Raw genomic sequence first — 67,128 nt, 5'->3', positions numbered from 1 at the left:
AAACTAAACAAACTCTACGGCAGACGTCGTTTAGGCAGTGCAAAATATGCGGTAATACAAAAGATAACAATAATCATAGTTGTAGTGATGAAGTATGGTCATCGCACTTATACAAGAGTCAAGCATTGGTATGATGGAACCGAAACATGATTACACCCTGGAGTCTTCTAGCTAGTAAAGCACTTAAAATGTTTACATCGTTGCACAGTAAACTAATTGGCCTATAGGAGGCGCACTGTGTAGGACATTCCCATCTTTGTATATGACAGAGATTAATGCTTCCGCCCAAGTATTTGGGGGGTCTTTTGAACTCAACGCGTAGTTAAACACTCTATGTAAAATGGGAGTGAGCTCGGTTTCAAAGCATTTATAAAATTCACCTGGGAAACCGTCCGGTCCAGGCGACTTATTATTTTTTAGCTTTCTTATAATAAACCTTATTTCTTCTTTAGTCATATTCTCCACTAGTGACTTAGATTCATCTTCATCAAGTTTTGAGAGATTGATTTGTTGAAGAAACAGCTTAATTTGTTCTGATTTATCCAGAGAAGTTGTTGAACTATATAATTGAGCGTAGTATTTTGAGAATGCATTTGCTATGGCCTTGGGATGGGACACCATGTTTTTGGAAGTGGGACATGTAACTTTTTGAACTATTCGATTGGCTTGGGATTTCTTTAGTTGAAAGGCAAGTAATCTGCTTGCTTTGTTTCCATATTCATAATACTTTTGATTAGAGAAACGTAAAGCGCCTTCTGCTTTATACGTTAGTATTTCATTTAGTTTATGTCTATGTTCGTTAAGTTCTGTTAGTGTGTTCTCATTATTTGTTCTTTTGTGATCCATCTCCAGCTGTTTGATCTGTTCTTCTAAGTTTTTCACAGTCTTCTCACGCTCTTTTTTTAATTGTGAGGAGATTGATATAATTTTGCCTCTCAGTACCGCCTTAGCAGCGTCCCATAAAATGGAGGGAGAAATGTATTCATTGTCATTTGTATCTAAATATATTTTAATCTCATTTTTAATAGATTGGACCACCTCAGGATTGTTCAAGATTGAGACATTCATTCTCCATAATTTTGGTTGTCTGTCCTGATCCAAACTCATGGACATAACCACAGGTCCATGGTCAGACAGTGTTTGAGGCTCAATATGGCAATGTTTTACCCTATAGGCCTCCTGATTAGAAATACAGAAAAAAATCAATTCTTGAGTGGCTTTTGTGAACTTTTGAAAAATGTGTGTAATCTCTAGTCTTTGGGTTCTTTGCACGCCAAATATCAATGAGCCCTAGTTCTTCCATTACATTACATAGTACTTGTGATTTAGAGGTTTGATATCTCTGATCATAGGGGAATTTATCCATATTACTGTCCAATACGCAATTAAAATCCCCCCCTATACTTACCATTCCTTTGGAGTTTCCTGCCAAAACTTGAGCGACCTCTTTAAAAAAACCTGGGTTGTCTTCATTTGGAGCGTAGAGATTCATAATTGTTAGAATACTTTCTCCAACCGAGCCGATAACCATGACCCATCGTCTGCCTTTATCCTTAAGAATCTTCTCTGGTACAAAACATAAGGACTTGTGACAGAGAATAGCTACTCCCCTTTTTTTATAATTCTCATATGAAGCGCTATATACCTGTCCCACCCACTCTCGTTTTAACTTATTATGTTCTTTATCATTCAGATGAGTTTCTTGTACTAGCCCAATTGTACATTTTAATCTTTTTAATTGGGCCAATGCTTTTTTCCTTTTGATAGGGTGATTTAGACCATTTATGTTATAACTCACTATGTTGCCATCATGAAATAATATTAACCATAACACCACCCAAATGCCTTGGTAATCTTTAAAGAGTAAATAAAAATTACAGACCATCTGCCAACAGGTAAACACATTGAACAATGAACCTGAACAGAAACAATAACAGTGTAGAACTTCCAAAGATGCCGAGGGTTCCTGGTACCGTGTGAACTGATGATCAGCACAACTCTATGAGCGACCCTCCCCAGATGTAAAGAGGGCAGGGAGAACTGTCTCCCTGGAGCGAGTACACCGAAGGTGTATGCAGCAGTCTGCATTCTGTCCCAGTCTCTGCTGCAGTAGATGCCCTGATGCCACTTCCAAAGAAGAAGAAAAGAAAACAAAAAACAAAAAGAGAGCACGGAATACATTTCTGTGCTTGCCCATATTCTTGTGAACTCAGGTCTATAATTGCCTGTAGTATTTAATGTCTGATTTAAACTTTCAATGCACCCACCGTTTCATCATGTCCATAGTGACTAAGGGAGGATCTTCTAATCCTCCCTCTCACTTTCTTGATCTCTGCCGCTGAGGATGGCTCTAATTTCTCCTGGAGACAGGACTGGCTCCTCCCTCCCGCGCCTGCCCTGGACCCTCCATCTGTTGTGAAACTCTCTCTCCAATACGTCTCGGTCCTCTATCTGCACGTTCACTCCCAGTGACTTCAGAGTTGATTGAGCCTCCCACAGCGACGGGAAAATCTTAACACCAGAGTCCAGAAACATACGTAGTTGCGCCGGATACGGTGATTGTGCCCGGATGTTGCGCTCCTTTAGCTTTTTGATGATGTCTCGAACTTGCTTCCTCTTCCTTTGCAGTTCGGGCGAGTAGTCATGGTCGAAGTAGATTCTTTTCCCTTGAAACTGCACCTCTTTCTGCTTCCACGCTTGTTGGAGCACTATTTGTTTCACGCTAAAGTCCAAAAAACGAGCAATTATGGACCTCGGTGGTGCCGTCACGGCTGGTTTAGGTGTTGTGTTCTCTCAAGCTGAATATTCAGATTTCCTTGCAACGTTAGACATGTTTTGAACAGGTTTGTGATAAACTGAAGCATGTCCACACCTTCTGTTCCCTCAGGTATACCGTAGACTTGAATATTGTTTCTGCGGAGCCTGTTTTCCAAATCCTCTTGTCGTGCCGTTAGCTTAGCATCTTTGTTTAGCAGATAAGCTAGTGCCCTTTCCTGTCGAAGGCCTCTGTCCTCCACATTACCCACTCGGGATTCTGCGGTAGACATCCTCTGCTCCAGATCATCCATTCTTTGGGCAATAGCACCCATTGATGTCTCCATCCACGTTTGGGACTCTTTTATGTCCTTCTGAGCATCCCGGGATTCTTGTCGAAACTGTCGGAGTTCAGCTAGCATCGGCGACCCACTGCTGTTATCTGTGCTAGCCAGGCTAGCCTCCAACGTTAGCTGTTTTTGACTCGCCTTCGGGTCCTCATTTTTACCGGCCTTAGTGTCCTTTTTTGTCGTTCTCGAGTTAGAACTCATGTTTGTAATCATCTGGCTCTGCGCTACGGTGATCAATGTAAGGTTTAGTGGAGCTAAAAAGGCAATTTAAACTTTCTATCGGGCCGAGCACTTTACTAGGCACCCGGGCAAGGCATGACCGGAAGCGGGTAAAGATGTAATTTTAATTGAAAAATGTACCTGACCCCAACATTACATTGAACATAGAATAGGGAATTAAATTAGTAGAGTAGCAAAGATCTGCTAAAAAAAAGTAGAATCAACGCTCACTTTAATAATATTTTTAGAATTTAACTCCTCCTTTATGGTGTAAGCAACACATGGCACCTCAACCTGAGTAAATGTATCTCATTCTGTTTGTTTATGACATAGTATTAATTTCCTAATAATGAGAACAAATGACTGAGTTCATGTGCAGGCGGACTCAGCAACCTGAGTATTTCCAGCCGTTGCCCTAATTTGCCTATGATGTCATCTTTTTTGCTCTGTCCTACCTGTGATTGGCCGACGAGCAGCTGCTAGCGCTTGCAGCTCAAGGTGGAGGGAGGCCTGTCGGAGACACTGTGAATCAAACCCCGGTTGCCCTGGCAACGCCTGTAATGTCGATCCTGCGTCGGAGGATGTAATGGCTGCGTGGCGCTGACGGTTGTCTCTCACATGAAAGAACCTGATGAACACATGAGGTCAAAGTTCAATCCATTATAACAACTCTTTGGTTTTGCACTTTTTACACTTTGACAAACTAGCTTTAATAAAAGCATAATGTAGTATTTTAACCTGCAAATATTATTAATGGATGTTTTCTATATAAAACTTCATTTTTCTCTAGTCACAATTTTATTGTTCGATAATCATGTCTAACATGAATAAAGCTGACCATGACATGCTAAAGGTTACATGCACTACATTTACATTTTTTTTTAATTATTGCTTATGAATAAAAGTATGCACTTCCTTAAACGTGTTTACATACACGTTTAAGGAAGTAAACGTTTATGTATAAGATTGTGTTTGTTGGATTATCGATTAAAGCTTTGATTAGATCAGGGGTGTCCAATTCCGGTCCTCGAGGGCCACTATCCAGCATGTTTTAGATGTTTCCCTCTTCCAACACACCTGATTCAAATGATCAACTCCTCATCCAGCTCTGCAGAAGTCTGATAACGATCCTAATCATTTGAATCAGCTGTGTTGGAAGAGGGAAACATCTAAAACATGCTGGATAGTGGCCCTCGAGGACCGGAATTGGACACCCCTGGATTAGATAAACAATCATTAGCTAAATACTTAGTTTCACCCGTGACATTAAGATTTAATATTTACACTTAACATTTAGATTTTATATTTACATTTAACATTTGGATTTAATATTTACATTTAACTTTTAAATGTAACATTTAGCATTTAGATTTACCATTTACATTTAATATTTACATTTAACATTCAGCATTAAGATTTAACATTTAGCATTTAGGTTTATATTGAAAATTTAAATTTAATATTTAACATTTTAAATTAATATGTATATTTACATTTCATATTTACATTTAGATTTAACATTTAAATGGAATATTTAACATTTAGATTAAATATGTATATTTAGATTTAATATTTAAAATTCATAATTAGATTTAATTTACATTTAGATTTACCATTTAGATTTAATATTTAACATTCATAATTAGATTTAATTTACATTTAGATTTACCATTTAGCATTTAGATTTAATATTTAACATTTAGATTTCATACTTAACATTTAGATTTAGATTTAACAGTTAGATTTATCATTGACAATATGTATATTATTACAAGAAAAGCAAATAACACAAATTTCACAAACTGCTGTAAATCTGGTCAAAAAAAACAATTTTTTTTCTGTTTTTTTAAATGTGGTTTGTTGCTAAAATGCTGCTAAAAGTTGCTTTTCAACACTGTTTGGGATCATGAGACATAATACGCAAATATGCTAAAATAGTCAAATTCTATTGTTCAAGTTCAACATTTGGACGTAATACATTAAAAGTCACGTAAACACTGGGTAGACTTGACCCGTGTGTGTGTGTGTGTGTTTGTTAGTGTGTGTGTGTGTGTGTGTGGACCAGGGTTGGGGTCAATTATATTTTTCAATTACAATTCCGTCTTCAATTATCCATGTTTAATTACAATTCAATTACGGGTAGCACCATTTTTTCCCAATTACAATTAAAATCACAATTATTACTTTTCACCTGAAATTCAATTAATGTACACAATTACTAAAGTTTGATTACAATTAATTACAATTACTGAGCTTTCCATAAATAACCCCATAAAACTTAACTTGTGTTAGCTTTCTGTTAGCATCTCTGTTAGCATCTCTTATAATAACGGGTCGGTTTTGACTCATGTCTTAAATCAGCTGTAAAATACACGAATAAATATCATCTATCATCTAATGGTTAGCTTGTTAGGCTTCCTAATTTATGAAAATATTGGTATTAATATATTTGGTATGGGCATCTGAGCCTTTTTCTCTGTCAGTATAACCCTCGATTGCAATTCATTTTTAAATGGTTAAATGATCCTCAAGAGAACTGTCAGACAGAGGAAAAAGTTTATATGGAAACATAATTTATTTACTTACAATGTGTGTATAAGTATTATAAATTATAAATGACACTTTATAGAATTTCCATGCCAATTACAATTATAAACTAAATTATCTGAACTCAATTACAATTAAATTAAGATTACAACAACATTATAATTGACCCCAAGCCTGATGTTGACAGTGCACAAACTCATTTTCCTTTGTCTCTGTTTATTAGACTTGAATGGGTTTATTTAACAGGTGCACGATGGGATTACGCTCTTCACCTGGATTATTGAGTATTTTATTCTCTGGGGTGAAGGTGATGAAAACAAAGATGATCTCAGTGTTTATGTGTAGCCCTTTAGCGTCTGTGTATGAAACAGACCAAAAACGTACCATTTATATTGCTTTAATTTCATATTTTACGTCACTATTCATCATCTTATCCTTCTTTTCCTTGCCATGAATGATGAAGGGAAGGGTTGAGCTAATTGTGTGCCAAAGCTTACTTGAATCTAAAGCAGCACTATAGGCGGAGCTGGACAGTTTCCTAATGCTCTGCAGTAAAATGTGGGATGAGGCGCTGACAGGACAAGCTTGGAGCTGAATTGCAGTGCAGCCTGATTTACTGGAGTCTATAGGAGCACAGTCACTGATCAGATTTATATAATGCTCCATATAAATCACAGAGATACACAGCAAAGCTCTTCTTTTGGGGTCACATGTTCTAATAAACGGCGCCTTGAGTTTTCTCCTCTCAAACATGGATTCAACAAAATGAGATCAAAATATTAAAGGGGCCGTATTATGAAAAATTAACTTTATAATGCTTTTGCTACAGTAATATACATTCCTTTAGCCTCATTCAGAGGGCCGAGGTTGAAAAAGTTCTGTTTCCTCCCTCCCTTGTTGGACTTTTCTCACGTTGTGATGTCACATCGCGGAAACTCCTCCCCCTCACAATCCTGGCTCCTCCTACCCTACATAAGAATGTAGGCTCCTCCCTCCCAAACTACTTCACAGGTAAAACAAACAGTGCGGTTTAATTTAGAATATATTATACTTTATTGTCATATACTAGTGTAGGAAGTATGTCTTGCTATAGAAAAGTGGGAGTAAAGTAACTTTTTCACAGATGGTTATAGCGTATTATAGCTTCTCCTCATTCTAACGCACAGTGTGCTCTGACACCTTTCCATCCAGACCAGCGTGATCATTTTTAAGCAACACGACCACATTTGTTGGATAAACCCACAGGGTCGCCCTTTGGATCAATACAATGTGGTCATGAATCAGACAATGATTAACTGCTTTTCTCTTGGACCGATACTGTGAAACTGAGCACATGAGCTGTACTTTTACAGATGATCTAATCAAAGTGTCCAGACGTCAAAATGTAGCTAAAGATCGTGAACCAGGACAATCCCACAAGAGATGATCAAAGTTAATCACTACCTGTCAGTAGCTGAGTTTCCATTACGGTAGATTTTCGCAAAATAAAAGCAATATTTCCTAATGTCAATAAAGTATTTTAGCACATTGTCTTTTCTCTCTCTTTGTCTGCACATGCTGTTGAAGGTTAACACTGCAAGAAGTGCAATCTTTTATAGACTGCAATTAAATAAACGCATTTATTTTATTGCATAATTGTGACCATCACCAGCCGTCCCTAAGAAAGGGAAAGAAACACTTTATTATAGGGAGAATATGAAGAGAGCAGTGTTACACCTAGGTGAGGGGGAGGGGAATAGGAAAGAGGGAGTCAGGGTAGGATATGGAAAGGGTGGGGAATTAGTAACTGCTTTAAAGTGAGAGGTGAAGTTATTTTGGGGTGTGCATTGCCTGGCATCTGGCGATACGATACGTATCCCGATACATAGGTCACGATATGATCTCGCTATTAAAGTATAAGGCGATAATTGCGATTTCTTTTTTAATATATGACTCAAGAAACAACTAATCTGTAAATGTGTACACCTTCATGATAACATTATGTATGAAATATATTTTATTGGCATATTTTACACTCAAAACAGTGGCTATAAAATACCGTGTGCAAAACAACTTAAAATTTAAAAAAAAAACATACAATCTGCCTGTGGCTTTTAAACCAACTTTGACTTTAGTGCAACTTAACTGAGGTTTATGCCTCGAACAACAAATAAATACAGAAAGTTAGCACTTTATTTTTAGATTTTATTGAAAAAACTAAAGCTGGTCAACATGTCCAGGTTTCAGTGCACGTCTTTGTGCAGTTACAATGTCTCCTGCAGTGGAAAAGACTTTCTAGGTTAAATAAAGGTAAAATATTATATATATTTTTTTATCAATTTTTTTTAATAAAAAATCATCAATATGGATGCATTTTTAATTGATCCGAGAATCGCGCGACATAATATCGCAATATATCGTCGAATCGATTTTTTTCAACACTGGCTGCCAGGCCAGCAGAAAGAGCGGGGGTCAAGGAGCCCCAGGCCAACCCCCACGACCCAACACACACATATTGCATGATATTCAGTTCCTAAACACATATTGGAGATATTTCTGTATCATATCGGGACCTAATTTTATTTTTTAACTAAAAACAGTTCAAGATTTTTTTGTTCCAGAACACAAATTCCACGTTTTCCATCCCTAATAACTAGGGATGTAACGATTCACTCAACTCCCGATACGATTCGATTCACGATACTGGGTTCACGATACGATTCTCTCACGATTTATTTTACAAAATGGGACTGTAGAAAAATGACTGAAAAATATTCCTTTATTTTTTTTGGGAAAATACTATACTATTTTTCATTGTCAGAAGAATCCCTTGATAAACTATTCAAAACAATGCAATTTAACTAAAAATAAATCTTGAATGACATAAATAAAGGAATAATACAAATGAAGAAAAAGCTTATTATTTAAATTCTGGTTCTATAGTAAACAATACAAAACTGCATAATAGTTCTTTTTCTTTTTAAAAGTGCAACTGAAAATGTATTTTGTGCCTTAACAATTGGACTTTAAAAAAAAAAACAAACAAAAAAAAAAAAACAGTCATTTTACTGTATTTAGGTCAGATATTTGTTTGAACCAGCAGAGGGCGCTGGTAACCCAGTGGTCGGTTGGCATGTAGATATCTTGCAGTGAAGAAGAGATGGTATGCTAGTAGACAGAGCTAATAGAAAACCGTGACTTTTACAGATATTCACGTAATATTACAGATATTCTTTCGGTGCTAATGGGGTAAGGAATTATTTATGAATATGTTTAAGAGTAGAAGGCGGCCAGAAAGAAAGTATTAGCAGATTTCGCTCGCCGCCAACACTTCTGGGTAAAAAAAGTACTGCGATTCAATTTTCACAGCATTGATGTGAATCGTAATACCTATGAATCGATTTTTAACTGCCTTACGATTAATCGTTACATCCCTACTAATAACATTTATGCAACTGCACACCTGCAAGAAGCGATACCAACTCTAATTGTTTTCTTTTGGTCTAGGCGTCATGAGAAATATAATAGGTTGAAAAACATGTGCACCTGCCGTTACACTTTAAAGGTCTTTTGCCTTCAGGGCAAAACAACAAAGCTCAACTGGTTTGGTTCATTGCATGGGAAGCACTTGAAATGTCTTTGATCTTTGACTGAATACATGTTAGACACAGTTATGATCATTCTCATCAACAAATCAAGTTTAAAAATACATGGAGTCTTAATTCACATATTGGCTAATGTAAATATAAGTGTATGACGCTCTGAAAAAAATGGAAATTCAATTGCAATAATGTTTGAAATCAGAAATATTTAAAAAAATAAATAAATAAATGAAATCAGAAATATTAAATGTTTATTTGGAATATTGAACATGCAACATTGTGTCCAGGAACAGAGTGTGGTAAGTACAGACATTAAATGCTTGTCACTGAAAATATCAGCTTAACGTCTATAAGCCTCCACTGGCAACTTGGCATGTACAAGATAATGGGTCACGCTCAGGTTTCAGTGTGTGTGTGTGTGTGTGTGTGTCATTTGTGTTTCGTTTTGTTTGTTACTTTTATGTATATTTGTAGTCGTAGTAAGTGTTTATGGCGTAAATAAGGGTATATATGCTGTCCTTTTTTGCTAAATTCTGTAATTTTGTATGTTTTTTTCAGTCAGTATTTGTGTTTTTGGAGTCATTTTGAGTAGTTTTTGTACTTCTGTGTATTTTTGTTGTCATTTTGTGTTTTGGAGTCATTTGCCTTCCGTTTTGTTCATTTTTCTTTTACTTTTGTGTACATTTGTAGTTGTCTTAGGTGTTTTTGGGGTAAATTGGTGTATTTCATGTATTTCTTGTTTTTTTCATTCAGTATGTGTATTTTTTTTGTCATTTTGTGTATTTTAGGAGTCTAATTGTGTAGTTTTGTTGTTGCTTTGTATATTTTTTGTCATTCAGTGTTTTTTTGTTGTCATTTTGTGTTTGGTTTTGTTTACTTTGTGTATATTTGTAAATGTTTTGTGTATTTTTGTTGTCATTTTGTGCTTTGGAGTAATTTCTGTTCTTGTTTTCATTATTTTTCTTTTACTTTTCTGTATATTTGTAGTTGCATATGGGTTTTTGGAGTAAAAACTGTTGTCATTTTTTGCAATTTTGGATTTTTTTTTATGTCAGTAAGGGTGCTTTTGGTCGTTTTGTGTATTTTTGGAGTGAATTTGAGTAGTTTTGTTGTTGCTTTATATATTTTTTGTCATTCAGTGTATTCTTGTTGTCTTTTTGTGTTTTAGAGTCATTTATGTTATTATATTTGTAGTTGCATGGGTTTTTGGAGTAAATTTGTGTATTTCTGCTGTGCTTTTTTGTCAGTAAAGGTATTTTTGGTCATTTTGTGTAATTTTGTGGTCATTTTTGGAGTCATTTTTGTTCATGTTTTGACTATTTTTTGGTTACTTTTGTGTATTTTTGTAGTATTTTTTGTATTTTAGTTGTCATTTTGTGTTTTGGTTATTTTGTAGTCGGCGTCACTTATTCAGTGGTTCCCAACCTGGGGTTCGTGTACCTCTAGGGGTACTTGAACACCTCTCAGGAGGTACACAGAAACAGTTGTCAGTTTATTTTCTTATATCATAGAAAAATAGACTTAGATAGACTTTTTTTCTCATCCATCAATAATAATTTGTGGCACGACTCTTTAAAATACATTAAAAGGTGAAGTTCAAATTCTAAAATGAGCAAAGCATCACAAATAAGTGAATAAAAAAGGCCTAAATTCAAGGCTAATGTTGGATGAGACACAGGAAAGAGTTTAGATGAGCCTGCGGACACAAATAAATCATGTATAACATGAGCTAATGCGATAAGGAATGAAGGCTAAGGGGTACATGGGGGAAAAAAGTTTGGGAAACACTTACTTATATGTTTTGGAGTCATTTTGTGTGATATCTGTTTTGTGATATAATTTCCTTTTCTCTGTTTTTATCCCTTTGGGGGAATGCACAAAATTATGCTGAGGGCCTCATGTGGCCCCCGGGCCACCAGTTGCCTATGTCTGGTCTACAAGGAATGATATGCAGATGGACATGATTAAAAAAACAAAAACAAAGTTTGGATAAATAAAATCAACAACCTTATTTCAGATGAAACGTGATTATTATGCAACAGAAGGAATGGTTTAACCGTAGCTAACCAGCGTCCGTCCCTGACATCTTTGCTAAATAAAGCAGTCTTTAACTGCGCTCACTTTCCTGTCCTCCATCAAGCCTCGTGTCGATATTAATCAAAGCGTCGTAGCCTTCTATAGGAGCTCCTATTGGCTCAGCACTGAAGTACCGTGGTGGCATCAGGCCCCGCCCACTGACAGCTGGCTCATTGTGTGCTGCTGTGGCTCTGAGGCGGCCTTGTTTCCCTTTGCTTAGACAGTTCAATAACTAATCTCAATGCAGCCGACAGCGTGTAGCAGTGGAAACGAGGAGGGCGGGGCCAATGGAAAGTGATAACCTGCTAATCAGAGCTGTGTCGGTTAGCTACACAGATACCTGTGGCCATAGCTCACATCAGGGGTTAAAAAAATAGTTTGTTCTCACATTTTTAGTAAAAAGCAGAATTATACCAATTCACTCTAAAAACACCAGACGACGTCAAATTAACGACAAAAGTAACAGAAAAATAATGAAAACGAGAACAAAAATACACAAAAGTAAAAGAAAAATAAACATCGAAAAGAAAAATTACCAAAAATAAACAAAATGCTTCACAACATGCAACACAACAGCAAAAAATCACAAAATTGCAAAAGATATACAAACCGAGACAGAATGACTCCAAAAACACACAAAATACTCAAAAAAATTACACATATTGACTATCATAACACAAAAAAGAAACACAAAAACAACAAAAGCATGCAAACTGCAAAAATATACACATTTACTAAAAAAAAACGTACAAAATGACAAACAATTGTAAAAAAGGACTAAAGAAATACACCAATTTACTCCAAAAACACATCAGACGATGACAAATTAACAACAAAAGAAAGAAAAAAATAATGAAAATGACAACAAAAATATGCAATATTAGTATTATTAGTACAATAATACACAAAAGTAAAAGAAAAATAAACATTGAAAAAAGAAATTACCAAAAATACACAAAATGACTCATAACATGCAACACAACAGCAAAAATTCACAAAATGCCCAAAAAATATACAAAGCAATATGAAAACTAGACAGAATAACTCCTAAGACACACAAAATGAGCAATAAAAATACACACACTGACTCTAATAACACAAAAAACAAATACCAAGACAAATTAAATGAGAGAAAAATATAGATAACAACAACAGAAATACACAAATTGCAAAATAATAATGAAATAATGAAAGGAAAATGAGCAGAATAACTCCAAAAACATACAAAATGACAACAAAACAGAAAATGAAAACAAAAAGTAAGAGAAAGGGGGGGGGGCTACTTGAACAGTTTTAGAAACACTGAGTTCGACAATAGTTTTAAAAGAGACTAAAATACATGAAACCTTTTAAACAATCAACATGTGGATGAAGGATGGATGAAAACCAGTTGACCCCATAACTGACGACCCCGCCAACGGCCACAACAATCCTAGTACAGATCAAAGGACGGCCCCCCCACCCCGCACACAAGGACCAGGACACGCGAGTGGCCCCCGCCCTCCGTCACATGCTGGCTAATGAACAGCAGGCTCGTGCTGTGGATGGGACGAGGACCGTGTGTACTCGGCCTTTTCTGCCTGGACACACACAAACAATCCAGCACGTCTGGAGGACTCGGGGCCCCCAAAACCCTGAGGAAAGGCAGATGGTGCCCGGGATTGAGGACCCTCGCCCCTATTACCATGAGAAAAGAGAGGAACAGAGCCAAAGGAAGGGGGTGGGAGACAGGTACTCGACTGTCTATATGTTCACCATCTACACAGATCAGGAGGGCGGGTCTCATCTACCAAACAGAGGGAGGACTTAGGTTTGCAGCAGAAAATGAAAAGAGAAAACTATAAATAATAATGAAAACAAATGAACAATAACTGTCCCTGGTAATTATGCAGAGAAGAAGACTGTGCAAAATAAATAAAACACAAGAAAATGATGACAGAAATTGACAAAAATTACCCCAAAACACACAAAACAACAACAAAAACACACAAAATAACTAGAAAAAAAATAAAAGTGAATCCAAAACCACAAAACAACAACAAGTATAGACAAAATAAGAGAAAAGTGTACAAAAATAGAAAAATACATACAAAAACACAACTAAAATACACATAATTTACTCTAAAAAACACAAAACAATGGTAAGTATAGACAAAATAAGAGAAAAATACATACAAAAACAACTATAACACACATAAATTACTCTAAAAAAACACAAAACAACGGTAAGTATAAACAAAATAAGAGAAAAATGTACAAAAATAGAAAAATACATACAAAAAGAACTATAATACACATAAATTACTGTAAAAAACACAAAACAACGGTAAGTATAGACAAAATAAGAGAAGGGTGTGCAAAATCATTCTATTGCATATCTAAAATATAGATATATGATTAAAGAGTTCCTGATATTAATGCAGAAGGTGATCAGGAAAAACTGTAAAGTCACAGTAAAATTAAAGGAAATAAAAATTTCTGAATAACGCATGAATAACAAGAAAAGAAACAAAAGTAAAAAAGACTGCATGATTAAGTTCATATTTGGCTCCCTCTTGTGGCCATTTGTATCTATTTGAAACCTTGTGCCTGTTTGTCATTAAAATACTTCATATATTGATGGTATGTAATTAATATTTTATAACTGATTCTGAATATGAGATTTGACAGCAAACAGCTGATGTCAATAAATATATTGTTCTCAATAGCTTTGACAACTATTATTAATATTATTATTATTGCATGGTTTAAATAATTTATGTTTGCTATGTCGAGTAACTTTATGATGTTTATTGTCTCAATTGGCAAATAAACACAAAATTACTCCCAAAACAACAACAAAAAACACTATCTTAAAATAATGACTCAAAAAAAAAAAAAAAAAAAAGAAAACAAACACAAGGTAAAAGAAAACTATACAAAAACGACAATATGAAATATGTGAAGACTGTAAAAACACACAACAAAATGACATGTATTATTCCTGTGTATTAATCACATTTTCATGGCCCCCGCTGTGATAAAATCTCTGCCTTTTTGTATCTTTCTACATACTGGTCTTATATTCTGTGCGTTTATGGTTATTTTGTGTAAATATGTGTTTGGGCAATATTCCTGGATGTTTAATGGATGATTTATGCATTTATTTGGGTCAGTTTTTCCCCCCTTTAATGGTGAGTGCACAAAGTGAAAGGCCTTCATTGATGATGAACTATGGAGGGTAAAATTTACAAAATTAGATTAAAAAAAGAACAAAAATGACAATATACATACAAATAAATGACTAAAACAAGAAGAAAAACACAAAAAATGATTAGGAAAAATTAAAGATGAATCTAAAAACACAAAACAACAAGCATTGACACAGGTAAAAACTTACAAAAAGAAAAAATACAACTAAAATAGACTTATATGACAAAAATAAATAAATAAAAATGACCATTTGTGGCCCCTGCTGAGATAAATATCTGCCTTTTTGTATCTTTCTATATACTGGTCTTAAATTTTGTGCGTTTATGGTTATTTTGTGTAACTATGTGTTTATGCAACATTCCTTAATGTTTAATGAATGTTTAATGCATTTTGGTCAGTTTTTCCTCCTTTAATGGAGTGCACAAAGTGAAAGGCCTTCATTGATGATGAACTATGGAGGGTATCATCCATTCCTCACCACCTTGCGGACACTAGTCGCACATCTCCGCCCCAGCCCAGCCGTGTTGGCTTCAGATGGAAGCAGCAGAGGAGCCCGGATGAGCCGCCATGTCCGCGGCTACAATCATGTTTTTATCCACCAACCTTCCAGCTCTGACTCTCTAGGACTTCACTGCGGAGGTCTCAGCGCACCGAGCCCGCTCCTATCCCGGTGCACCCGCGCCGTGTTCCCCTGGCGTCGCGAGCGTGGATGTGGGCGGACTTGTGTGTGCTAGTTGTTAGCTGCTAGCTGTTAGCCGTTAGCCGGAGCGTGGAGAGCGGGGCAGTAGTGAGTGACAGTCCGGCCGAAGGAAGGCGGGGACTGCGTGGACTACGAGCTCTCACACTGTTATTTGGATGGTGACTGCTGCACGGGACCCGTGGGACCATCTGGGGTATTGAACCACTCTCTGTGACGGTAAGGGGCTCCCTGGGGCTGGGAGAGGTCCGGTCAGCATTGTAAGGGAGGCGGGGGAACTGCTTACGGGGTTGATAGCGCTCGCTGGCCCGGAGCCCGTTGAACGTTTACGGACGTCTTGGTTGTTCCTGTGGCCCGCGCTAGCAGCTAGCAACTAGCAGCTAACATGCTAACTGCCCAGCTCAGAGTGGGAAACTTCTCCGGTCAGATAAAAACTGTCCTTTAAACTCCGTGGTGAGAAGGTCACAGCATATTATTGTTTAGTAAACGTACACAATTATTAATACTTTGTGTAAGTCTATTCCAGACTTGTTTTGTAGTATTTTGTATGCTTTTTAAAACAATTTATTCATTTTATTGAACAGGTGTTTGACCGAGTCTGGATCATATAAGCACATCATTTTAATCATGTCGACCTATTTAACATAGTAAACCTGGTGACTGATTTACTAAAGTTTCAGTTTGTGCTGCAAAACGAGGAAGCACATGCATTTCATTTCCCTCCTTCAGACCATTTAACATCCTTAAACAGAAATATAATTAAATATTTTAATTGTGACCATTTTAAGTTTGTTTCAGAGATTTGTTTATTAAGTTTTGTAAATGTATTGTTTAACTTTTAAACCTAAAATCCATTTAATAACCACACCCCCTCAATTTTAAATAAAATTGTTAGCAGATGACCACAAACACATTGTTGTCAGTTTCTGCATTGTTTCATTGGGAACAACTAATAATTATAATCTTATTCTTATTTGAAGGTTTTGGGTTGTAACACTCATGAAACTATAACTTTACAAACTAACCAAATATCAAACTTTATAATAATTACAGGTGCTTCTAACTTGTTGATCAAAAAATGCATTTTAGTGGGGGGAAAAATCAATTAACTATTACATTACATTACAAACAAGGTATCAAGACCACTTGATCCCTTACATCAGATATGGGTAATTGGATTAATTTTCTGCCCCCCCAAAGTAAGCACACAAAATGACTCAAAAAATGCCCATTATTACAAAAAAATTACAGCAAAATACACAAAATAACTAAATTATGCAAAAGACACAAAAACGACAACACATTTTCATAATTTTTTCATTTTCACAAAAAACTAGGGATGTAACGATAAACTCCACTCCCGATACGATTTGATTCACAATACTGTGTTTACGATACGATTCTCTCACGATTTATTTTACAAAATGGGACTGTAGACAAATGATTACTGAAAAATATTCCGTTAATTTTTTTGGGAATATACAATACTATTTTCCTTTTATTTTTCATTGTCAAAAGAATCCCTTGATAAACTATTCAAAACAATGCAATTTAACTAAAAATAAATCTTGAATGAAATAAATAAAGGAATAATACAAATGAAGAAGAAGCCTATTAATTTAAATTCTGGTTCTGTAGTAAACAATGCAAAACTGCATAATAGTTCTTTTTCTTTTTAAAAGTGCAACTGAAAATGTATTTTGTGCCTTAACAATTGGACTTTAAAAAAAAAAAAAACAGTAATTTCACTGTATTTACTCCAGAATTTTTTTTTTGGACCAGCAGAGGGCGCTGGTAACCCAGTGGTCGGTTGGGATGTAGGTATTCTGTGCAGTGAAGAAGAGAGGCTATGTGCTAACAGACAGAGCTAATAGAAAAACGTGACTTTTACAGATATTAACGTAATATTACGGATATTCTTTCGGTGCTAAAGGGGTAAGGAATCATTTATCAACATGTTTAAGAGTAGAAGGCAGCCAGAAAGAAAGTAGTAGCAGATTCCGCACGCCGCCTCAACATTTGGACAAGAGAAGGATAAATATATAGCGCCCTCTGCTGTTTAAAAAAAGTACTGCGATTCAATTTTCAGAAAATCGATATCAACCGTGATACCTGTGAATCGATTTTTAACTGCCTTACGATTAATCGTTACATCCCTACAAAAAAACACACATTTACAACAGATAGACAAGAAAAACAAACAAAATAACAACAGAATAACACAAAAAATACACAAAATGAATGGAAATACATAACACAACTAAAATAATGAAAATTTCTAAAAATATTACACAAAATGACTCATGACAATGACCGCAAAAGAAAAGAATAATACACAAAATGACTCAGAAAAAACATATTCGACAATGCACACAAAATAAGAATTATACATAACAACAATATGTTTGGATTTGAAACGGTTATTTAAAATGAATCCTATCTTCTAGTTAATTATAATGCATAATTCCCATGAAAAGGATTTATTTTTGAATGTTCTCAAAAAGCTTAAGTTCACATGGAAATTGACTGGAAATATTCTTGCCCATTGCAACCCTAGTATTATAAAAAAGAAAATCAAGATGGATGTTTTTTTTTTAATAACCTGTTTTTAGTTCTGAAGACAACACTGAACAATCTAAATGTAATGTATATACTATCATAAACAGTTTATGAATTCCAAACAAGAAAATGTACTTTATTTATACGATTAAAAACAACCTCGGGCTATCATTTAACAGTATTTTTTGTTTTTCAGGTTCCGAGTCCTTTGCAAACTGAAGATGTCCGTTGATGAGGAAAGTGTAAAAAGTGGAGGCCCAGAGGCCAGCTCGGCTTCAAACCCACACCTCTCTGGTTGTAATGGAGCCCATGCCACATCCTCTGGCATAATGGAGGTCATAAGCTCCGCCCCTGACCCGGCTTCTGTTTGTCCCGTGCTCGATGCTGCGTCCTCGCCAAATGCTACCAGCATCACGGACGCGCTCAACCTCTCCGACAGCAGCGCGCAGAGATCCAGAGCAAACGAGAACAACATCAACCGTAGGAACAGCTTTAATCCAAACAAGCAGCAGCAGCAGCAACAACAAACGAGGCTAACGAAGCGGCGCAACACGGCAAACTTCAACTTCAAGCACCCAGTGTATGGGAAGAGAAGACGACGGGCAAACTCGGAGAGCGACTCCGTCCTCCCGACCAAATTCCATCTGGGAGGAAACATTTTCGATCCGTTAAATCTCAACAGCTTGCAGGATGAGGAGGTGAACAGGGCACTGAATGCAGAGACGCCAAAGTCCTCGCCGCTGCCGGCAAAAAGCCGCGACCCGGTGGAGATCCTGATCCCGCGGGATATCACGGACCCTCTGAATTTGAACAGCGGCCTAGCAGACAGCAGCTTCCTGTCCTCGCCCCATAAGAGCGGAGGAAGGAAGCGGCATCGCAACAGGCACCACGGCGGCGGAGGGATTTCCACGACGCAGACCAGCGTCTTTGACTTGGCCAAGTGTGACAGTAAGACCGGTACCGCCACGCTGCCTCCCACCGATCCAGATTCTTCTGCACTAGAGGTCTCCAAAGACTCCAACAGTTTCTCCAACGTCACGGGGTCTTCACACGAGCAGACGTCGGACACTTCCACCAGCTGCAAAGAGGAACCGGCCTCTGCGTCATTAGAGGAGTCCACGTCGGTCCAAATCGTGCCAGGACAGAACCAGAACCAGAACCAGCACACGAGCAGACGGAAACGAAGGCGTAACTCGGGTAAAACGGAGCCGCCGATAAACCATTCAACGCCCATTGGAAAGCCAGGACCTGGGGACAGGAGTCAGAGAAGTTCTCTTCACATGCCAAGAAATCCCAGAACTGGTCCGGGTGGGTCTCACCCGAACCAGAGGAATCACAACCAGAAGAAAGAACAGAAGAAGAAGTTTCAGTTTGGGAACTACAACAAGTATTATGGCTACCGTAACCCGGGCTGCAGCGAAGACCCCCGCGTGCGAGTCTTTCTTCCCGAGTGGTTCGAAGGGAAAGAGGTTCTGGATCTGGGATGCAACACGGGCCACATAACGCTTTACATCGCCAAAATGCTGCGGCCAGCTCGCATTCTGGGTCTGGATATCGATGCTGATCTGGTACACGTGGCACGTAAGAATATCAGACACTTTCTCTCAGAGCTTCAGGCTCAGGAGGCGAGACACGTGAAGCAGGAGAAGAACAAGACTATGGGTTTAGTAGAAGGAAAGCACAAGGAGTCTGAGAGCAGGGACGAAAACGCAAAACCAGCTGGAGACGCTGTAAATGACTCCAATTACACCAATGAGTCCGGAACCCAAACGCAGGAGAGCAAAGCAGAGGAAACCAAACTGGAAGACGCTGAGTCGCCCCCTGCTGACCAACCGCTGAGCTGCACTTTCCCCGTGTCGCTGCGGATCTCCAGAGGACCCATCGCTGCTCCTCCTCTGACAGAAACACCCGCAGTGACGCCGGGGGAGTTCCCTTCAAACGTGTCCTTCATCAAGGTGAGCAGACGCCTTGGGTCATAATGTGTTACATATTTTATTCAATAATGGAGCATGCTAGCATAAAGATCACATGCTTCATTCATACATTTGGCATCGTGTGTGTTAGAGATAAAACATCTATGAAGTGGATTAATTAATTGTAATAGAATAGAATATTTACTTACTATAATTTGGGGTGTCTGGATATAACTTTTCACGTCTGATACGATACTGATTTAGCATTAATGAGTGTTGGTTGGTATCGATACGATACGATAACCAATAGGTTACAGACATTTAAATCGTAAACATATGAGTATTCTACAATTTCAGTAAAATAAATTAAAAAATCAACGAAAAATATATATATATATATATTTCAAAGTGCACAATAACAACTACTAGTTTGTCATAAACATAAGAATGTACCACAAATTTAATAAAGTTAAAATAAAAAATAACCTACTGTAAATAAAAACAAAACAAAAAACTTGAAGTACAAAATAACTGCTACTAGTTTATCTTAAACGTAACAATATTCTACAATTTTATATAAATGCTTTAATTAATTAATTTAATTAAAAGAAATGCTTAAAAGAAAAAAAACAACAAATGCTATGAAAAACAACAAAATTGTATTTTTAAAGTGCAAAACAACAACTACTAATATAACTTAAACTTAACAATATTCTACAATTTTTATGAAATAAATCGAACAATTTAAAAAAACAAATAAAAAATTACCTCAATAAAAACATATATATATATATATATATTTTTTTTAAGTACAAATTAAAAACTACTAGTTTAACTTAAACAATAATATTCTACAATTTTAATAAAGTAAATACATAAAAATAACCTCAGTATATACATTAAAAACTAAAAAAGTGATTTTTTTTTTTAAAGTGTAAAATAAACACTACTAGTTTATCTTAAACATAAGAATATTCTACAATTTAATAGAAAAAAATAAATTAAAAGACCCTGAAAAATAACATGTTATAAATCTAGTAAAAACAATATTTAGTAGAATACTATTATTACAATGTAACTGTTACTATGTAACTAATAATTACTTAGTTAAATACTACTTAATACTAGTTAATTAAATACTATTTAATGCCTAAACATGATTCTATGTCCAGCAACAGCTGTGTGTGTGTGTGTGCTGCGCTGCAAAACAAAAAAAGTGTACTTTCATAAGAGCAGAGAGGGAACAAATTAAGACAGGCTTGAAGCACAAGCATCCACTATTAAATCAATCCTTTTCCTGCACAAGAACATGGATTATCCTTATATTTGATATGTGGATTATGTAAATAGATCCACTGCTGTCTCTTGTGCCACGGTGCACACTGTGTTTTTTATTAATAAAAGCAGGCACTAAAACAAATGTAAATATATCATTTGTATGAGGAAAACATAGGTTTTAATTGTCGGTTTCAGGTCGGGCTCTGATATAAATACCTAATGTTTGTCAGACCTGTGGGTTTCACTTTTGTTTTGTCTGGTTCTGGTCAAAACTTGAATAAGGTTCATATCATAAATGGTCTGTGTTTAAAAGCACAAAACGCCAAAACAAAATATTTCTCTTTTTCTTTCTCCTCGTTGTCCTCTACACCTGCTCATTCATTCTCCGTTTTTTTTTTTGTCGACTAATCGCTTTGTGTGCCATAGTCTTGGTCGACCAATCATTTCCTTGGTTGACTGACTACAGTCCTAATTTATAGTAATGGTACACATTGATGTAAAATCATTTGATTTGTTAGTAAAGCTATAAAACAATAAATAAGAGATAATCACGATACTAGTTGGGTGCAGATTCAATTGATATTGCAATTCTGATTTCCGAAGTATTGTGATTGGATGCTAACGGTTGTTGTGATTTAAATTCCCTTGTTTTCCTTATCCAAAAACAAAAGTTTAATTTTACACTTATAGAAACAATAAGTGAGTCATAGTTCTAAAAAAACATTTATTTACACTGTCGTTACATTAAAGTGAACTACAATGTAATGTTAACATATGGGGAAAGAAAAAATACTTTTTTAAATTTTAAAATCATAATTCTTAAAGTGTCATTTTGCACTGTAAACTGTACACATATTGTGTGTTGAAAAGTAGTGCAATAAAAACAGACTTTTTTTCCCCCGAACATGATAAATAATTGTGAATATAATCGTGATTAATTGTGCAGCTCTAATATGTGTATATATTGAATCGCAGTACTTTTTAAACAACAGAGGACGTTATGTATGTATATATATATATATAATTATCCTTCTCTTGTCCAAATGTTGAGGCGGCGTGCGGAATCTGCTACTACTTTCTTTCTGGCCGCCTTCTACTCTTAAACACATTCATAAATGATTCCTTACCCCTTTAGCACCGAAAGAATATCTAATATTACGTGAAGTCCAATTGTTAAGGCACAAAAAACATTTTCAGTTGCACTTTTAAAAAGAAAAAGAACTATTATTTTTGCAGTTTTGCATTGTTTACTTTAGAACCAGAATTTAAATTAATAGGCTTCTTCTTCATTTGTATTATTCCTTTAGTTCATTCAAGATTTATTTTTAGTTAAATTGCATTGTTTTGAATAGTTTATCAAGGGATTCTTTTGACAATGAAAAATAAAAGGAAAACAGTTTTTTTTATAGTTTTTTTTTTCCCCAAAAAAATAAAGGAATATTTTTCAGTCATCATATGTCTACAGCCCCATTTTGTAAAATAAATCGTGAGAGAAGCGTATCGTGAACCCAGTATCGTGAATCGAATTGTATCGGGAGTTGAGTGAATCGTTACATCCCTAATATATATAATATTTTTTTTCATGTTTCCAGGCCAACTATGTGCTAGACAATGATCATCTACTGGTGACTCAGAGGCCTGAGTACGACGTGATCCTGTGCCTGAGCGTCACTAAGTGGGTTCATCTGAACTGGGGCGACCCCGGGCTCTGCCGCTTCTTCAAGAGGGTCTACAAACACCTGCGTCCAGGCGGAATGTTCATCCTGGAGCCGCAGCCGTGGGAGTCGTACGTCAGGAGGAAAAAGCTCACTGTGAGTTCAACACATGTCAGAAACAGATAAATTGTCAGTGCTGCGTCTGTTGTGATCAGTGTAGGCCTCACAGATCAATAAATCAAAGATCATTTACATTAAAAAAAAAAAGAGTCCAGTTGTGACACACTGGGGATGCGTCGCTCGATGCCTTTAAGAAACTAAGAAAACATTTTTTTTTTAACAATTTTAGTTCATTTTTGCTTATTTTTAGCCTTTTTTTGCAACTACACCAAACTTGTCATATTTTCATCACTTTTTCTTGCCATATTTTTGTTCTGTCATGCCCATTATTTGCCAGTTTAAACTAATTGTTCCAATATTGAATGCAGTTTAGTATGAGTAGTCCATAAATTAATATGATGAGATGCTCAGAACCAACCCCCCATTTCCGGTAATTACCAAATTTATGGGAACATAGTTGTGATATATCGTTTCAAAGGTAATTCAGCATAGATTACGATTATGCTTCTCACAATTCGATTAGAGCCCCACCCACCTTTTTTGGCAATTTCATTAAAGTCATTTTCTTATTTATTTGTAAGTCAAATATTGCAACAGTTGGTGGTACCAAACCATTGACACATACCAATATATGAATGGGGCCCATTACTCTGTATGTGCCACAGGGGCCCCCGGGGGCTGCATTTTTTTACTCAGTGGAGCAGAGTCATTTGACTGAATTCTCGAGAACGTGGTACGTGCTATTCAGTGCGGAGATTCCGCGGACCCGGTCTGTTTTTGTCCACTCTAATTTGTAACTTTTAACCAATTTCTGTGGGTTTTAAAATCCCATTTCACCACCTTTTCCACCATGTCACTTTTAACCAATTTTATTTTTAATTAAAACCAGGATTTCCATCTTTAAGATGACTATAATAATAGTAAACATTCCTGGATAACAGTGATGAGATGAATAAATGTGGTTATCACAGATTCATAGAACAATGGACCATTATTTTACTGACTTTATGGATGGACCCCAAAAATCTCTCCCCTTTATTCCCCCTTATAGATGGTCCTGTCTCCACATGACTGTTCTTCAATGTTCATGTCTGTGTTCAACCACCTTCAGCTACAGTGGGGGTCCCCGCTCTCTGGAAGCATTATTTTGGAGGGTCGTGACCTAAAGGGTTTGAGAACCCCTGCTGTAGACGGATGCATTGAAGTGTTTTTACTTAATTTTTACTGTGATTTCTTGTTTTAATCCTCAAAAAATTATGTTAAAGTGACTTCCCAACACATTTCTGGTAGGGATGTAAAGATTTATCGTAAGGCAGTTAAAAATTGATTAATAGGTATCACGGTTCACATCGATACTGTGAAAATTGAATCGCAGTACTTTGTTTTATATATCATTCTCTTGTCCAGAAGTGTTGGCGACGGGCGGAATCTGCATGCCAACCGACCACTGGGTTACCAGCGCCCTCTGCTGGTCCAAACAAGTATCTGATGTAAATATAGTGCAATGACTGGGTTTTTTAAACTCCATTTGTTAAGGTACAAAATACATTTTCAGTTTCACTTTTAAAAAGAAAAAGAACTATTATGCAGTTTTACATTGTTTACTATAGAACCAGAATTTAAATTAATAGGCTTCTTCTTCATTTGTATTATTCCTTGATTTATTTCATTCAAGATTTATTTTTAGTTAAATTGCATTATTTTGAATAGTTTATCAAGGGATTCTTTTTGACAATGAAAAATAAAAAGAAAATAATACAGTATTTTCTATTTTTTTTCCCAAAAAAAAATAAAGGAATATTTTTTAGTCATCATTTGTCTACAGTCCCATTTTGTAAAATAAACCCATGTGTGAACCCAGTATCGTGAATTGAATCGTTCGGGAGTTGAGTGAATCGTGACATCCCTAATTTCTGGTGATAATTTTGGGGTTTACATAGAAAGATCTGAATCTGTCCAAAAATTAAATGTCTGTCAGAGTGAGGTGAGAATACTGGGAACAAACTGGAACAATTCAAACCAATCACTGTAAGAATTAAGCAAAAACACTTCTATTTATCTCTCTACAGGACTCCACATCCCACAATGCAATGCATCAAACTTTTCCAACAATGTAAACGAACAGTCTTTACAGTGCAGATTACAATTACACTTTGGAGTGGCAAGTTTAACCTTTTATTGAGCAAATTAATCACTTATTTATTGATCTATGAGGCCTCCACATACTTTGTCTTCATCTGATATATAATGATCATCTCCTCTAGCTTTAAACTTTTTCTTCTTCTCACAGGATAACATTCGCAGAAATTATCTCAGCATCCAACTCAAACCTGACCAGTTTTCCTCCTTTCTTATTAACGAAGTGGGTTTTACCAGTTTCGAGCACCTCGGCGCCCCCAAATGTTCAGTGAGAGGTAACGACTTCTTTCACCTGCGTTCATCTCTAATTATGTAATAAGAACATCTCATTCATTGATATATATTTTTTTCATTTTTTACAGGTTTTGAGAGGCCAATCTATGTTTTTCACAAATAAATGAACTGACTTTAATTGAATGTGAGTAGCCGAAAGCCACTACTGTGACGGACTGCGAAGACACGCCCCCCACGCTGGATACTAAAGACGATAGATCAGACAACTTACCTGGACCAAAAATTGGACTTTTTTTTTGTAAAGAGGAAGTGGAGTGAACCCCGTTTTTGAACAACTCAAATGCCCAAAAGAACCCAACCCCCTTTGGTTACGCTGTGGAAGAATCGCACACATGGAATATCGCACCACTAACGACGTCCCGGCGCGTTATTTCTGGATGCATATCTTCACCTTCACAACACGTCTCCGTTGCCACACGTGTTAGAGTTTTGGCGAATGTTCTCCATTTGGTACTGTCTTCAACTTTGTGTTGCATTTTAAAATTGCTTTGTTTACTACTGGATTACAAAGCCATTTCACATTGGTTTTACTAACATTAAAGATGTTTAAAGAAATCCAGAAGCTGATGGTGATGTTTTTTTATAATCGATTAATCTGATTTTTTTTTTTTAAAGCCATAGTTTATCTACAGCACACATTTAAACCCTGCTTAAGATGATTAAAGTGAAATAAAAGTGTCTCTCACACACAAATACTCATTTATTGTATTTGGCCATTGAAAATTGCCAAATACATTATTACAGTAGTTATTATTTTTCTTCCACAACTCCTTTGTCATAGAACTCCTCCATGGTTATTAATGCAGCACTAATGACACATATATCATCTCATAGGGACAATGTCAAGGATGTGCAGTCGACCTTTTTTGGAGCCAAAATGTCATGGTCAAGGTTGCGTCGTGTCAGAAACCAAAATGTTCCATATCTCTACCAATATTTATCGTACAAGTTTGATGCTTACATTTATGAAAAGCTCATCTCAAGTGGAGTATTTTATTTAATTGGACCAAAGCTGTACGACCTACCAGTAAAAAGACCGGTGGGGTCAAAGTTCATGTTGCACAAAAAAAATAAATACTTTTCTCACTATAAACCCTATAACTTGCCCACAAATTGAGATCCGTGCTCAGACTGGTACCATTGAACAACATTTACTTTGAATGTGTGACCTTGACCTTCACTCAAGGTCAAATTTAAGGTTAAGGTCAGTTTTCTGTTTTTCCTGCATTATTACTTTCAATTTCATTAGTAAAAAGAACAACATAAAGGGACATTACTCAACAATAAAATACACACAATAAGATGACGTTCACATGAACAATTCTATTTGTCAATTTCCAATTGACAAATACGTATTCACCTTGCAAATACAGGTCTTGCCTAGTTATCATTTTATCTTTATTTATCTTATTTATCTATTTAAAGGGGCAGTATTATGAAAAAATTTTATTTTTATTTTATTCCACATTTTGTAAAAAATCAGCTCCAAACGGGCGAGTTGGATTTTTCTCTCGTGACGTTGCAACACGGAAACTCCTCCTCCTGACAATCCTGGCTCCTCCTACCTTATGAGAATCTGAGGTCCTCCCTCTCAAACTACCTCACAGGTAAAACAAACATTGTGGTTTAAATATAGAATATATATTATACTTTATTATCATGTATGTAAAGCTACATGCACTAAATGTGTTTTCTGTATTTAACCCCTCCCTGAGGAACAGTGAGCAGCCACGGTGTAGCACCCAGGGAGGGGTTAAGGTTAATATAAGGGACTGATCAACATCCCACAGTGATGGACCAGTGAGATTAGAACCAGTGATCCTACGATTACAAGCCTGCGCCCTTAACCACCAGTCCCTTTATACACACGTAATGTATTTACGTTCAGTAGATAGATTATCTGAAGTGCAGTGTGATTGCTCACAATCAGTTCCACTTTTAGTAACTGTTATATTGCCTCGTATCATCTTTGACATGATCTGACGTGTTTGTGATGCAGCGGTTGGACAAAACAGTGGATTATCACCTTAAATGAACTAGTTCTGTGGTCAGTAGAGGTGAGGATGACAAGAACGCGACATAGCAGCTTTGGTGAGTGTTTGAAACAGCTGACTGACTCAGCTGCTGCTGTGATAAACACATACAGGGGAGCATTTGTTGTTTCACAATCACAATAACCTCTTAAATATCCATACGTTTTACTGTAATGTCCAGTTTTTTGGCTGAAAACAATAACGAGCGTGTACGCCTCTCAGAGCGAGGCATGAAGTCTGCGTCTACATATAGACACGCCCACTCATGCATATACATGAAGCCCCCAAAACAGCTTGTTTTTAGAAGCATCATCAAAGTTACTTTTTAGAGGATGAAACTCGGGGAAAGCAGGTAAGTTTAAAAAAAAAAAAACTCAAATAATTTGTTGTTGGGTTCTTAGAAAAAATGGAGATGTGTGAAAAATAGAAAAACACTGGATGTTGAAGCAAACACACCTTTTTATTGCCACTAGAGGGCGCACTGTACAAGGGTTTTTGTGTTAACAATCGTGTGTGTGTGTGTGTGTGTTCTGTGCTTTTCCACACACATCAGCAACAATAACAACGTGTGCCATATTCCCACGTGGGGACAGCAGCACGCTAATTAATATACTTTAATATTTCTGTGTGTGTGAATATGGTTGAGAACCTTTCTGAACATGTTTACACACTGAGTGTGTTCACATCTTTACTGTAGATGGACAGTAACAGTAGCAGACTGAGCTCAGCTGACCTGACTCTTGTTATTGTGATGTGGACACAAACACAGGCTCCTCCCCCTCCCTGAACAGTATAAATACAGCACGTGTCTGTCAGTGGTTTTTAAAGTCTAAACATGAAGAGTCTGTGTTTGGTTCTGCTGGTTCTTCTCCTCATGTTCACTGTAGGACAGGGTAAGGAAACATCTGTACACAGCCTGTTCTATCTGATCTGAGGGTCACATGATCAACATTTATGTCACAATATTTAGATTCATAATCAATCCAAGTATTAATACAGGGGAAAACAAGGGGTTTCATTGTGTGTTTTTCCCTTTCCTCTTTGTATGTTTTTGTTCATGTTTTGTGTATTTTTTATGTAATGTCTTTCTTTATTGTAGTTATGCGTGCTGATGGATTTATTATAGTTTTTTTTTGTTTTTGTGCATTTTTTTTTAATCTCACATTTTTTTGTTATTTTGTGTATTTTGTATTTATTTAGTGTATTTTTACTCCATTTTGTGCATTTTTCTGTCAGTTTGTGTATTTTAGGATTTATTTAGTGTATTTTTCTATTCATTTCGTGCATTTATTTACTTATTCAATTTTTTTTCTTTTTACTGTCATTGTGTGTATTTTTCTGTATTGTCTTTCATGTAATTCTTTATGTAGTTGTGTGCTTTTCGATTTATGGATTTAGGATAATTTTTTTTTCTTATTTTCTGTATTTTTGCAGTCATTTTTGTTCATTTTAAAACTTCAACATTTTATTATTTTATGTATTTTTCTATTTATTTTGTGTATTTTTATTCCATTTTGTGTATTTTTCTGCAATGTCTTTCTTTATTGTAATTATGTGTGCTTTTGGATTTCGTGAAGTTTTTTCTCGTTATGTTTGTTTTTCAGTCATTTTGTGCATTTTTTTTCTTCATTTCATTAGTCGTTTTGTGTATTGTTCTGATTTATTTTGTGTATTTATTTATTTATTTATTTTGTGTATACTTTATTTTGTCATTTTGTGCATTTAAATTTTTTTATGTATTTCGATTTATTTTGTGTATTTTTGGATTTATTTTGTGCATTTTTCAATTAATTGTGTGTATTTTTCTTGATATATTTTGTATTCTGTAATGTATGTTTTTGTCGTGATTTTTTGTATTTATATTGTAGTTTTGTGCGTTTTTGTTTTGATTTTGTATGTGTTTGGAGTCATTTTATTGGTTTTTTTGTGTATTTGTAGTAAGTTTCTACATTTTTCATTAATTTGTGTATGCTTTAGGGACGGCACATAATTAGATGACTAATGTCTGCTTTATATTACCCTCTAGTTCATTAATATTTGTGTGCACTCATGCATGTAAACGATGCTGTTTAAGTTGGACTAAATTCACTAAGCTCCAGAAACACAGCTTTAGATTGAATGTATATATAAAAAAATATCCTTATTTAATCTACAATTCTTTCATATCACTTGGATTGTTGAGACTTTTGGTATTTGTATTTGTTTCTTTAGATCCTGGATTAAATTTAGCTTTTATAAACAAGATTTGTCTCAAATATATATCCATAATTTTCACGTATTTTTTTATTTTTTATTTTTCACATGCATAATTTGTATGTTGATGACATTTCTGAAAAACATGTAAAAAAAAAAAAAAAAACGTGAAAATTTAAAAAACATGTAAAAAATTTAAAAAACACTTGAAAATCAAAAAACGTGAAAATCTAAAAAAAAAAAAAAACACGTATAAAAGTCTGAAAAACATGAACATCTTAAAAACGTACAAATCTAAAAAAAAAACACGTGAAAATTTATAAAACGCGCGAAAATTAATAAAATGTAAAAATCTGAAAAACTTGTAGATATATTTGTGAATATTTTTGAGACAAATGACTCCATACTTTATTAGCACTTAATAAGTAATATGTATTTGCAGGGAACGAGGCAGAGATGCAGTACTGGACGTGTGGGTATAGAGGACTCTGCAGACGGTTCTGCTATGCTCAGGAATACACGGTGGGCCATCACGGCTGCCCTCGCAGATACAGGTGAACATATCATATCTATAGTGTACACTGAATACATTCTTTATCAACAGTAAATCACTCCTTACAGCACAGCGTGGCCTCTTTTAAAGAAAGGGAACATATAGTATATACTGTATATATATATATATAGTTATTTTACACCAATTTTTAATCTTCCATTTTTATGCAACATTTTAGAGAAAGTAGTTTTAAATCAGTTTTAATCATGGTCACAAAAACAACATTTTATCATTTTAAAAAACATTGTAAAAATCAGAGCATTTCTCTCTCTGAGCCTCAGTGAGAAACTTCATCCTTTCTGATTTACCAAATAATACAATACATTATGAGGAGTTATTAGTTGTTTCAGATTTTCACATTCTTTTTAATTTCCATGTGTTTTTTTATTTCCACGTGTTTTATTTTTATTTTTATACGCGTTTTTAGAATTTCACGTTTTTTTATTTCCTTTTTATACATGTTTTTCAGATTTTCACGTGTTATTTTAGATTTTTACGGGGTTTTTTTTTTTTTTAGATTTTTATGTTTTTTTACATTTTCAAGTGTTTTTTACATTTTCAAGTGTTTTTTACATTTTCATGTGTTTTTTTTAGATTTGTATATGTTTTTTACATTTTCACATGTTTTTTTTTTACATTTGTATGTTTTTTTTTACATTTTCAAGTGTTTTTTAGATTTGTATATGTTTTTTACATTTTCAGATTTTTTTTTACATTTTATACGTGTTTTTTTCGATTTTCACATGTTTTTCAGAAATGTCAACATACGCATGTGAAAAATCTGAAAAATACATGTGAAATATTTGTGAATATATTTCTCCCCATAGGTGAACACCTGAACAAATCATCCATCATATTTTTACAGCTGATTCTCTGTCATTTCTTTTGTCCTCTACATCTTTCCAGATGCTGTGCCGTACGAGCTTTGCACTGAACCAGTCACGCTTTAACACCAGGCTACGTTTCATCATCTGACATGATGCTTCTTTTGCTTTCTAACAATGCTTGAAGTAGATCTTATTCAGGCAGATTAACCTCTATTATAGTCCCATTCATTCTGAAATGCAGTGCTTTAAATAAAGATGTGTGTATCTGCACCACTGTTTGGTTTATTTATTTTTTTACAGATTTTATATAAAGATTCAATGATGTATCAGGATTTTCACTGCATGAGATTTCATATTAAATCTGCATCAGACAAAGTTTGAATTAATATTATGATGGCAATAAAAATAGAAACACTCAGGAAATCATGCCAAACTGGGCAGGAAATATATTTGCATAGATGTACAGTAATTCCAAAGATGTTTTGATACTTTAAATCAAGGGTTCTCAACCCTATTTGGGGTCGTGAAACATTGCAAAAGGGTCGCCAGGTGCCTTTAAGAAACTAAATATATGTTTTAAACAATTTGAGCCAATTTTTGCTTATTTTTAACCTTTTTCTGTATCGACGCAATATTTGAACCTATTTTCATCACTTTTTATTGCCATATTTTTGCTCCATTTAATGAATTTTTGCTACATTACTCCCATTTCTGACACTTCTACATCACATTTCAATGCTTTTTCTGCACATTTTTTCTTCTTTCAAGACATTTTCAACACTTATAAACCCTTTCCACCACTTTTCCACCCAATGTCACACATGTTTCACCTCTTTTAACTAATATCATGCTTATTTTTCCCATTTTAACTGTATTCACGATCTGTTATGCCCATTATTTACCAGTTTAAACAAATTGTTCCTACTTTTAAGCAAATATTGATACTTCACACCATTTTTACCACTTATTCTGCCTCTTTTTGGCCACTCTAATTTGCAACTTTATTTTTTTGACTAATCTCTCTATAGTAAACAGGTTGTAAAGAGCAGGTAAAGCGTGGCGTGCTCACACGCCTCTAAAAACAATGGAGGTCAGGTGGTGACTGACACAAATAGCAGTGACGAACACAGCTTTTGTGAAGGAGGTGTTTGTGCGTCAAAGTCTAGACAACATTGTGTAGAACAGACACACAAACATCCCAGTGCACTGGTTGGAACTGGAAAACATATTCATGGCTGATAAATTCACAGTCAGGCCATAAACACACGCTATTAATAATAAACACAGGCCTGTGTATTGTCTGCTGAGTTGTGTGTGTGTGACTACAAAGAGCTAAACTCCGCCCACTAAACTCTGTTTACATGTCTGACTTCACAAAGGTCACAATGACAGCTGTCACTCAAACATTTACACAAACACGTGTCCAGTCATGCATTGTCTATGGGGAGAGATTTGTCTCAGATATATTCATAATTTTCACATGTATTTTTCACATGCATAATTTGTGTGACGATGACGTTTTTGAAAAACATGTGATAATCTAAAAAAAAAAAAAAAAAGTGAAAATCTGAAGAAAAAAAGACCACATACAAATCTAAAATACACAAATGAAAAAAACCACAAAAAAAAAAAAAAACACATGAAAATCTATTAAAAACACAAAGAATATCTAAAAAAAAAAAAAAAAAAAAACCCATGTGAAAATCTTACGAAACACTTGAAAATCTAAAAAAAACAAAAAAAAAAAACACGTGAAAATCTAAAAACACCCACATGGAAATCTTACAAAACACGTGAAAATCTGAAAAATACGTGAAAATACAATTGTAGTTACAGTATATTTGTGAAAATATTTCAGACAAATCTCCGCCATTATCATTGATTGCAGTTCTATTCATATTTCACACTGTTTTTCTATACATTTCATGTTTTTTTTAAGTTACAAACTTTATATTTTCAGAGAAGAACAAAAACAAAACATGCATAACTAGGCCACTGTAATCATAATTGAATTGTAATTGAACATGGGCAATTGAAAACATAATTGTAACTGAAAAATGTAATTGACTCCAACCCTAACCCACTGTGATAAAAGTCTCTATGGAGGTAGATTTGTGTCTTTATTATTTATAACTTTTTAATCAAAAATAAGTTTACCTCAATCAAAAATAAATATTTTCAATCAAAAAAAAGTGTTCAAATGCAAAAAAAAAAAAAAAAAAAAAAAAAAGATTTGAGACCCAAATAATTGCATTTGAACACTTTTTTGATTGATTTATTGAATTACTTTTTTTTGACTGAATAATAAAGACACAAATGTCTACCCAAAAAAGATTACTTCAATAAAAAAACTAATTTTATTTATTTATTTTATTGAAAAGTTTTATTTGATTTAATTTAATAATATAAACACAAATCTACCGCCATACATCTCTGCTTTAAAGTTTGGTCCCAGTGGTCAAATGTCGCATGTCCATTTCATGCTGCTCTACTATGTGTGACCAGCTGGGGGCGCTGCACGCTCAGCGGATCTGTAGCTGCATATGGAGCAGTCACGTGACCAGGAGGTGAAGAAGCGTCGCAGGACGTGCCCTCTCATTCCAAGATGGCGGACCTCCTGGGCTCAATTCTAAACTCGATGGAGAAACCTCCAACTGTCGGCGACCAGGAGAGCCGAAGAAAGGCCAAAGGTACCCGACACACAGGCCGATCAGCGTCCGTCTCAAGCGCTCATATTAAAAACACGATAAATACTTTAGATTTACGTTGGAGTATTTACGAGGTCAGAGCAGAGGAGGGTTTCCGGCGCTGCTAATTGGCTAGCTGAGCCGTCACTCAAACGGTGAGGTCCCGCCTCCCTGGCGGAAGTGGACCGGAACCAACAAACAAACAAAGTAATGGTTTTTTAAAGCAAGAATAAATAGTGTAAAATAACAGCAAAACATAAGACAAATTACATAAAAATAATACAATACATTTTTTACTTTTACTGTAGAATTCCATACAATTCAGTTACAGTCAATGTTTCAGACACAATACTTTTTGAGTGATATATAATATAATCTGTTTTACTGAAACTATTGATCCTCAAATTATAATTTCTTCTTTTCAGTATTTAATGCTTTGCACATAAAAATATATACTTTTTTTATACACATATTTATCTCTAAACCAGCAGTGGTTTTCAGGCTAGTAATCCATACATTAGCACATATTTATAATAATAATAATATTATATTTATTTTTATATTGCACTTTTAAAAACTACAGACACTTTGCAATGAAAGTACAGATAAAAAAGAAGAGTACATGTAATGACAAAATTGTTTTAGAAGTTAAAAGCAATAAATAAACAAATTAGATGAATTATAATAAGCATTTCTAAATGATATGCTTATTTATTCACTTATTTTTATTTAGTCCAATTTGTTTATTCTTTATGTACAGTTTGATCAAATAGAAACTAGGATTATCTGAAAAGGAGGATATCATTACATTTTTTATGTTGATTTTCGTTCAAACTAAAGACTATATTTAATCAAATTATTTGGGAACAAGAAAGATCTGGCATTGGATATGTATTTGAAATATGTCAAATTTAAATTACTATGGTATGTTTATCCACATAATATGAGGACAGAGTCACAATATGGCTGTATCTTAAAAGTAAACAAAGCTACAGTCTACGTAATTCACTTCCTAAAACAGAAATGGCAATATTCTTATTATTTAGATAATTTTTATTATTTTTAAACAAAATCAAGCAGAAATTGCAATCTGACACTGAATTATCAGGATTATCTGAATTATCTGTATTATATTTGTACATTTGTATTATATTTACTGGAGGTGTGCACTTGTATTTAATCCCTATTTAATTAACAGTCTTTTTTTTTTTTAATTTTGTCCATTTTTTTTATGTTTTAGTGTTTCCTTTTTTTGTTTGAGATATTTCTGGAGCATCTGTAAAAAAGCAGTTTCCCCCTGGGATCAATAATTTATTTCTGATTCTAAATATAGCTTCACATGCATGTTATGGCATAATATCATTCATACCATGACGGACTGTTTATGTTTATGAACGGGTGAATGTCACGAATCATGAAGTTGTTTATTGACAAAATCATAAATATTCTCTTTCTTCCAGAGCAAGCGGCGCGGCTCAAGAGGTTGGAGGAGGCGGAGAAAAGAAAGAAAGCAGAGTTCAGGAAAAAGGTGCTGATTTAAAGAAAAAAAAGAACACAGACAGATGTAAATACAGATGTTTTGATTGTTGATTGGCTTTTTTCCTTCCTTTGTGTCAGATGGAGAAAGAAGTATCAAACTTCATCCAGGACACTTTACAGCAGAAGAAACAGTACAGTCCAATGGGAAAGATTGAAAGAAGTATTTTGTGAGTTTATTGGCACTATACAGATGTTTAGAAATGATTTATTATGCTGTCCATATTTTAATATGGACTAATTTAAAGGGATCCTCCACTTTTTTTTTTGTTTTTTTACAAATGTGGCCTAAAACCTTTGAAATGTACTTATTAGTAGATCTATTTCTAACAAAACACATTATTATTGCACTATATTTGTTTTTAATAACTTTTAAAAATGGGACTACTTTACAGTTTTAGAGCCTGTGTTCCTCCATCTTGAAATCATGTGACTGATGATGTCACACTGCCCCACTTCCTGTAAACATCCCATTGTTTTTTTATTGGTGTGAAACATTCAGCCTGATTTTTAGATCATTTAGCAGCTTTTTCAGTCGAAATGACAACTTTTGCTGCTTTTGGTTGATCTAAATTATGGTTCCTGCGGATCCTTAAAAAGTCCGAAAAGGCATTAAATTCATGAATCTAAAAATAAGAATAATTGATAGCCAACTACAAAACAGTGACGTGGTTACAGTGAAAATAGCCTGTCCAACAAAGATTTTTCTTAATTGTTTTTATTTTTTGTATTTTTGTTTCACAGATTTCTGGCTATTTTTGTTTTTTTAATTTAAGTTGTGTATTTTACTGTCATTTTGTGTATTTACTTTAGAGGTCGCCAGTTGCACGTCTGCACTAGACACAAAAATCTCCCCCCCCCCATTGTGTTAACTGTGAAATTGATGTTAAATTTGATTTCAAATGGCATTAAAATGTCTTGATTTTAATTTGACCAAAGCTTGAGGAACCCTGTGAAAAAAACAGGAAAAGTTAAAGATGCTGAAAGAGAATAAAAACAGACCCAAAAAATAATCTGTGACCACAGGGGGCGACAGTTCCCACTTTGTGGTTTCGTAGTAGACGATGAAGCAGAGAAGAAGAGCTCTCCTAAGGGACCTTTACTCTCCCTTAAGCAGTGTGCTGACACGCTCTGGTGGCTGAAGTTAGCAAGTGAATCATGGACTGAATGTTTCACTCTAATAGAAAACAATGGGATGTTTACAGGCAGTGGGGCCGAGTGACATCATCAATCATGTGATTTCAAGATGGTGTAACACAAGTTCTATAACTGTAATGTAGTCCCATTTTTAAAGTTAATAAAAACAAATATGGTGCTTAATAATGTGTTTTATTAGACATAAATCGACTAATAAGGACATTTTAAAGGTTTTAGGCCACATTTGTAAAAACAGTGGAGGATCCCTGTTAGGCTTTTACAAGACAATCGTTACTTTAAAGTAGTAGAGCTGGGTCTAACGAAGCAGTGGAAATCTTTTTTTCAGACATGATGTTGCAGAAATCGCAGGTCTGACTTCCTTTTCCTTTGGAGAGGACGAGGAGAGCCGCTACGTCATGCTGTTCAAAAAGGTCAGTTCGTCGCTCTCGCGATTCCACGTCCACGTCAAAGGTTCTGTTGGTAAATTTTGGGGAAAATGATGAACTGTTTGGCGTCTTTTTGGGACGGCAGGAGTTCGCCCCGTCGGACGAGGAGCTGGAGGCGTATCGCAGAGGAGAAGAATGGGATCCACAGCTGGCCGAACAACGGCGCCGACTCAAGGTCAGTACGATTATCTGAGACTTTAAATGGCAGAATAAACTTGAATATTTGCGTTTCCTGAAGAAAATACAAGTGAGGATGCAGGTGCTGGCCTGTGATGTCGAATACTGCATTAGCTTAGCATTTGCTTAACATTAGCTTAGCATCAATCAAACAATCAATCAATCATTCAATCAAAATGTATTTATAAAAAGAAGAACCTTTCATACAAGAAGTGTAAACTCAAAGTTTTTTTACATAATTAAAAATAGAAAAAACAGCATAGCATTAACATTAACCTAGTGTTAGCTTATCATTAACTTAGCATTAGCCTAGCATTAGCTTAGCATCAACTTATCATTAGCTTAACATTAGCCTATCATTTGCTTTGCATTAACATTAACCTAGTGTTAGCTTAGCATTAACCTATCATTAACTTAGCATTAACTTAGCACTAGCCTAGTATTAACTTAGCATCAAATTATCATTTGCTTAGCATTAGCCTAGCATTAACTAAGCATTAATTTAGCATTAGCTTAGCATTAGCCTATCACTAGCTTAGCATTAACTTAGCGTTAACTTAGCATTAACCGAGCATTAGCATTAGCCTAGCATTAACCTAGCATTAGCACTAGCCTAGCATTAGCCTAACCAATAAAACATCTGTGAAATGATTAAGAACATGATGAAAATGTGCGCCACATGATATTTTGACACTTTGAATCACACAATAAATTACAGAAGTAAATTAGTAACATATAAAAAAATCAAAGTGAGCACCTATATATTAAATTACTACATATTTGGTGTCTTTTTACAACAAAAACATGCAGTTGCACAGAATATTTAGGTGTCACGTCATTGACTTTTTATTTAGGTTAATCTGCTTCTTTTTGTGTCATCGTTAAATGTTTGGCGTCTGTGGATGTCGCTAACGCTACGTATTTAGCTCATCTCCATCACAGTGTCTCTTTGGGCTCCAGGAACAGGCTGCCATACAGGAGGCGGCGTCCAGTCAGACCCAGCAGTCCCAGTCGTGTCCCAACACCAACTACAGAGACAAGTACAGTCACCTGATCGGAACCTCGGCCGCTAAAGACGCCGCGCACACGCTGGAGGCGAACCGCACGTACGGCTGTGGTGAGTGAACGTTTTGTCAGAATGGTTGCTCGTCATCGTGCTGCTCACTGTCTTCTCTCTGCTCTCTTCTCCCAGTGCCCGTGGCGAACAAGAGGGACACGCGCTCCATAGAGGAAGCCATGAACGAGATCAGAGCCAAGAAGAGACTGAAGCGTGACGACGACACGGGAGGAGCTCCGAGCAGCAGCTAATCAATCCACCTTTAGCTGCTCCCCTCTGTCCCTGATGCTTTTTGTACATGCCTGCATGTGTGTGTGTGTGGGCGCGCGTGTGTGTGTGTGTGTGTGTGTGCAGTCTCATTGATCCTCTGAAGCAATACTCTCGACATAAGCCATTAACGTGTAGTATTTTCTGGAAGGTTTGAACTGTAGCACAAACGTGAGGCTACGACTGAGGCTGCTCAGTGCAGACGGATTTTAATCTTTCATTGACTTTTTTTATTTGAAGTGTATCTACATACCGTAGTTACAGTCTGACAGGTTTCCTTGTTTCTTCCTATGGAAGCGTATTGTATTCACTTGAAATAGAGAAAAAAAAAATCCTGTTTTTCTGAATAATACGTTTTTTATTTATTTAATTTTTCTTCTGTTTTTCAGAGCAATTTTTTTCTGCTTTTTGGACTAATTTTTTTCTGGTAAAAATTAGCATGAGAACCCCCAAAAAATAGTTAAAAAAAAAAAAAAAAAAAAAAAAAAAAAACCACCCCAAAAAAAAATGTTCTGAAAAAACAGATTTTTGTTCCTGTTTTTTTGATTGGTTTTTCTGTTTTTCCTGACTGATTTTTTTCTGTTAAAATTTTTTCATGAAAAACAGAAAAAAAAATTTCCAAAAGACCTGAAGAAAAAAAAAAGAATTATTCAGAAAAAACAGATTTTCTGTTCCTGTTTTTCTGAATAATACATTTTTTTGGTTTGTTTTTTGTGCTATTTTTTTTTCTTCTGTTTTTCAGGGCAATATTTTTCAGTTTTTACGACTAGAATAATTTTTCTCTTCTGAAAAACAGAATAAAATTACTCAAAAAACAGAAGGAAAAACAATTATTCCAATAAACATGAGAAAAAAATTGTCAGAAAAACAGGAAAAAAAATTCATCCAAAAAACAAGGAAAGAAGTTGTCCAAAAACATGAATAAAATAGCCAAAAAAAACCAAGAAAATTTAGAAAAAACTGATTTTTTTTCCCCAGTGAATGCAATACGCTTCCGTACCCTCTACCTGTTGTATGCATCAAGTCTTTTTTAACGATTGTTACTTTTAATGCAGAAGCCTGAAGCTTTTCAAAGTAAAGCTGATTTTTAGACACTTTAAGAAAAAAAGTCTGAATTTTAATTAAGGGACACTTGATTTAAATTGTTGCTTTTTAGGCCCCCCCCCTCCATCCTGTCTATTTCCTGTTTTGGAATTTTACTCATCCATGTCACATATAGGAACATTTGCATTAGAAAAAGAAAATGTTTTATTTTAAAACTGTGATCAATCATGTGATTTGTTTTTTCCCGACATCTGCACTGACTGTGAATTTCTCTGTTACTCCGGCGTGGATGTTTAGTCATGGTTTTGTGACGTTTGCTGCTTAACGGAACGCTTCTAAGGAAGAAAAAGCAGAGTCATCACCTTAGTGTTTTTAACAGTTTTATTTTATCATGTGTTGGAATAAAAGGAGAATCACTGTCTTTGTATTTTTTTATTTTCACTTCCTTCAGTTCAACAAGTTTATTTTGTGATCGCTTCAAAAACAGGCGTTAAACTCATTTTAGTTCAGGGGCCAAATACGGAGCAGGTTATTAAGTGGACCTCCGATTTTAGTCTAATGTCTAATTTAGTCATTATTGTGCTCTGAAAAATTAGTTTTTGTGGTTTATTTTTTGGGTAATTTTTTTCAGCTAAAAAATAAGCATGGAAAAACTGAAGAAAAATAAGTTTGTCCAAAAAACAGAAAAAAATTACTCCCAAAAACAGAATGAAAGAAAATAGCCTAAATAAATTAATTATTCAGAGTTTACACCTCTATGTATATAAATAGATTCACGGCACTGATAATATCAAAGCAATAGGTGATCCTCCATTTCAATTTATTTTTTGATTTTGTGGCCAATGTTTGTTATTTGAGTAGATTTTGTGGAAAAATTTGAGGAAAATTGCAGGATTTTGGAAGAAATTAATATATATATATAATTTTTTTTTTTTTAACAATTTGAGATTAAAAATGACTGCCATTATGTGATATAATCATAAGTGAACCCCACTAATATTGTGGAGTTTTATTGACGTGTTTTATTTTGAAGATTTATTTACAACTGAATGAGTTGGTCATTTACACAATGATTCATGGTTTTTTTTTTCTTCTTTTTTGCTTTTTGCTACGGCCCAAATTGAATGCTCTAAAGGTCCAAATTTGGCCCCCGGGCCTTAAGATTGAAATATGCTTCAAAAAAATATAATCATCTTTAACTGAAAAAGTTTAAAAGACACAAAAGTTCTGATGATTTAAAAAAAAAAAAATAGTTAAGTATAAAGCTGATTTTTGCTGAATTAAAAATACCAATTGCATTATTCATCCATCATCTTTAGGAATTTGCTTTAATATTTAACTTAATTTACTTAATTTACTTCAAGAGTGCTTTAAAGGGGACATATCATGGTTTTAAATCCTACCTTTTTACATATAAATCATACAGTTGTGGTCTATGTAAAGCGGAACTGCAATGCTTGGGTCTGAATTCCTCATTATTATAGCTCCACCCCTTTTCTGATGTGATTCTGAGAGCAACTCGTTTTGGTGCTGTCTCTTTAAATGCAAATGAGACACTCCATACCCCGCCCCCTCTTCAGGTGATACTCGGTTCAACTCCACCCTGCTCGGCCATTTTTGTAGTTTGATAGAAGAGATACGGCTATGTAGCGGCTCATAAACTTTTTATTCACACGTTATTTACAAAATGTCAACAACAGAAGACTTGTCCATCCAGCCTTACATGTTCCAGCCAGAGTCTGACCCGGCGGATCGAGATGAAAATGAAGATGATGAACCTGCAGAACCCTAACAAGTGAGCTAACACAAGCACCGAGCTAACGCTAGCGCCAAGCTAACGTCACGAAATGCATTTTAATACAGTCTTTTCGGAGACAAAAACGGCAAAATGAAATGACTAATGAAAACTTTAGACTTAAATTAAATCACGCAGGCCATATCATCAAGGATCTAAAACGAGCACACAGCGCTAACATATGAAGTCTGAAGACGGTGCAACTGCTAATGCTAACAAAACAATGACAGGGACGTCTTATCATCACACTTTTTAGCGTTATTTACAGCTTACTGAAGTGCTCTGTTCATCGTCTCCAAAGATAGAAGGAATTGAACCCTCAATCAGACAAAGTCTTTCTGTAAATCCTTCTTTATACTGGTGGAGGTTGATGAAGCAGTCATCATTGAAGTGCTTCACACACACAAAAATGACCTTATCCACAGATGTGGGTACATTTCTATAAAAAATAAAACTCAACCAAACACTTTGAAAAGGTTCTGATGCTGGGAGACGGTGTAATGAAGCGTGTGGGTTACTACATCCAACAACCCAACATTTTGACTTATCCTCTCGTAACTTCTGCATCCTTGAGCTTGGACTACAAAATAAAAGCGAGAAATAAAAATGGCGGATTGCTTGAAGTGTTGGACCTGGAGTTGATGTACTAATTTGGCAGTTCCGCTGCAAATACTGTGATGTAATAGTTCAAAAAACGTAATAGAGAATAGAAAAATCGAAACAGATTGAAAAATATGAGCAAAACAGAATATAAAGATATCTACGGAGCTCCTGAAGAGACTAATTTGATTTTTTCTGTACTTCTAAGCACTCTAAATATACAACAAAATGCATTTAAGGGCTAAAAAAGTAGATTTAGCATGATATGTCCCCTTTAAAATAAGGTTTCTGTATTTCTGTTTTTAAAGCAGAAAACAAAATAAAAACACAATGTCGTGAATAATTTTTTATTTATATTATTATTTAATGACTATTCCAATTTTATACTGTATTTTCTTTACCTAGATTTATATATTTGAGGAAGCGAAAGTTTAGCATATAGCGTGTGGTGTAAAAATAATAATGATCTATAAAAATTACAAGAATATAATTTTAATCATAATTCTTTTTCAAAATCATTTACTACACGTTTCAGGCGACCCCCATTTCAATTCCGGGGCGACCCAATATGGGATCACGACCCTAAGGTTGCAAAACGCTGCCATAAATAGAAATGCATACTGAGTTAAATAGATGTTTAAAATGATAACTCCTCTTAAAATACATGTTCCCTCAATAAACGTTTTTATTTTTGCAGACTTTTTACTTTTACTCTTTACTTTATTAAACAAATATCTCTACTTTTAGACACAAAATGTTGTTAATTTGTGCTTAAAAAAGTTAAGTTTAACTGAAAAATGTTATTTATTTATTTTTATTTAATATTTATTTATAATGAGTGCTAAATTCTCCAGGTGTTCATAAAGGGTGACAGATTAAACTTGTTTCCGTGTACCAGTATCTACAATTTCTTAAAAAAAATATATATAATATATAGAATTTTCTGGTTTTAAAAACCCTGTCTTATTTTGAAGAGGCATTTGTTTTATTTTTTTTACTTAAGTACATTTAGTAGCATGTACTTTTTTACTTTTACTCAAGTAAGGGAGCAACTTCAACACTTTTTTTTTACCAGAGTCATTTTTTATTCAAGTATTTTTTATTCTAGTATTGTGTTTTTGCCATCTCTGCTAAACATGAACATATTTTGGTGATTGTTTACATTTATTCCATGATTTAAACAAAATTTGACCTGTTTTAAAATTTAGAGTGAGTAATTGGCTCCTCCCCCTCCCTGCTGCTGATGCTGCTCACCTGTCACAGGTGAAGTTCGTCACTTTGATTAGGGAGTTTTTTTAAGCTCTGGTTGCTCTGCTTGCTTTTTTTTCTTTGAGCTCCAACGGCCGCAGCACATTGGATCTTTGTTCTCTGGATCTGGACATGGGATATTTTTTTCAGGTTCTGGACATGGGATCTTTTTTTCAGGTCTTCACCATTGGATCTTTGTTCTCAGGATCTGGACATGGGATCTTTTTTTCAGGTCTTCAACGTTGGATCTTTGTTCTCAGGATCTGGACATTGGATTTTTCTTTTCAGGTCTTCAACATTGGATCTTTGTTCTCAGGTCATCTCTTCTCGCCTCTTCACAGCTCTGGATCAAAGTAGGACAGATTTTATTAATCAACCAGGGGTGTCAAACTGATTCACACACACAGTGCAGCTTTGTCTTAAATGAGCTGGATTGGACACTTAAAATAAATATAAAAAAAATAAATATAACCTACATGGTTTTATTTATTTTTTATGCAAAAAAAAAAAAAAAATACTTTATCCAACACAAAGAAAACATAAATTCATATTTATGTTTTCAGATGTTTGACACTTCTGTGGATGTTCTTATACACATCACACCGCTTAGGCACACAATGTTGTCAGGTCATGGTTTGAGGGCAGCATTATTGCTTTGTCATAGTTTGAGGGCCTAATTATTGCTTTGTCATAGTTTAAAAACCATATTTTTGTCTTAGCTTGAGGGCCATATTATTGCTTTGTCATAGTTTGAGGGCCATATTATTGCTTTGACATTGTTTGAGGGCCATATTATTGCTTTGTCATTGTTTGAGGGCCTAATTATTGCTTTGTCATAGTTTAAAAACCATATTTTTGTCTTAGCTTGAGGGCTATATTATTGCTTTGTCATAGTTTGAGGGCCCTATTATTGCTTTGTCATTGTTAGAGGGCCCTATTATTGCTTTGTCATTGTTTGAGGGCCGTATTATTGCTTTGTCATTGTTTGAGGGCCGTATTATTGCTTTGTCATAGTTTAAAAACCATATTTTTGTCTTAGTTTAAGGGCCATATTATTGCTTTGTCATAGTTTGAGGGCCATATTATTGCTTTGTCATAGTTTGAGGGCCATATTATTGCTTTGTCATAGTTTGAGGGCCTAATTATTGGTTAGTCATAGTTTGAGGGCTATATTATCGTTTTGTCGTAATTTGAGGGTCATATTATTGTTTTGTCATAGTTTGAGGGATGTATAGTTGCCGGGTCATAGTTTGTATAGCACAACACACCCATATAGTTTTTTTAACACTCCTTTGTAGTACTTTATAGTCATAGTCGTAGTTATATAGTTCTGACGAATAAAAAATCACAAATTTGTCCACTTTTTTTGCGGTCGATTAAAATAAATAACATTATGACGGGATTAACAAATCTGAAAACATCCATGAGGATGGAAATTAAATATAGGCGTGTAAAACAAAAGAGCCGTAAAACGTTATTCTACGGTAATTCCTTAATTTTTACACTTTGTAAATATATATAAATATATTTGACTTAATATTTATTATACTTTATTATACACTTACTTTGATGTGGAAGGCAAGTCTATAAAGAACATGGAGGGATGAACAGAACTAAATAAAACTGACATCAACCTTGTTCTCCAGTAAATGTAGTAAAGTTAAATAAATACATAAAATATGTTAAAAGCAGAAAAACTTAAACTTCGGGATGATGCTGTTTACTGGGGGGGCGGCGCTAGCTGTTCCGGTGGTTGAGGTTGCTTTCGGCCGCCTGGTGGGTACGTCCTGCCATCTGCGGACTGGTGGGTGGGTCCGGGGCATCTTTGGCTGGGGGCTGCTGTCCCTTACTTGATGTGTGCCGTTGGGGTGCCTCCGTCCCCGCGGTGGGGGTCGCCGGTTGCTCGCGGGCCGGCGGGGGGCGCTGCCCCGTGGCTTGCGCCGTCCGGGGGACGGCGGGCCCTGGGCTGCTGGCCTTGTGCCGTCTGGGGCTGTGCGGTTCTGCTGGGCTGTGGCCGGGTCCTGGGCCGGGGTGGGGGGCGCGTCCCGGGGGGCTTGGCCCGGGGGCTTGCCCTTGGGGGGTCCTGTTCCCGGGGGGTGCTCCTGGGGCCCGGGGTGCTTGGCCTGCGGGCCGGGCCGGTCGTGGCGGGGGTCTTTCGGGGCGGGTGGCGCGTGCCGCGCCCTTGCGTACCTACTGGTACGGCCCCTGCTTGGGCAGTGCCCCGTGAGGCAGGGTGTCGGGGCCCGAACAGGGGGCCACATCCCGGCGGGGCGGTCTGGCTTGGCCCTTGGGGGGGGCCCTGGCTTTAAAAAAAACTGAAGCTCGTGGCGCGGGCGGCATCAGCAGGGGGTGATCTGGGGCGCCATGGGGGGCTAGGTTGGGGTGCCTGGGGGCCGGCGGGGGGACTCCCAGCGGCCCCCTGGTGCCTTATGCGGCTTGGGGTGTGGTCGTCCTCCCTGGGCGGGCTGCTCCTGGTGCTGCATCCATTCCGGGTCCTTCTGGCCTGGGGTCGGGCCCCTGCTGGCTCTGGGCTCGCCGGCGGGTGCCCGCCGGCTGCCCGTTCGGCGCGGCTCTGGTCGTCTGCTGGGCGTGGGCTTCGGTTCCTCCGCTGGGGCCTCGGGCAGGGAGTTCTCTGGGCCCTCCCCTCGGGGGGTTGGGCGCGGGGGTGTGTGTGGGGGGGGGGGGGGGTCGGTGGGGTGGGGGGTCTGGGGGTTGGGGGTGGGATCGGTGGCGTGGTGCGCTGGGTCCTTGGCTCCTTGGGGCTTTCTCGGGTGTGTATGGGGGGGGCGATGGCTGCCTCTCGGCTTGGGACCTTGGGGGCGTGCGGGGGGCTGCTTGGCCGTGGGGTGGTCGCCGGGGGCCCTTAGGCTGCCCGCTCTCGCTGCTGGCCTGACTGCTTCTTCGGGCCCGGGGGCGGCTCGTGGGTTTTTGCAGTGGCGGTTCTTGGAAATACATTTGTCATGTATGCACTGGCCTTGGGCTGTGGGATAACACTCATACTGGGCTCAACCTTAGACACCTTGCACCTTGTTCCCAAATACCTGTTTTATGGAATTTCCACTCACCTCTTCCTCTGTTCACAGCCACCACTATTATTCCTAAACCGCACACTGGTCACCAAACTGCACAATATACACAACCACAATTTCACATCGCATCACTTGGAACCTAACAACTATTCCCCACTCATTCCATATCCTATCTTGTATCCCTCTTCCCTGTTAACTTCCCCACCCCCCTCCAACCCCTCACCTTGGTGTAAACACTGCCCTCTCTTTTTTTTACATCCTCCCTTTAATAAAGTATTTCTTACCCTTCCCTAGGGAGGGCTGGTGATGGTCACAATTATGCAATGAAATAAATAAATTTATTTAATTGCAATAATAAAATATGCATTGCTGTTAAAAGATTGCACTTCTTGTAGTGTTAACCTTCGACAGCATGTGCAGACAAGGTAAAAAAAAAAAAAAAAAAAAAAAAAAAAAAAAAAAAAAAAAAAAAAAAGAAAAACTTAAACTTCGACGGTTGCGCGGAACATGAAGAAATGTTCAGAAGTTCTGCAAATATCCAGAAGAAACATCCAGAGTGAAGAACCGTTGGTAAGAGAACCTTGATGTGGCCTGGTAAGTGCATATTATGACTTTATTATCTCAAGGATAATTTAAAGGTCAGTTGTGCCAATTAAGGCAGTGGTGGCCAAATAATGGTTAATGAAGATGGCTTTTATTCTGAAAGTCATTGTTTTGAATCTACTGTGGGCCATCACTAAGGGACCTTGACCAAGTCCCTTAACTTTAACTGTCCCTTAAGGATGGTTTAAAATTAAAGAATAAAGTTAGTGTAGCAATCTACCTGTAAATTAATAACATTAAAGATAATTGCCCTTTTATCCTTAGTTAATTTACATAAGTCTCATGTGCTGAGATAATTATATACAAGTATATTATAAGATGACTATACATAGAAGTGCAAAGATTATTATAAATACCAGTCCAGTGATCAGGGCAGATAGTTTTCTATGGTACTGGTATTAGGCAGGATGTTCCACAGCCCTGAGACCTTCTAGACCTTCATCATCATCATCATCTTCATCAGACTGAAGACCAGGATGACGAGGTGTTGGACCTACCACAGTAAGGTAGGACAAATACACAAAAACGCACAAGTCTATTGTGTTAAAGTTAGAATATATTCACACAAACAACACTTATGAAGTACACATTAAAACTCCAAGCTTGGCCATAATTTACCCCAGAATCAAAACTTATCCCAAAATTTACTTTTTTAATAGAATTTGCAACTTCAAATTTGAGTCTTGGTGGCAACTGTAGCCATGACTCTAAAAGTAAAACAACAAACTAATGAAGTAAACGTCTAAATTCTAAGCTTGGTCCTACTATTTATACCTCACAGTCAAAACTTACCTCAAAAATATATATTTCATAGAATTTACAAATGCAAATTAATGTCCTGGTGGCAACTGTAGCCAGGACTTTAAATAAGTGGAACATAAAACATATAATTATAGAAAGTCTGGTATATTCTGCATCATGCTGTGATGTACCAGTCCAGTGATAAGGGCAGATAGTTTTCTATGGTACTGGTATTAGGCAGGATGTTCCACAGCCCTGAGACTTTCTAGACCTTCATCATCTTCAGACTGAAGACCAGGATGACGAGGTGTTGGACCTACCACAGTAAGGTAGGACAAATACGCACAAGTCTATTGTGTTAAAGTTAGAATATATTCACACAAACAACACTTATGAAGTACACATTAAAACTCCAAGCTTGGCCACAATTTACCTCAGAATCAAAACTTATCCCAAAATAATTTACATTTTTAATAGAATTTGCAACTGCAAATTTGAGTCTTGGTGGCAACTGTAGCCATGACTCTAAAAGTAAAACAACAAACTAATGAAGTCAACGTCTAAATTCCAAGCTTGGTTCTAATATTTATACCTCACAGTCATAACTTACCTCAAAAATATATATTTATAGAATTTATAAATGCAAATTAATGTCTTGGTGGCAACTGTAGCCAGGACTTTAAATAAGTGGAACATAAAACATATAATTATAGAAAGTTTGGTATATTCTGCATCATGCTGTGATGTACCAGTCCAGTGATGAGGGCAGATAGTTTTCTATGGTACTGGTATTAGGCAGGATGTTCCACAGCCCTGAGACCTTCTAGACCTTCATCATCTTCATCTTCATCAGACTGAAGACCAGGATGACGAGGTGATGGACCTACCACAGTAAGGTAGGACAAATACACACAAATACACAAAAACGCACAAGTCTATTGTGTTAAAGTTAGAGTTTATTCACACAAACAACACTTATGAAGTACACATTAAAACTCCAAGCTTGGCCACAATTTACCTCAGAATCAAAACTTATCCCAAAATAATTTCCTTTTTTATTAGAATTTGCAACTGCAAATTTGAGTCTTGGTGGCAACTGTAGCCGGGACTTTAAATAAGTGGAACATAAAACATATAAATATAAATATAGAAAGTCTGGTTTATTCTGCATCATGCTGTGAACTCATTGGAGTTTTATTGAGGTTTTGCCTCAATGGGTTTTTTCTGCCTGTTTGTAGTACTTTATAGTCATAGTCGTAGTTATATAGTTCTGACGAATTAAAAATCACAAATTTGTCCACCTGAGTTTTTTTTTGCGGTCGATTTAAAATAAATAACATTATGACGGGATTAACAAATCTAAAAACATCCATGAGGATGGAAACTAAATATAGGCGTGTAAAACAAAAGAGCCGTAAAACGTTATTCTACGGTAATTCCTTAACTTTTACACTTTGTAAATATATATAAATAGATTTGATTTAATTTTTATTATACTTTATTATACACTTACTTTGATGTGGAAGGCAAGTCTATAAAGAACATGGAGGGATGAACAGAACTAAATAAAACTGACATCAACCTTGTTCTCCAGTAAATGTAGTGAAGTTAAATAAATACATAAAATATGTTAAAAGCAGAAAAACTTAAACTTCGACGGTTGCGCGGAACATGAAGAAATGTTCAGAAGTTCTGCAAATATCCAGAAGAAACATCCAGAGTGAAGAACCATTGGTAAGAGAACCTTGATGTGGCCTGGTAAGTGCATATTATGACTTTATTATCTTAAGGATAATTTAAAGGTCAGTTATGCCAATTAAGGCAGTGGTGGCCAAATAATGGTTAATGAAGATGGCTTTTATTCTGAAAGTCATTGTTTTGAATCTACTGTGGGCCATCACTAAGGGACCTTGACCAAGTCCCTTAACTTTAACTGTCCCTTAAGGATGGTTTAAAATTAAAGAATAAAGTTAGTGTAGCAATCTACCTGTAAATTAATAACATTAAAGATAATTGCCCTTTTATCCTTAGAGGTAATTTACATAAGTCTCATGTGCTGAGATATTTATATACAAGTATATTATAAGATGACTATACATAGAAGTGCTAAGATTATTATAAATACCAGTCCAGTGATAAGGGCAGATAGTTTTCTATGGTACTGGTATTAGGCAGGATGTTCCACAGCCCTGAGACCTTCTAGACCATCATCTTCAGACTGAAGACCAGGATGACGAGGTGATGGACCTACCACAGTAAGGTAGGACAAATACACACAAACGCACTAGTCTATTGTGTTAAAGTTAGAATATATTCACACAAACAACACTTATGAAGTACACATTAAAACTCCAAGCTTGGCCACAATTTACCTCAGAATCAAAACTTATCCCAAAATAATTTACATTTTTAATAGAATTTGCAACTGCAAATTTGAGTCTTGGTGGCAACTGTAGCCATGACTCTAAAAGTAAAACAACAAACTAATGAAGTAAACGTCTAAATTCCAAGCTTGGTTCTAATATATAAATACCTCACAGTCAAAACTTACCTCAAAAATATATATTTCATAGAATTTACAAATGCAAAATTATGTCCTGGTGGCAACTGTAGCCAGGACTTTAAATAAGTGGATCATAAAACATATAAATATAAATATAGAAAGTCTGGTATATTCTGCATCATGCTGTGATGTACCAGTCCAGTGATGAAGGCAGATAGTTTTCTATGGTACTGGTATTAGGCAGGATGTTCCACAGCCCTGAGACCTTCTAGACTTTCATCAGACTGAAGACCAGGATGACGAGGTGTTGGACCTACCACAGTAAGGTAGGACAAATGCACACAAACGCACAAGTCTATTGTGTTAAAGTTAGAATATATTCACACAAACAACACTTATGAAGTACACATTAAAACTCCAAGCTTGGCCACAATTTACCCCAGAATCAAAACTTATCCCAAAATTTACTTTTTTAATAGAATTTGCAACTTCAAATTTGAGTCTTGGTGGCAACTGTAGCCATGAGTCTAAAAGTAAAACAACAAACTAATGAAGTAAACTTCTAAATTCCAAGCTTGGTTCAAATATATAAAAGTCAGTCAAAACTTACCTCAAAAATATATAGATTCTTACAACTGTAAATTGGGGTCTTAGTGGCAACTGTAGCCAGGACTCCAAAAGTAGAACAAAAACAAAACTAATGAAGTAGACGACAAAACTCCTAGCTAAATTGGCCTCAAAAGAAATGATGTATACTTTGTATAATTTGCAACTGCAAGAACACACTGGCAGATGGTCACGTCCACACACTATCACAAACTCCTGGTACCTGAGGCTTACAGGTTTCATGTGGATGATTGTTACAGATTGGCGAGGCTTTACATCGACCAAATGGTTCAGAAATAATCGGTGTTTGCGAACATTCCTGAGCACCAATGAGCAAAATCAAAGAACATTCCATCGGAACATTGATTAAATATCACCCATCATGGAACTGAATTCTCAGCAGTCAGAAAATCCTGGAGACCTGTTTCATCAGCATCATTGAAAACACAAGGTCCCAAAGACTTTGAGGAAAGATTTTTCCAGCGGTCAATAACTTTGTCTTCTCATGGAAGGAGCGTGAACAATTCAACAATCTCAACTCCAAGGATGAACTTAACGGAGACCAACAGACTTTCAACTTTTTTTTGGTAGCTTTCCTAGTTTGGCTAAAAAATTGTTATACATTTTGTAGACTTCTAGAATGTATTTAACTCTTTGTTGTATGTTTGTGTGTATTCGTTCTGTTTTTGTGCGTCTTTGTCTTAGAGCTGTCGCTACAGCTGAAAAGGCTCTTTGCGCGTCACCAGAGATTGTAGGTTTTCTCTTTGAACTTGCCTGTTCCACACGCGGTTTCTCTTTCTGCTCAAGCAGACGACCCTTTGCCTTCGTTTCCACTTGTTTGGAAAGGTACAACACTTTAAACCTTGCCATTCTCACAGGATTATTTGGCTGAACTTGAGCTTACATTGACTGAAAGACCTGACTTGACTGACTCTGACTCTCCTTGCTAACATTATCTTCTTTGTAGATGACGCTGAAACAGGTCCTGGACATTTTTTGCTGTTGACTCCACCTGATGTTTTGCATTACGTTTAACAAAGTATTTTTCTTCCATTTTTTTTTTTATGTTTAACCAAGTCTTTTTCCCCCCAAATGTTTTAATGTCTAACCAAGTCTTTTTCCCCCCAAATGTTTAAATGTCTAACCAAGTCTTTTCCCCCCAAATGTTTTAATGTCTAACCAAGTCTTTTCCCCCCAAATGTTTTAATGTCTAACCAAGTCTTTTCCCCCCAAATGTTTTAATGTCTAACCAAGTCTTTTCCCCCCAAATGTTTTAATGTCTAACCAAGTCTTTTCCCCCCAAATGTTTTAATGTCTAACCAAGTCTTTTCCCCCCAAATGTTTTAATGTCTAACCAAGTCTTTTCCCCCCCAAATGTTTTAATGTCTAACCAAGTCTTTTCCCCCCCAAATGTTTTAATGTCTAACCAAGTCTTTTCCCCCCCAAATGTTTAATGTCTAACCAAGTCTTTTCCCCCCCAAATGTTTTAATGTCTAACCAAGTCTTTTCCCCCCCAAATGTTTTAATGTCTAACCAAGTCTTTCCCCCCCCAAATGTTTTAATGTCTAACCAAGTCTTTTCCCCCCCAAATGTTTTAATGTCTAACCAAGTCTTTTCCCCCCCAAATGTTTGAATGTCTAACCAAGTCTTTTCCCCCCCAAATGTTTTAATGTCTAACCAAGTCTTTTCCCCCCCAAATGTTTTAATGTCTAACCAAGTCTTTCCCCCCCCAAATGTTTTAATGTCTAACCAAGTCTTTCCCCCCCAAATGTTTTAATGTCTAACCAAGTCTTTTCCCCCCCAAATGTTTTAATGTCTAACCAAGTCTTTTCCCCCCCAAATGTTTTAATGTCTAACCAAGTCTTTTCCCCCCCCAAATGTTTTAATGTCTAACCAAGTCTTTTCCCCCCCAAATGTTTTAATGTCTAACCAAGTCTTTTCCCCCCCAAATGTTTTAATGTCTAACCAAGTCTTTTCCCCCCCAAATGTTTTAATGTCTAACCAAGTCTTTTCCCCCCCAAATGTTTTAATGTCTAACCAAGTCTTTTCCCCCCAAATGTTTTAATGTCTAACCAAGTCTTTTCCCCCCCCAAATGTTTTAGTGTCTAACCAAGTCTTTTCCCCCCCAAATGTTTTAGTGTCTAACCAAGTCTTTTCCCCCCCAAATGTTTTAGTGTCTAACCAAGTCTTTTTCCCCCAAAATGTTTTAGTGTCTAACCAAATCTTTTCCCCCCCAAATGTTTTAATGTCTAACCAAGTCTTTTTCCCCCAAAATGTTTTAATGTCTAACAAGACTTTTTCCCCCCAAATGTGGTAGTGTCTAACCAAGTCTTTTCCCCCCCAAATGTGTTAATGTCTAACCAAGTCTTTTTCCTCCATTGTTTGATGCAAAATCCAAGTAACAACTTAATTTTGCTCTGACTGTTACCCTACGGTCTGAGTGTATTTTGTTAGGTGGTACCCGCTCAAAGGTTGAGGCCTTTCTACAAAATATCAACCCAGATTACCTCGTCAACAAAAATAACTTCAGCAGGAAGTCTTTGGAATCTGAACACTGGCTTCGATCTTACTAAGTGATATTGAAGCCAACCACTGCAGGACTGTCTCTAGTTTGAGACCAACACGAGCTTAGAATAATGGCTCCACTTCATCAACGCACAAAATAGGTGAACAATGTGCTCTGCCTCACAACATGACAAGATCTACACTGACAACATGCAACTGTTCCACACTGGAACCTGGCAGTAGAACCCCTAACTTTCAGTAATTAGGTTGGAACCTGGCCATCAAACCCTTCTCTTCATCTGGCAGTAGAAACCCTAACTTCTGGTAACTACGTTGGAACCTGGCAATAGAACCCTTCACTTCCGGTAACTACGTTGCAACCCATGCTAATTTTACCCTATTCATAATGTGTTGTTGCAATAGTAAAGGTTTGTTTATTCAAACCTTGTCTGAATAAATAAAACCTCAATTTAACATATACTAAAACCCGACAGTAGAACCGTTCTGGTAACTGTCCTATGTTGGAATCTGACAGTGATACTTTTCACGTCTGGTAACTACATTGGAACTTGGCAGTAGAACCCTTCTCTCCTGATAACTGTTCTACGTTGGAACCCGGCAGTAGAACCCTTCACTTCCGGTAACTACGTTGGAACTCAGCAATAGAACCATTCTGGGAACTGTACTATGCTGGAATTTTAGTAAAACCTTTCATTTCTGCTACCTAGGTTAGAACCTGGCAGCAAAACTCTTCACTTCCGGCAACTACGTCGGAACCTGCCGGTAGAACCCTTCACTTGATGTAACTACGTTGGAACTTAGCAGTAAACCCTTCACTTCCGGTAACTACATTGGAACTTAGCAGTAGAATCCTTTCTGGTTACTGTCCTACGTTAGTATCCGGCAATAAAACCTTTCATTTCCTGTAACTAGATTGGGACCTGGCAGTAGAACCCTTCACTTCTGGCAACTACGTCGGAACCTGCCGGTAGAACCCTTCACTTGATGTAACTACGTTGGAACCTGGCAGTGGCAACTATGTCGGAACCTGGCAGTAGAACCCTTCACTTCCTGTATTTATGTTGGAACCTGGCAGTAGAACCCTTCACTTCCTGTATTTATGTTGGAACCTGGCAGTAAACCCTTCACTTCCGGTAATTACATTGGAACTCAGGAGTAGAACCCTTTCTGGTAACTGCCTTACATTGGAATCTGTTCGTAAAACCTTTCACTTCCTGTAACTAGATTGGAACCTGGCAGCAGGACCCTTCACTTCCGGCAACTACGTCGGAACCTGGCAGCAGAACCCTTAACTTCCGGTAACTACATTGGAACTCAGCAGTAGAACCCTTTCTTGACACTGTCCTACTTTGGTATCCGGCAGTAAAATGTTTTATTTTCGTTGACTAGGTTGGAACTCAGTAGTAGAACCCTTTTCTTTCGATAACTGTTCTACGTTGGAACCTGGCAGTAGAACTGTTCTGTTCACTGACCTACGTTAAAGCCTGGAAATACCCTTCTTTTCTGTTAACAGTTCTACCTTTGAACTCAGCACTAGAACCCTTCTGGTAACTGTTGTTGACTTTGTTTTTTTTTTTCTGCTGACTTTTTTTTTTTTTTTTTACCTATGTCAGGTTGACACGGTGCTTGTTTAATTTTTTTTCTTGCAAAAAAAGAACTCTACTGTATTGCATTGTGACCACCACCATTTGTTTGTGTCTGTTGATATTGGAAATTAAATGTTGGACAATATCTGATATGTGCAAATATATATAATGTAATATCTTTAACATGTTTGGTTCATAAACATACTTTGTATGTGTACATTTATTTATTTTTTTTAGTTTTTTTTCTGGGGTGGAGGATCTATTTATACAAATTACAGGAGTTTTAAGCAGCATTTATTAGGTTCGGTAAAATGTTTTCTTGTTGTTTGGAATCATCTTGTTCAATACCTGCTACTACATTAATCTATTTTTTTTATGTTTACTTTAAATAATTTACAAGGCAGGGGAAGCATAGTATTTTTTGTGCAACTAAAACTTTAGTTTTCAGTTGTGGAACTGTGTAAATAGAGATCAGTCTAGTCAGTTCATAACTTTTAACCGGTTTTTTTTCACTTTTTTTCATGTCCAGGTTGTGACCAAATGTGCCTTTGAATTTGTAAATTGTTGACTTGCGAATAAGAGTCTGTTAAATAAATGAAGTGAAATTATTTTATCGTCTGTCATTTGCAATGCATGTGATTTAAAGAAACTCCACTACAGCACGACGAGAACATGCAAACTCTACACAAAAAGCTTGTCAATTTTTCCTAGATTTGCTGTGAATGAAGTCCTGCACCCATGGGTCTGCTCACCTACTGATGTAATGGATTTCTCTATTTTCTCTCCTTGTTTATGGTGGTTTGAATACCTGAAAAGTTACATATTGCATGAGTAAATTAAGATATTTATCAATCAAGTGTTATTTCTAAAGTGCTTTACAACAACCAAAGTGCTGTACACAAAAAATACAATTTAAAAAAGGCATAATATATAATTAAAAAAGACCATTGTCATAATTTTTAATTTAAACTTTTTAAGTTTGGAAATAGTGCTAAGATGAAGATAAACTAATATTGTTTGTAAACTGAGAATTTGCATTTAGTTAACAAATGTTTGGATAAAAAATCTGCAAAAATAATTTTTTAACTAAAATATTCCCCGAGTAAATTCCCCCCAGAGGAATGAAGAGACCTTAAATTAAGTCATGAAGGAGAAAAAGTTGAATACAAATGTTAATAACAAACAAAATCACTTAAACATAAAATTATTCATAACTTAGAAAACAAAAAAATAAACAAGACAATAAATATACAAAGTGACAACAAAAATAGCCTCTAAAAACAATAATAAAAAATCACTGACAAACAAACATTCGTTCTTTGGGTGTTCTCTTTTCAAAACCAAATTCTAAAATCTAAGAATTTCCCTGTAAATGGAACAAGATTTTTCCGTTTATATTTGTAATTTAAAAACGGAAAAACATTCATTCTCTTTCTATATTTCCGTTTTTTGTTTTATATCAGTTAAACAATTTGTATTTGTAATAAATATATGTAATTATTTGAAACAATGAGCAAATTGTTAGTTGTTTTGAATACCTTTTCACATCTCAAAACGGCCAACATGTAACTATGTGGATGTATATTATTTTATTTTCTTTATGAATGAATACAATTTATTTTGAAGCAGTTTGTTTCTGAAATCTGGGGTCAGAGGTTGGATAAAAACACATTTGCTTTGAACTTGGTCTATTATTGCAAACTTTATCTAATGATGTGATGGTGCGTTCACTGTCCTGAAAAGGAGTCATTAGTTTAGCTAGAAAAGTGCTGGACTTATTTCTTAACACCATCGTCCAACAGTTTCTCCTCCTGCTCAAACTCACATTTAATCTGGTTGTGGACACTTGAAAATGAAGTCCACCTTTTTGACTACAAAATGCATGAAAATGTACAAAATTACACAAAAAAATGCCCAAAATGACTGAAAAATACACAAGATGACTACAAAAATGCATGAAAATATACAAAATGAGGATAAAAACACTCGAGATGTGAGGAAAAATATACAATATAACCAATAATGCATCAAAAGAACAAAAATCCAAAAAGTGAGAGGAAAAACACTAAATGATCCAAAAACACAAATGACACCAAAAGTGCGGTTCTCAACCTTTAAGGTCGTGAGGACACTGGCCAAAGGCCTTCAAACAATTTGAGCCAATTTTTGCTTGATTTTTCTGCAACTACATCAACTCTCCATATTTTTAATCTATATTACATCACTTTTTTCTTGCCATATTTTGCTCTGTTATCGGTGTATTTTGGCTAAAGGTTAATTCCATTTCTGCTACTTCATTCATCAAATTGCAATGCTTTTTCTGCACATTTTTTCCCACTTTCAAGACATTTCCTGCACCTATAAATTAAACCCTTCCACACTTTCCACCTGTTGGACCCAATATTGTCACTTTTTACCTCTTTTTACCATATTTCAAGCTTATTTTTGTGCCAATTTAAAACCACATTCACGATTTTTCATGCCCATTATTTGCCAGTTATACTAATTCTTCCAAACTTTTGATAATCACATTATCCCAAACCCCCCCCTCTCTTTCCAATTTCTAGCCACTTTTAAGCCAATATTTGAGACTTTAAACCCTTTTTTTTTTTGGTCTCTGTCTTGTATCCAATGATGTGATTGGTGCGTTCACTGTCCTGAAGGAGGCGCCATTAGTTTACCCAAGAGAAAAGGGCTGGACTTTTTTTTTTTTTTTTTCCCAAACACCCTTCCTCACATCGTCCTACAGTTTCTCTGCTGCTCAAACTCACATTTAATCTGTCTGTGGACACTTAAAATGAAGTCCACACCTTTTGCTTCTTGCTCATCATTTGGTTTGAAGCTGCGGAGCCTCGAGCGCGGGAAGGTAAGAGCGCGTGCGTGCGTGCGTGCGTCCTATTAAACATCTAGATTCTTTTTTTTTTTTTTTGAATGTGTCGAGGGTTTAAAATGCAAATAACAATAATTTCTCTTCATACGTCTTTGGATGTAATAAACGTGTATCTGCGCCACACGTTCACGGTGTGTGTTTTGTGTCAGTTTCCAGACCACAGTGTGTCTTCAAAGACCAGACGTTCAGCCCTGGACAGAGCTGGCATCCCTACCTGGAGCCTTTTGGCTTCATGTTCTGTATGCGCTGTCTCTGCTCTGAGGTATCAGCATTAATAATAACATGTAGTAGAGGTGGGACTGTTCGATTATATCGATTAGGAATCTTTGCTGGAGAAATCGAGATCAAAACAACACCAAAAAACACAAGATGACAAAAAAATGCAGGAAAGTATAAACATTGACTGCAGAAATGCACAAAATGAAAGAAAAATACGTAAGATGACTACATTAAAGACATGGAAATATACAAAATGACAAAAAAAAAAACATTAAAAAAAATGACAAAAGTACACAAGATGATGACAAATATGCATAAAATATACAAAATTACACGAACAGTGCACAAAATGACAGAAAAACAAAAGATGATTCCAAAAAATATATGAAAATATACAAAATGACAAACAAACACACAAAAAAGGACAGAAAAACACACAAGAGGCAAGAAAAATATAAAACATTCCACCAGAAATGCACAAAATGACAAAAAAATACATGACTACAAAGATGGATGAAATATACAAAATTACACTTCAAAAACAAAAACATAACAGAAAATACTCTGACCAAAAAAATGCATGAAAATATACATGACAACAAAAATGTAAAAGATGTGAGAAAAAATATACAAAATGATTACAATACACACAAAAAACAGCAAGAATGACACAAATTGACAACAAAAATCCAAAAAAGTGAGGAAAAACACTAAATGATCCCAAAAACACACAAATGCAACCAAAATAAATCAATTTTTTACCTTTACTTTTACCCTTTTTCTACACAAAACTGTCACATTTTTAACTTGATTTTCATCACTTTTCTTGCCACATTTTTGCTCCTTTTAATGCATTTTATGCATATTATCCCATTTCTGACCACTTCTACATCACATTTCAAGCATTTTCGCACATATTTTCTACTTTCCAGACATGTTTCAGCCACCTATAAACCATTTCCACCACTTTACACCTAAGGTCACATATGTTGACCCAGTTATTGTCACTTTTACCCTCTTTTTCACCATATTTCATTCTTATTTTTGCCCAAATTTAACCACATTCACGATTTTTTCATGCCCATATTTGCCAGTTTAAACTAATGTTCCTATTTTTATCTCAAGTTTCTTCCATTTTTACTTACTGCAGCTCAAACATATTGATTTTAAAATATTTGTTACCATGGCGATGCATCGATCAATGATTTTTTTCTCCCACCCATATCCTAATACTAATCAGGATGTTTTACATTTGAATTCCTGGTCTTTGTGTGTTGTTTTCATGTCGTGTGTCAGTCGGGGCGTGTGATAATGTTAACAACCATCAGGTGTCCAACGCTGGGCCTGTGACCACCCTGTGACGGAGCCCAGACAGTGCTGTCCACGATGCTCAGGTGAGCTCTGAGCCAATCAGCAGCGTCGGCTCATCCATTGCACCACGGTCAGAGTTGTGTGTGTGTGTTTCCCTCAGACCAGGCCCCGGGTCCCCTGCTGGGACTGAGAGCTTCAGGCCAAGTCCTGCAGATATAACGGGAGTGTGTACCAGGCCTGGGGACACCTTCACCAAACACAACCTGTTTGCCATCCAAAGCACAACAATCAGTGTGCGCTCTGCACATGCTCACGTGAGGTCACATTCCTTTCTTTCACCTTCATTTCATGTCAAAGGAGAATAAAAGTCGTTTCCAGGTCTGTCCAATCCTCAAAGCCTGGTAGTCTATAGTCCTCCTGGTTGTTTCTGTTAAAGAAAATCACTATCCCATGATCCTCCAGTGAAAAGGGGTGGAGCCACTGGTGGAGGAAGTTAAATGGGTGCAAACCTGGGTAAAGATCATAAGCTCTGGCTCCACACATAAAATATTAGGACTATTAGAACTTTAGGAAGTGAAATTAATATAGAAACTGACTTATCATTTTATAACATGTGATTGTATCTGATCAGAGGGTCCTCAACATTCATGTCAGCATTAGAATAAGACCAATCAGAGCATTAACATTAGCATTTTGTTGTTTTGTACATTTTTGAAGTTATTTAAATGTCCTCGTTTATTAGTTTTGTCATTTTGTTTATATTTCTGTCCTTCTGTGTGTTTTGTTGTTTTATGGGTGGGAGTGATTTTGTGTATTTTTCTGCAATTTTGTTTGTTTATTGAAGTAAGTTTTTTTTTAATTTTATGTTTGTGTGTGTGTTTTAGTCATTTTGTGTATTTAGTTTGTCATTTTAGATTCTTTACCTTCATTTCGGTGTTTTTGTTATTTTGTATATTTTCCCGCTGCCATCTGTGTCTTTTTGTTTTGGAGTTATTTTTATTTCTGTTTAGTGTGTTTTTGGAGTCTTTTTGTTAATATTTCTGTCATTCTGCATGTTTCTGTTGTTTTGTGTGTTTTTTGTGTATTTTTCTGCAATTTTGTGTATTTGTTGGAGTAAGTTATTGTAAATTTGTTTTTGGAATAATTTTGTGTATTTAGTTGTCCTTTTTTGTATTTTATGAGGTCATTTTGTATATTTTCCTCTTATTTTTTGTGCTTGTCATTTTGTATATTTTCCATGCCATTCTGTGTTTTTGTTGTTTTTGGAGTAGTTTTGTCTATTTTTGTTGTTGTGTGTTAATGGATTGGTTTACTTTTAGGGGTCTCACAAAGGGAAGTATATTTAGGTAAACATAATTTGAACCAAATATGTGTATACACAGATACAGTATGTGATGTATTAAACTCAGTTAAAGTTGCAGTTTAACTCCTTCCCCTAATGAAGACAATATTGCTCAGGTCTGTGTTTTTCTTTGAATGGCTTGTTTTGTTGAGTGAAGCCAAAAGTAAACGCATTAAAGCCGAACATTTCCATGATATCAGGAAGAAAACAGGGAGGGGCTTAGAACTGTCAAACTCAGCACAGTTTTATTGCCGCGCTCAGTTTGCATGTGTTTTAATAGATTCATTTTTGTCCTAGATTTTTCTGTCATGACGTTCTTTGTGTTGACAGAATGGAAACATCTTCTGTGCTCTGAAAACATGCCAACCACTCACCTGCTCCTCACCAGTGTCTGTTCCAGAGACCTGCTGTTTGGTGTGTAAAGGTAGTCAGACTCCTCCCACCTGAAAAATACCCCCCCAAAACCCTTCATTCTGTTTCCAATGTTAAAGTGAAAACAGAACGGACTAATGTGGATCAATCACGCTTTCAATGCTGCGACTTGAGATTGCACAACTTAAAGGTGGAGTCTGTAATCCTGCTTAAAAACACTTTGTTTAACTGGGTGAAGTGGTTCTTCTATACTGGGAGTAGTCAGTACATTATGTATTTAGAAAAAGAGACAAAAACAATCTGAGTTTTACACACAGACATGAACAACAAACCATCTATAAGGGGGAATAAAGGGGAGAGATTTTTGGGGTCCATCCATAGTAAAATGATGGTCTATTGTTCTATGAATCTGTGAAAAACAGACAGAAAAAGTGGTAAAAAAAAGTTTCAAAGTGTCAGCATTGGAACAATTAGTTTAAACTGAGAAATATTGGGCATGGCAAATCATCAATGTGGTTAAATTGGAAAAAATGAGCATGAAATATTGTGAAGAGGTTAAAAGTGACAATAATGGGTTAACATATGTGACATAGGGTGTAAAAGTGGTGGAAAGGGTTTAAGTGGTGAAAATGTCTTGAAAGTGGAAAAAAATGTGCAAAAAAGACATTGAAATTTGATGAAGTGTCAGAAATGGGAGAAATGTAGCAAAAATATATTAAAAAGAGCAAAAATATGGCAAGTTTGGTGTAGTTGCAGAGAGAGAGTAAAAATGTTGTAAAAATGTTTTTTGTTTCTTGAAGGCATCTGGCGACCCCCTCCCAGTGTCCTGACCTCAAGGTTGAAAACCCTTGGTTTACGGGTGTCCACATCCCACAATGCAATGCACAAAATGTCAGTAAACATTTAAGTATTAATAGTGGAGATAAATACAAACTTATCAGCTGCAATTTAGACCTTTTTTTTTTCAAGCAAAAGATCTTTGATTTATTGATTTGATCAATGAGGCCTATGCAATGTCTTTATCTAATGAAAAATAATCACCTCCAGCAGCTTTAACTATACCTTTAAACACACACACACACACACACACTCCTTTCTTATACCTGGATCTTTTATTTTATAGATCACTCTACCAGTGGATCGTCTACTGATGATGGAAACCAGCAGCTAAACCGAGGCGTCGTATGTGTTGCTTTAATTTATTCTGTATATTTTTCACGTGTGACATGTCTGTCAATGACATCTTTGAAAAAATGTGTGGAAATCTGGAAAACGTATGTAAAAATCGAAATAACATATGGAAACATCTAAAACCAAACTTGAAAACCACGTGAAAAAACACATGAAAATAAAAAAACCATGTGAAAAAACATGTGAAAATACAAAAAACACATGAAAAAGCATGCGAAAATCTAAGAAAACACATGAAAATCTGAAAAATACATGTGAAAATTGTGGATATATTTGTGAATATTTTTGAGACAAATGTCATATGTTGAATTCTGTGTTTACACAGAGACACTCAGTGGACCAGTGTTCAGGAGAGCCCAGGAGGGCGCGGCCCGACCGTGCCACCCCTCCCCGGGTCAGGGCGTCCTCCAGAGGCCTAGTCCTCAGCAAACTGAACCTCAAAGGAGCTTCAGAGACCACGGTGAAGATTCTGCTGCAAAGGAAACACCAAAGAGGTGAGAGCCGGTCCATCTGTAGATGCTGAATGTTTCCAAATGTAGAGTGATGATTTTATGCGTTCCTTTTCTCACAGCGTGTTTATACAACGGGAAGACGTACTCGAACGGAGACACGTGGCACCCAGTGTTGGGGAAGGTTATGGAATGCATCCTGTGCTCTTGCACTGACGGCCTTCAGAACTGTAAACGCATCACGTGCCCCACAGAGTATCCGTGTCAGCATCCCGTGAAGTCAGCAGGGAAGTGCTGCAAGTCATGTCCAGGTAGATAACGAACCGCAACCAAACTAATCCAGGGTTCGCGCCAGCACAGTTGAACATTGGGGGCCATTTCACTGTGACTTTGATCTTCTACGCAGTGACTTTGATGCCCTATGCAGTGACTTTGATCCCTTACGCTGTGACTTTGATCCCTTACGCTGTGACTTTGATCCCCTACGCTGTGACTTTGATCCCTTACGCTGTGACTTTGATCCCTTACGCTGTGACTTTGATCCCTTACGCCGTGACTTTGATCCCCTACGCCGTGACTTTGATCCCCTACGCAGTGACTTTGATCCTCTACGCAGTGACTTTGATCCCTTGCTCTGTGACTTTGATCCCCTATGCAGTGATTTTGATCTCTTACGCAGTGACTTTGATCCCCACGCAGTAATCTTGATCCCCGACGCTGTGATTTTGATCCCCCTATGTTGTGATTTTTTTTTCCATTTCTCTCTCTTTTTTGTACATTCTTTCTCTTTTTTCCATTTTTTCTCATTTTATTTTTATTTCTCTTTACTTCCTTTATTTTGCTTTTTCCTTTCCTTTCCCCCCCTTTTTCCCTCTTTTTTAAAAAATAAAATAAAATAACAGTAAACAATAATAATACAAAAAAATGTGTAAGTCCCAATATTATTGTGGGTCCCATATATTACCTAATTTCCCCCTATGCTGTGAAAAATTCCTGGAAAGAACTCTGCAATCTGATGGGACTCCATCGTCTCACTCCACTCATGTTACTCTCTCCAGAGAGTAAAGCTGAAAGTAACCAAACCCAGTGCTACGCCGGATACAAAAACAACGTGGTGGTGTACAAAGTCGAGACGTCTCTGAACGTGGACACGCCCGACTCTGTGAAGATCATCGCTGCTGAGAGACCGAGCACCGCTGAGCTGGAGGTTCACGTGTGGAGCACGGCAGAAGGTCGGAGTCCTCGGAAGATTCAAAGAAACGTTGAACTCGAATCAAGTTTCCGTTTGTTTTCCCAGGTGTCTTACATATGATGGAAATCGGCGACATCCAAAGAAAAGACATCCTGGATCATCCCGAAAACTACACGTTACTCACAACCCTCGACGAAGGTTTGTTTCTGATTACGATGCTCCTCGAGGTTGAGATATTGAGCAAATTATTTGGAGCTTTTTTTCCCCCTCTTTCAGACATGTGGAGGAGATTTAAAGAGGTGGGAGGAAATCTGAGTAAAGCTCCTCGGAACACAGTTTGTCAGGACGGCATCCGGATGATCATGAGCTTCCTGAATCCTAAGCAAACAGAAGGATTCTGTTCGCCCTGATTATTTCTCAACAACTGTTGTTTTCTATAGACATGAATGAGACTGTGAAGCCAACATATCTCCACACGTACAGGTCGGATTTGAATGTATCAGGCAGGTTATCCCTGCTCGTTGTGTAATATAAATAGTTAATCTGTAACATATTTATCATATAAATGCTTTAATTTGTGTGTTTATGTTCAGACTTCAGATGAAGTGTTTTGATGTTTAGGTAACTTGAGTATCCACCAGCAACAAAATGTGAAATAAAACAATCCAGTCGTTTGTTTGTGGTCTGTGTAAGTCTTATAACAAAGAACAAAAATGCTCTGTTTCAAATGTTTTAAGTTTGTGATGTCACAAGGTAAATCGGGAAAAAATAATACCCTCCCCTCCGCTGTTAACTCCACCCATGGACTCCACCCCTAATTTGATGAAAACTTTAGCAAAAGTCCGTCATTGTTTTTCGTGCGTGCGTGTGCGCGTGCGAAGCTGAGTGACAGGAGAGAGAAAGGGCTGATCTTCTACAGACCTTTTCATTAACAGCGCCGCTTTTACGGTTTAAAATATCAACTTACGCTGTTACTAAAGGATTGACGCAGAATGTAGGCTTATTCAAAAAGTTAACTGCTTTAATTTTGCCCTGGTAAATCCATCTATGAGGGGGAATAAAGGGGAGAGACTTTTGGGGTCCATCCATAAAGTCAGTAAAATGATGGTCCATTGTTGATAACCACTTTTATTTATTTATCTGTATATATCACTTTTTCTTGCTCCCATTTCTGCCACTTAATCAAATTTCAATGCCTTTTCTGCACATTTTCCCCCACTTTTAAGACATTTTCAGCACTTATAAACACTTTTCACCTAATGTCACATATGTTGACCCATTATTGTCACTTTTAACCTATTTTTAACCATATTTCATTCCTGTTTTTGCCAATTTATCCACAGTCATGATTTGTCATGCCCATAATTTGCCATTTTAAACTACCTGTTCTTACTCCCCCCATTTCTACAACTTTTAAGCTAATATTGACACTTTAAACCCTTTTTACCACTTTTTTTGTCCATTTTTGCACACTCTAAATTACAACTTTTAACCAATTTCTGTGTTTTTTAAAATCCCATTTCACCACCTTTTCCACCATTTTTAATCACTTTTAACCCATTTTATTTCTGATTAAAACAAGGATTTACATCTTTAAGATGACATACTACGGCACAAATAATTATATCATCAACTACCTTCAGGTAAGGTGGGAGTCCCTGGAACCTTTATTTTGGGGGTCGTGGGCTTAAAAGGTTGAAAACCAATGGTTGACTAAAAACCCAAACCGTTTTCCAATTTTGAGGAGCTAGCATGTCCACCAGATGTATAGCAGATCTTTTTGTATTTTCTGAGAGTAGGTGGAGCTGTATTACTGTACCACATGTCAGTTTCCTATGTGATGAAGTTCCTGAGATATTGGAAGCTGAAAATAAGGACACGTGAAATAAACCCTTTAAATGTGATTCCTTTCATGGCGTTGCATCATTTTTCATCTGAACCTCCAAACGAAGCAGGGAACTCTTCTCCTCTTTTTCCCGCCCACTGGTTTTCAGTGCAGGATGCATGTTATTGAATAATGGCTTCGTAACTTTTCAGCCCAGTGGGAAACCAGTGTAAAAGCAGATGTTTTTATCAATGGACAAAGATCACTTCCTTCTGCTTGTATGTGTTGGAGGTGTGGTTACACGCTTTTTCATCTTTCTACTGCTCACATGGCCATGGTCTTCCACTCATACTCTAATCCAGAGCCAAACCCTTATGAAAACTATGATTAGTTTTCATAAGTGACGTAAATGCAGTTTCTGTCGGCAGCTGTTTTAGGGCGGGGACGATGGGCTGATAAGTTATGAGGTCGATACAATATATCTAATATTTGACAATAAAAAATACAAAAAAAAATCTTTAAATAAATATATTATCACTTTAATACATTCATTTGACTTTCCCAGACTTTGGCACCACAGGACATGCTATAGAAGCTACGTAAACCCAGGAGCGCTGCTGCTTCGTCTACCATGAGTCTACGGTAACTGTTAAGACTTCCTCAGATCCGAGCGCTTAGACGTTGTTTGGGCTGTTTTTACAGTAGCTTCGGCCAGTGTTGTGCAAAAATCTGTGACCTGAAAAAATCTGTGAAGGCTGCGGCTTCTCGGCAGAATTACCTGATTGATTAATTGATTAAAGGATTTACATACACATAAGAAACACAAACTAGTAAATAAAGGTCAAATTAAATATACATCTTAGTAACAAGTTCAAAATACAAATTATTAATATTATTAGAGTAAAGCATTGCACAAAAACAAGATAAATGTCAAATATTTAGCCTAAATTTAAAAAAAATTAAAAAAAATAATTTAACTTAAATAGCTGCAGCTTGAAAACTTTGCTAAAAAAAAAAAAAAAGAGACAAATACATTTATATTGCCCTGTAGTGATGATTTAGCATCAAGTATTATTTTTAATTTAAATACTTATGACTAAGATGTTTTGCTTTTGACACTCACATTTTGTGAAAAGATCCAAAACTTCCAGGAGTCAATCTATTTTTTTATTGTCATTAAAACTAATAATTAATAATACTATTAAGTTTAGTATATGCTAATAATTTCAGAGCTTTGGTCATTACATTTTTTTCACTCAGCTAATTTGGCGCCACCTGGCTGTATGCCGCACTTAGCGTTTGCCTATAGAAGGGGTCGTCCCTGGTTACGAGGCAAACATTTAATTGTTTCCATGTGTGTTGCACAGTTTGGTAATTTGTTAAAATGAAAGTGTGTAAAGTTGAACAGGAGTGTTTTCTCCCTGTCCTTTTTAAAGCCAGATACATTCATTGTACCGTAGAATGTAAAATTGTGTTGAAACGAATGACCTTAGGAAACCCTTAACATGAACACGCCCAGTTCAAACCAGAAACAACATTACAGCAGATATCTGATCTCAACTGCTTCAAACTGTAATAAACTGGCTGCTGGACAAATAAAGGACATCATCCACCCAATAAGGAGCCCTCTCTACATCTGTCACTCTGACAACAGTAATATCTTTGATCTAATGATAGAAGTGCATCAGTTCAATGTAAAGAGTCTGGAACAAACATGCTTTAAAGTCCTTAAGGATCATCTCTGCCCAAAAAACTGCACCAGGCTGTGG

General features: G+C 36.3%; 3 protein-coding genes and 2 long non-coding RNA genes across 7 annotated transcripts; all 5 read left to right on the top strand.

The window, feature by feature from the left end:
* Nucleotides 1-15,223: 15,223 nt before the first annotated feature.
* On the top strand, nucleotides 15,224-25,929 carry LOC114459843 (7SK snRNA methylphosphate capping enzyme-like). The gene is made up of 5 exons (XM_028441995.1): nucleotides 15,224-15,635; nucleotides 18,172-19,930; nucleotides 22,759-22,977; nucleotides 25,232-25,355; nucleotides 25,443-25,929. Exons 2-5 carry the CDS (start codon nucleotides 18,197-18,199, stop codon nucleotides 25,475-25,477), a joined length of 2,112 nt encoding a protein of 703 aa, XP_028297796.1. The 5' UTR covers nucleotides 15,224-15,635; nucleotides 18,172-18,196; the 3' UTR covers nucleotides 25,478-25,929.
* Nucleotides 25,930-33,512: 7,583 nt separating this feature from the next.
* On the top strand, nucleotides 33,513-38,393 carry LOC114459841 (sperm-associated antigen 7 homolog). The gene is made up of 7 exons (XM_028441994.1): nucleotides 33,513-33,670; nucleotides 35,128-35,195; nucleotides 35,285-35,373; nucleotides 36,687-36,771; nucleotides 36,872-36,961; nucleotides 37,924-38,080; nucleotides 38,156-38,393. The coding sequence occupies exons 1-7, from the start codon at nucleotides 33,586-33,588 to the stop codon at nucleotides 38,269-38,271; spliced, it is 690 nt and encodes a 229-aa protein (XP_028297795.1). The 5' UTR covers nucleotides 33,513-33,585; the 3' UTR covers nucleotides 38,272-38,393.
* Nucleotides 38,394-52,648: 14,255 nt separating this feature from the next.
* On the top strand, nucleotides 52,649-54,734 carry LOC114459842 (uncharacterized). Of its 2 annotated transcripts, XR_003673482.1 has the most exons (6): nucleotides 52,649-53,326; nucleotides 53,497-53,601; nucleotides 53,690-53,803; nucleotides 53,895-54,115; nucleotides 54,207-54,280; nucleotides 54,372-54,734. It is a non-coding gene; the product is annotated as an uncharacterized LOC114459842 (long non-coding RNA). The 2 variants fall into 2 exon arrangements; XR_003673481.1 differs by having other exon boundaries at nucleotides 54,207-54,734.
* A 2,641-nt stretch (nucleotides 54,735-57,375) lies between these two features.
* On the top strand, nucleotides 57,376-58,986 carry LOC114459840 (uncharacterized). Of its 2 annotated transcripts, XR_003673478.1 has the most exons (3): nucleotides 57,376-57,434; nucleotides 57,608-57,720; nucleotides 58,974-58,986. It is a non-coding gene; the product is annotated as an uncharacterized LOC114459840 (long non-coding RNA). The 2 variants fall into 2 exon arrangements; XR_003673479.1 differs by lacking the exon at nucleotides 58,974-58,986 and having other exon boundaries at nucleotides 57,608-57,961.
* Nucleotides 58,987-59,063: 77 nt separating this feature from the next.
* On the top strand, nucleotides 59,064-64,208 carry LOC114459836 (chordin-like protein 2). Its single transcript, XM_028441991.1, has 9 exons — nucleotides 59,064-59,071; nucleotides 59,149-59,302; nucleotides 60,661-60,754; nucleotides 61,826-61,884; nucleotides 62,219-62,387; nucleotides 62,465-62,653; nucleotides 63,401-63,574; nucleotides 63,640-63,732; nucleotides 63,811-64,208. The coding sequence occupies exons 1-9, from the start codon at nucleotides 59,064-59,066 to the stop codon at nucleotides 63,942-63,944; spliced, it is 1,074 nt and encodes a 357-aa protein (XP_028297792.1). The 3' UTR covers nucleotides 63,945-64,208.
* The last annotated feature ends 2,920 nt before the right edge of the window (nucleotides 64,209-67,128 follow it).

This window comes from Gouania willdenowi, unplaced genomic scaffold, assembly GCF_900634775.1.
Source record: "Gouania willdenowi unplaced genomic scaffold, fGouWil2.1 scaffold_356_arrow_ctg1, whole genome shotgun sequence".
Classification (NCBI taxonomy): Eukaryota; Metazoa; Chordata; class Actinopteri; order Blenniiformes; family Gobiesocidae; genus Gouania; species Gouania willdenowi.
This window is presented reverse-complemented; position numbering and strand designations above follow the sequence as displayed.

What these genes read in the sequence shown, in the direction of transcription:
- LOC114459843 (XM_028441995.1), top strand. Translation starts at nt 18,197, where the DNA reads ATGTCCGTTGATGAGGAAAGTGTAAAAAGTGGAGGCCCAGAGGCCAGC. An exon ending in CAAACGTGTCCTTCATCAAG is followed by an intron (nt 19,931 to 22,758) that starts GTGAGCAGACGC and finishes TCATGTTTCCAG; the next exon opens with GCCAACTATGTGCTAGACAA. An exon ending in TCAGGAGGAAAAAGCTCACT is followed by an intron (nt 22,978 to 25,231) that starts GTGAGTTCAACA and finishes TTCTTCTCACAG; the next exon opens with GATAACATTCGCAGAAATTA.
- LOC114459841 (XM_028441994.1), top strand. Translation starts at nt 33,586, where the DNA reads ATGGCGGACCTCCTGGGCTCAATTCTAAACTCGATGGAGAAACCTCCA. An exon ending in GAGCCGAAGAAAGGCCAAAG is followed by an intron (nt 33,671 to 35,127) that starts GTACCCGACACA and finishes TCTTTCTTCCAG; the next exon opens with AGCAAGCGGCGCGGCTCAAG. An exon ending in AAGATTGAAAGAAGTATTTT is followed by an intron (nt 35,374 to 36,686) that starts GTGAGTTTATTG and finishes TCTTTTTTTCAG; the next exon opens with ACATGATGTTGCAGAAATCG.
- LOC114459836 (XM_028441991.1), top strand. An exon ending in TGCGCTCTGCACATGCTCAC is followed by an intron (nt 59,303 to 60,660) that starts GTGAGGTCACAT and finishes TTGTGTTGACAG; the next exon opens with AATGGAAACATCTTCTGTGC. An exon ending in GTGCTGCAAGTCATGTCCAG is followed by an intron (nt 62,654 to 63,400) that starts GTAGATAACGAA and finishes TACTCTCTCCAG; the next exon opens with AGAGTAAAGCTGAAAGTAAC.